This window comes from Bidens hawaiensis, unplaced genomic scaffold, assembly GCF_021521415.1.
Source record: "Bidens hawaiensis isolate Kalapana, Puna unplaced genomic scaffold, B.hawaiensis_p1.1 tig00003126_1, whole genome shotgun sequence".
Lineage (NCBI taxonomy): Eukaryota > Viridiplantae > Streptophyta > Magnoliopsida > Asterales > Asteraceae > Bidens > Bidens hawaiensis.
The window spans coordinates 544,574-616,662 of NW_027491168.1; the positions used below are offsets into that span (position 1 = coordinate 544,574).

Consider the following 72,089-nt stretch of genomic DNA (forward strand, 5'->3'; position numbering starts at 1 on the left):
TTAACGAGTTTAGATGAATGTTTAGGGTCTATTTATTCTTGTGGAGCGTGTATCGATTAATGCTCGTTAATTGTATTTACCTAAAATCCGACGGTTATTAGGTGATTAATTGACTCGTTATTGGACATTATGACGTGTTTTGAACTACGATTAAGGTTGGTCGTTGATGGAAGAAGACGTTACAAGGTTCGACTGAGTCAAGGAGCGGCTTTTGGGGCGTAATTAGGGTTTGCCGTAGTTCAGAGGTCGCCAGATTCCGGCTTGTTACCGGAAAAACGTGATTAAGGTGGGGGCTGGAGGGTTTATACTAAAATATTATATTTTAAATCAAATTTACACTTCAGGTCCTTCAACTTTGGCATTACTTTAAAACAGAAAATTTCAATTCAAACCTTGAACTTTAGAACATTATTATTAATGAAGTAAAGTTTTATTACTTTGGATAGTTTGTAAATATTTAACGCTTTTAAATCCGGAGTTTCGTTTATGGAATTAAATGAAAAGAAAACAAACAAGCGATAAACGTAAGCCCTTGTGAATATTAAATCAATAATGCACGTTAAACATGGATACAATGAAACGACTAAACGGCTCATTTAAATTAATACAAATACGAATTCGAAAGTCATATAAATACACAAAACGAACTTGAGGAATATGTATTTATACATACATATAAATATATATATTTATAAGAAAACCGAAAATTTAAAATGGGTTGAGTTTTCGGGTTTGAAAATTAACGAATGTTACAGAGCTCGGCTCGTTTAAGGCACACAGAGCTCGAGCTTGAGCTCGGCTCGTTTCGAGCTATGTTTTCAAAACTCGAGCTCGGCTCGTAAGTAGATTTTCAAGCTCGACCTCGGCTCATTTACTATATGTCAACTATTTTTTTATATAATTATAATTATTTTTATATATTTTTCTGTTATAATTTTATGTTTAAAATAATACATATTATTGAGTTATTTTTATTTATTCTTTCAAAGCATTATATATATTAGTTATATTTTTATTTATTTATTCTTACGGTCTAGTTTAGTAACGTGTTGTGTATAATTTACAGGTCCTTGCTTGTGATTGTGCACTTAGGGATTTCCTAGCTCGTTGCAGGTGTTCGATTGATTCCAGGTGAGTTCATGATGCCCTTTTTACTCTTTTTACTTTTGGGCTAGCATGCACACCTAAGTGTTTTCTTACATGATGAAACTTTTTAAATGAATTTATATAGGCTTGCTAGCATATGGTAGGCCTTGGGATGTTAAATATATATATATATATATATATATATATATATATATATATATATATATATATATATATGTATATACATTATTGCTTGGCCTATATCTGGAGATGTTGTAGTCGTTTCGACTACTGATGTTGTGTATGCCTACGTTGTGTTTGCATGCACAGATGTTACGTGTTTGGGTTGTACGTTTGCTTGACCCTGATGTTATACGTGGATGTTATATATATATACTGTGATATATATAGAGATGTAGTTGAAAGGATGTTTACATATACATTTTGTATATGTATGTATGAGGATGTTTAGTTTTCGGTAATGATGATTTGATGGATGCACCCTTTTACTTTTTAAAACTTTTGGTATGACTATCATAACTATTACTACTGATATTATTTACTTAAAACTTAAACTCACTCAGCTCAAGCTGACTTTGTGTGCATGTTGGTGTGAGTTTCAGGTTAGGAAGAGGATGCCTTATCGTTTGGACGTGCACGAAACTACTTGGATGGTGTAGGGCATACGGGAATTGAAGTTTTACTATTAAACAGTTATTTTTAAAAAAGTTCTTATTTAAAGTTGACTGTGTTGATTTTGGGCAAAATTCCCGGGTTTTGGGAACTTATTTTATTATTTATGTTTTTCACTGAATTATACTCTGAGATGTTTGTTTTAATGGAAGAAACCGTTTTCAAGTTTAATTATTTTCATAAGTGTTTTGTATGAATACCAACTATGGGGTTCCCGGGGTTCGGGGCCTTACAAGTTGGTATCAGGGCCATGGTTCGAGGGATCCGAGCATCCCCGAATGCTTGGACTCGAACTGTAAGAAAAGAGACCAGTATGCCCACTGCGAGTAGCTGCACGCCAAGAGGTAACTTTTAATTAATTAGTCATTCCTTTAAATTTAAAAGTTCCCGGTATTAACTGTTTAAGTGTTAGATGGATGGCTAACGAGGTTAGGAGTAGGGGGTGGTTAGGACGGGCGGGTAAAGTAAACGACTAATTACACTTGATCAACGTCATTAGCAGTTTACCCTTACAAAACATGTTCTAAATACCACTTGTACTTGACCGTGTTAAAATTATGTCTTTGTGGGGATAAGTCATGGTTAATACTCGAGCAGCTAAGAGAGGTGGCTTTAGTGTTCGTGGTCGTGGTCGTGGTCGTAAGCCACGTGCCGAAGCCGAGAGTGAGATTCCTACTTCCCAGCAGGACACCCCGATTCATGAGGAGGGGGATAACCCTGTCTTAGATCCTGCTATGCGCGCGGCTATTGCGGATGAGGTTTACCAGGTGCTCCACAGCGCCATTCCTGAGATCGTTGCTAAGGCCGTCAAGGCTATGGAGGAGTCACTGGTTGGTAAGGGTTCAGATAGGGGAAGGAAGAGTACGGAGGTACAGGTCGAAGAGGAAGAGGAAGTGTATGTGCCGAGTGGGGATGAAGATGGGGTGCGGACAGTTAGTGTATTGACCCGGGGTTGCTCGTATGGTGACTTTAAGAAGTGCGACCCCCCTTCCTTCGATGCTACTAAAGACGCTTTGGCAGCACATCAATGGGTGAGAGAGATGGAGGCCGTTCTGAGGGTTAGTAAGTGCAAAGCGGATGGCATGGTCACTTATGCTACCACCTCGTTTCGTTCCGAGGCATTATGTTGGTGGGATAACTTGGCGCAAGCTATGGGTGATCGTTCGATTAGGAGGATGACGTGGGATGAGTTGAAGAAATTGGTTCTCGATCAGTTTTGTCCTCCGCATGAATTGGATAAGATAGAACAGGAATTCTTGACCTTGGAGGCTGGTACTATGTCGCATCGGGAGTATACCACCAAGTTTAACAAGATGGCTCGTTATCTCCCGATTTGGTTACTCCCGAAGCCAGGAGGATTAAGAAGTACGTGAAGGGACTTCCGGTGGATATTCGTAGGGGTGTGTTGACTACCGACATGAACTCTTTTCACTCGGTGGTCACTCTAGCAGGTACACTGTATGATCAGAGGGAGAAGTTACCGCCGCCCGAGAATAGGAAGGCATGGAACTCAAATTCGTACAGTAAGCGGCCCGGGGGAAGCAATTTTAATCCGTCTGAGAAAAGGGTAAAGACTGAGACTTCTGAGTTTAAAAGGGGTGCGGAGTTCGGTAATTGCAAGAAGTACGGGAAGCCGCACAAGGGGGAATGTAGGATTGGGTCTAGCACTTGTTTTCGTTGTGATAAGGTAGGACACCCCAATTTCGAGTGTCCGACATTGATCTGTTTTCGCTGTAAGGGTTCCGGTCACTTGGCATCAAACTGTCCTTCCAGTAAGGCGGGGGGTTTAGGGTAGGGGACTTCCTCGAGGGGGAAGATGGATGTGAAGCCGAAGGCCAGGGCGAGGGCCTTCAACATCTCCAAGAAGGAAGCGAAAGAGGATGCGGATGTCGTCTCAGGTACTTTTTCCTTATTTAGCTTTCATTCCACCGTTATAATTTCTTGTTCCTTTGAAATCGTGTGTGTTGACCGTGTAGCTAAGCAGTAGTATAATATCGTCCCAGGTACTTTCCTACTTGATGAGTTACAGACTTCAGTTTTATTTGATTCGGGCCCCAGTAGGAGTTTTGTGTCTACCGCTTTCTGTTCCTTGTTGAATAAATCACCCGAACGCGTAATCGATGGGTTTGAGGTTGAGGTCGCCATAGTAAAATCCGTGTCCGTGTCTTGGGCTATTCAGGGTTGTTTCATCGAGTTGTCTGGTTATAGATTTCCGGTGCGATTGTATTTGATGCCGCTTGGTTATTTCGATGTGGTGCTCGGGATGGATTGGCTCGCGAATGTTGATGCTCAGATCATTTGTGGTCAGAAACTCGTTCGTCTAAGGGCCCCGGATAGGACTCGAATTACAGTCTTCAGTGATCGGAATGTTGCAACGCCACATATTATATCCATGCTTAAGGCGGGAAAGTTGATGCAGCGAGGGTGCGGGGCGTATCTGGCGTATGCTATAAATGTGAATACCGAGGTGGCTACCGTCGGTGATGTTTCTATTGTTGGGGATTTCCCGGATGTATTTCCAGATGATTTGTCAGATGTGTCGCCGGATCGTGAGGCTGAGTTCCAGATAGACCTTGTACCGGGCGCCAAGCCCGTTACCCGAGCTCCCTACCGCCTAGCGCCGAATGAAATGAAGGAGCTTATGGCTCAGTTGGAAGACTTGCTCGATAAGGGATTTATTCGACCGAGCATCTCGCCTTGGGGTGCCCCGGTCTTGTTCGTTAAGAAGAAGGACGGTAGCATGCGATGTGCATTGACTACCGTGAGTTGAATAAGCTCACTGTTAAAAATCGGTACCCGCTCCCGAGGATCGATGACTTATTTGATCAACTCCAAGAGGCTAATTGGTTCTCAAAGATCGACCTTAGGTCCGGGTATCATCAACTAAAGATTCGGGAGGAAGATATTCCTAAGACTGCCTTCCGCACTCGTTATGGACATTACGAATTTCTGGTGATGTCTTTCAGTTTGACCAACGCACCGGCTGCGTTCATGGACCTTATGAACCGGGTGTGTAGACCGATGCTCGATCGTTAGGTTATTGTGTTCATCGACGACATTCTTGTGTATTTTAAAAGTGAATCCGATCACGCCGGTCATCTCAGGGAAGTGTGGAGGCTCTGCGGAAGAACAAATTGTATGCGAAATTTTCTAAGTGTTCCTTCTGGTTACGTGAGGTTCAATTCTTGGGCCATGTTATTAACCCGAGTGGTATTCTGGTTGACCCTACCAAGGTGGAAGCCGTGAATGAATAGGAGTCTCCTAAGTCTCCAACTGAAATCCGTAGTTTCCTGGGTTAAGCGGGGTATTACCGCCGCTTTATTCCTGATTTTTCAAAAATTGCTTCTTCACTGACCAAGCTGACTAAGAAGAGTGTTAAGTTCGTTTGGGGTACGGAACAGAAGGAGGCTTTTCTCGAGTTGAAGAACAGATTGACGCATGCCCCGATCTTAGCTTTACCTGATGGCACCGATGATTTGGTGGTGTATTCTGATGCCTCTTATCAGGGGATTGGGTGTGTTTTGATGCAGGGAAGTCGAGTCATCGCTTATGCCTCACGGCAGTTGAAGCCTCATGAGGCTAATTATCCTACCCACGATTTGGAGCTAGCGGCGGTGGTGTTTGCGCTTAAGTTGTGGAGACATTATTTGTACGGTGTTCCTTGCGTTATTTATACCGACCATAAGAGTTTAAAATACTTCTTTGAACAAAAGGAACTGAATATGTGCCAACGACGATGGTTGGATTTGATTAAGGATTATGATTTGGACATTATGTACCCCCCCGGTAAGGCTAACGTGGTGGCCGACGCGTTGAGCCGGAAGGAAAGACTGAAGCCGATTCGTGTGACATCCTACCAGCTTATTCTCAAACCCGACATTTTGAAACAAATAGCCAACGTCTAGAGTGAAGCGTTGCAGGTGGAATGGATTATGTCAGAACGTGTTTGGGGTAAGGAGAAATTGTTGGAAGACGTCGGTGACGGGGTGAAGTATAAAGATGGTCGTTTATGGGTACCGAGGTATGGGGGATTCAGAGATAAAATTTTGGATGAGGCACACAAGTCGCGCTATTCTATTCACCCGGGCGCGACCAAGATGTACCAAGACTAGAAGAAAAATTATTGGTGGCCTGCGATGAAATTTGAGGTGGCTCAGTACGTGAGTAAGTGTCTGACGAGTCTACAAGTTAAGGCCGAGCATCAGAAGCCATTTGGGAAACTTCAGCCGTTGGAAATACCTGAGTGGAAATGGGAGCATCTTACTATGGATTTCGTGACTAAACTGCCTCGTACTCCTAGGGGTAATTATGACACCATTTGGGTAATCGTGGATATATTGACCAAGAGCGCCCATTTCTTACCGATTCGAGAGACTTTTAATTCTGAGCAGCCGGCCGATGTGTTTATTCGTGAGATCGTCTCTAGGCACGGGGTGCCGGTATCTATTGTTTCGGATAGGGATACGCGTTTCACCTCCAGGTTTTCGAAAAGGTTCCACGAGGAGATGGGCACCAAGCTCCTCATCAATACTGCTTACCACCCGCAAACGGATGGTCAGTCCGAGAGGACCATTCAGACTCTCAAGGATATGTTGCGGGCTTGTGTTATCGACTTTGGTGGTAGTTGGGACCGTCACTTACCATTGGTGGAGTTTTCGTATAATAACAGTTATCAAGCCACGATTGGGATGCCACCGTTTGAGATGTTGTATGGTAGGAGGTGTAGGACTCCAGTCTGTTGGGGTTCCATTGGTCAAAGCAGTTGGGTAGTTTAGAGGTGGTCGAGGCTAAGACTGAGAAGCTCGACAAGATTAAAGCGTGTATGAAGGCTGCGCAGGGATCGCCAGAAGTCTTATGCAGAAAAGGCGAAGGCCTATTGTGTTTGAGGCTGGGATCGGATTATGTTAAAATTTTCTCCTGAAGGGCATTATTCATTTTCGTAGGAGGGGGAAGCTCAGTCCGAAGTTTATTGGCCCGTTCCGCATATTGGCCCGAGTCGGTGAGGTAGCATATAGGCTGGAATTGCCCGAGGAGCTCGTGGGGGATTCGTCCTACTTCTCACATGTCCCATCTAAGGAATGCTTAGTGGATGAAGAGGCTATGTGCCTCTCGATGATATTGAACTCGATAGTAAGCTGAACTACGTTGAACAACCGATTGCTATTCTTGACCGTCAGGAGAGGCGTTTGAGAAATAAGGTGGTTAGACAGGTGAATGTGCATTGGAAACACCGTAGGGGTTCCGAGGCCACTTGGAGTCCGAAGACGAAATGATGAAGCATTATCCGCAGTTGTTCCTGTCGCATCTGGATTCGGGGACGAATCCCATTGTAAGGGGGGTGGACTTGTAACGCCCGTTAATTCCGGGTTCAAGAATTAAAGCTTGTAGAGTATGTATAATTCTTGGGATTTATCCGACGTTTCTCGGAGGCTTTACGTCATCCCGGTACGTCTAATCGCTTAACATTTCTTTCAAGTTGCATTATTATTAAATTCTGGGGGCTAGAATGAAAATGTTTTTTGATATAACATTAAACAAAAAAAAAACCCTAAACCTAATGTGTAGCTGCCGATCAGCCAGGTTCCAGCCTCCCCCCACCCCCTTCCTTGCTTCGACTTTTTGATCGATTCAAGCTTCCTAGAAGTAGTTCAAGATATATACTACAATCCCCAACACTCTTTTTGTTCACCCCTAATCGTTTTGATGCTCAATTTTGCCGAAACTGTTCGTTGGGACAGATTTTCGGCCAAGGTGTAATTGACCCCTTCCCATGGATAAAAAATTAGAGTTTCCGTGTAGAAAGATCCCCAGGTATAGCATTTACATCATATTAAAATTTCGTGGTCATTGGAGGTGTTTAGGTCGGTCAATCGATTTTAGTTCGAAACTAGGGTTTATCGGTGTAGATTTGCAAATTGTTGAGTTTGATGCGTTAATTGATCAGGTGACCGATCCGAATCAGTTTGTACAGCCCTAGGGGGTTTAAGGGCTGTGGAAAAATTATTTTTTTGATGCTCGGGGCTGTTGTGGTTAGTGCTTCATCAATCGAGTCGGCGGTGCGCGAAATTTCGTTTAAATGTTAAAGTAAGAGTTGTAAAAAGGAACCGTCAACCCTATCAACTCGGGTGACATAATCTTGATGAATGAAAAGATTTAAAATGGAATTTGGTCCATTTGGGGCTGATTCATTTAACCAATGGTTTTAAGGTTTATTACACGCGCATTCGACCCAATTTGATCACCCTTGGGCCTTGGGCCAAGTTGTTGGGCCTTGGGCCAAGTTATTGGACCTTGGGCCAAGTGTTGAGCCTTGGGCCAAGTTGTTGGGCCTTGAGCCAAGTGTTGGGCCTTGGGCCAAGTTGTTGGGCATGGGCCAAGTGTTGGGCCTTGGGCCAAGTTGTTGGGCCTTGGGCCAAAGTGTTGGGCTTGAACGGCCCATTAGGCAAGAGTGTTCTTACAATCTAGTTTAGTAACGTGTTGTGTATAATTTACAGGCCCTTGCTTGTGATTGTGCACTTAGGGATTTCCTAGCTCGTTGTAGGTGTTCGATTGATTTCAGGTGAGTTCATGATGCTCTTTTTACTCTTTTACTTTTGGGCTAGCATGCACACCTAAGTGTTTTCTTACATAATGAAATGTTTTAAACGAATTTATATAGGCTTGCTAGCATATGGTAGGCCTTGGGATGTTAAATATATATATATGTATATACATTATTGCTTGGCCTATATCTGTAGATGTTGTAGTCGTTTCGACTACTGATGTTGTGTATGCCTACTTTGTGTTTGCATGCACTGATGTTACGTGTTTGGATTGTACGTTTGCTTGACCCTGATGTTATACGTGGATGTTATATATATATACTGTGATATATATAGAGATGTAGTTGAAAGGATGTTTACATATACATTTTGTATATGTATGTATGAGGATGTTTAGTTTTCGGTAATGATGATTTTTTGGATGCACCCTTTTACTTTTTTAAAACTTTTGGTATGACTATCATAACTATTACTACTGATATTATTTACTTAAAACTTGAACTCACTCAGCTCAAGCTGACTTTGTGTGCATGTTAGTGTGAGTTTCACGTTAGGAAAAGGATGCCTTATCGTTTGGACGTGCACGAAGCTACTTGGACGGTGTAGGGCATACGGGAATTGAAGTTTTACTATTAAACAGTTATTTTTAAAAAAGTTTTTATTTAAAGTTAACTATGTTGATTTTGGGAAAAATTCCCGGGTTTTGGGAACTTATTTTATTATTTATGTTTTCCGCTGAATTATACTCTGAGATGTTTGTTTTAATGGAAGAAACCGTTTTCAAGTTTAATTATTTTCATAAGTGTTTTGTATGAATAACAACTGTGGGGTTCCCGGGGTTCGGGGCCTTACAATGTACCAACTAAGCGTCATACTCCTAGGCCCTAATTTGGGGTGTGACATACTCTTTAGGATTCACTCAAGCTTAACCAAAGTAATCACACCCCTTTTTCATCATTTATTGTGGGGGTAACATACATACCACTATTTAAAATGTTTATGTTAAATGAGTCATCAACCACAATTCTATTTTTATGTGTATACGTGTATTGCTCAATTGATTGAATATCTTCTACTTGTATATGTGTTTATTTATTTATTTATTGTTTGTCTGTTAGGCCACCTAATCCTCAGCATCATTTAGTATGATCATACGCTGTCAGAGTAACCATTGACCGAACTAGCGTCATGGCCTAAAGACACATTATTTGTTTAGTCAATTGTTTATTTAAGGTATATTGGTTTTTATTAATCCCAACTGTCATATTTTGGTCACTACTAGTCCATAACTAACGAATTGGCTGCTAACTGTCGAAAAGTTTAATGTATTTGTTCCTAACTGTCCACGACTAGCAGAATCCTAACGTCGTTAGTTTCAGGTCGCCGAAAATTCGTTTTTGGCTAAAAAACTCAATTTGTTTCCCGAAAACTCAACATTTTCATCCCAAACATCTTGGTAACTTTGTATCGGACCTTTAGGAACCTTTTCTAATAAAAGCCCCGAGTATTGAGGTTGCCGGAATCCCTAGAACCAACGTGGAAATCGGTTAATGGTGCTCAACTGGTGGTAATTGGTTGGGGGTGAGTCAATTGGTGGTGCTTGCGGTGTTCAGATGGTGTTTTCCGGCAACAAATTTGACTTTTCAGGCCAAAAACGGTTTTACGACGACCTGAAACTAACGGCATTAGGATTCTGTTAGTCGAGGACCATTAGGAACAAATACGTTAAAAGTTAAGACTGTCAGTAGCCAATTCATTAGTTGGGACCGACAGTGACCAAAAGGCAATAGTTGAGATTAATAAAGACCAATATACCTTTATTTAATTGATGTGATATTGCAAACCGCATATGAATTGTGTTTTCATTATCATATAATATTAAATCTTTTGTTTGCTCACTCAACAATTATGTTGACAACCATATTTTTACGTACGTTGTAGGTAGCTTTATTGAATGTTTAATTAGTTTATCAACGAAATAAAGACAATTGTTAAATTTATTTATTTGTTTTATATTTGTTATTGAATTTTATAAAGTGTACTTCTATTTTATGCCAATAAAATAACTAGATATTGACATTTATTTAATAGTGTTTTATGAGCTACTGAGTGATCAGTCGCGCCCCAGCATATTCCACAGGAGGTTGGGGTGTGATACTACTTATAGAGTAGCAGGGTCCACCGTCCCCTGTGAAAAAGTTTTTTCAGTAGTATATGTGTGTTAAATCCCGACCTATCCCTGTGAAATTTTGACGTCGACCCTTGTGGAATTTCGAGTATAACAAAACGACACCTATGAAATTTTAGAATGCCCCCATTAAAATTCGAGACCGACTCAAATACATATAAATTTACCTATTTACAATTATAATTATATAAATGTATATAAATAATTTATCCAATGTAACTTGAATTTAATAGAAACACTTTTAATAAATGTCCAATCAAATTTTTAAGTCCAAGTCCCAAACTCTAAGGGTTTATCTATATATATTTAACCCAAACTCTAAACACAATCTATATTTAACGAAATTGAAAAAAAAGTTATGTTGGCACAAGTAATACGTCGGGTGAGCTCAACGAATTAAGAGCTTTAATATTAAAAGAAAATTTTTTGGTTTTCTATATACATTGTTTTTCTTACTAACTTCATTTTCATTGGTATATCGTTTATTGAAGTTAGCTCTCGTATTACCTGTTTCGGTTTTCTATGTACATTGTTTTTTCTCACTAACTTCATTTGCATTGGTGTATCATTTACTGAAGTTAGCTCTCGTATTACCTGCTTCGGTTTTCTACATACATTGTTTTGCTCACTAACTTCATTTGCATTGATGTCATTTATTGAAGTTAGCTCTCGTATTACCCGTCGCAACCGCAAACTTTAAAAGATGCTTTTTGGCGATGACGCATGTGAAGTCCGATATGCATAATTGGATGGGTGATGAGAATTTAAACGATGGTCGTATTCGTTTCATTGAGAAAGACTTGCCTATGAATGCCAAACAAGATGATGTTGTGGTTTGATTTCAAAAAATGAAACCCGTAAAGAACAACTTTAGATATATTATATATTAATTATGTGTTAGTAATAAAGTTTTTTGGTTATATGATTTTTTTTATTTGATTAGATTTTTTTTCTATATGACCTAACCCGATTCGACCAAACTGGAACGGCCGAATCAGACCAAGAGAAATTACCAATTACCCGATCTGAACGACCAAACTGGACCAAGATATTTTTTATACAGTGATTATCAACTTAGTAACAACCTCAAAATTTTCCGACCCCTATGAGAAAAAATTCTGGGTCCACCACTAGATAAAGGTATAAAACGTACTATTTAATTGAAAATGAGAGAAAATGTTATGATTTTTAGTGTAATTTACCCAAACCTCCTCTCCCACCCCAACCCCCCCCCCCCCCCACCCCCCGCCCCCAATCCCCACCTTTCAAAATTTCAATCTACACTAAAACTTCTCGGCCATCGATCCTACCGCCTTCCTCCAATCATGCGAAATGGGGTATTTTTAGCTGCACGCCAAGTGTTCGATGAAATGTCTTTTTAAGTTTTAGTATCATTTTGCCATATTTTATGACAACCCATTCTTCTACATTGAATGGCTCATGGTCGTGTCCGTTCCATATGTTTCATTGTTGTTCGAATGGTGGAGCGCGAAATAAGGGGATTTCTCGCTTGATCTCTCATCTCAAGAGTGTGCAACTTACTAAAGAAGAACGTAAAAGTGTGTTGCGGGAGGCGATTGCTACGAACCATGGCTTGTTCTTGAAAGTGAATGAAACATTGAAGGTTTTGGATCAATGGTTGTGTGGGGAGTGCATGAACCTTCAGAGCTTGAAACGTGCTTGCCATCACCCTGATGGCATTGTGAAGTTTACCGATCATGCAATTGACTCGGATACACACATTATTGGGATTTCAAAACCTTCTAACAAGGGGCCAGAGACAACTGTTCATGAGTGATATGGATTAAATTATATATAAATATATAAATATTTCCTATACTTTTTAGATACTTTTGAGCCAGGTTCTTCATCATCATCATCATCATCATCGTACTCAGGTTCTTATTGAATATTATTATTAGTTGGTTCATATGTGAGTTTAATGGTTTGAAGAGACAATGAGCTAAAAAAGAAAAAAAGAGTAATTTTACTAAATAATATTGGTATTAGTATTGATCTAACTCTTCATAAGTTAATTTATATTTGTGTATTAAAGGTGAAAAGTTTAAATAAAATAATCTAATTAAATTCACATCCTTCGTGCATTAGAATAGGTGAAATAGGCAAACTCAATATAATATAATTACAATAATTGTAATTGAGCTAAATCCATTTTTTTACGTTGGAATATATTAGGCCCCTTGAGCACGAAGGAATGGGCTTCAACGAAAAAAAATATGGAGCATGGCATATTTAGTAGGGCCCACAAAGTATGGAGTAAACCACAAGAAATTAAAGAATGACAGAATATATATAATCTTGAGAAGGGCAGTTGGGAGGCGCCGAAAGAAAACGATAGAATTGGAGGCAGAGTCTCTTGGAAAACAGAAGAAAGAAACCAGAGAAGGGAGCAGCTTTAACAGAGGAGCAAGCAAGGGGCGTTTGAGTATAGGGAGCTACATATTTTGGTTTGAATTATTGTTTTCTTTATGAATTCAGTTTTTTGACCTATTTATTTTATCTTGTTCTTGAGTATGGTTGTTGGCTAAACCCTCTTAGCTACCTAGGTTTTTGATGACTATTTTGTGATTTAAGTATTTTTCTTGGTTCATGGTTTCTAGTGTTGGATAGTATTAAAGTAAAGAATCTTTTACAATTGATTTGATGTGTTTGCATATCTAGTTTTGATTTATTATTAATCTTTGTTCCGTATGTGTCTTGTTGAAAGTCTTTCAGTTATAGGCGCATATTTAGGTCGCTTACTGTGTGTTTGTGACTATTTTATGGTTTTACTAGACGTAGTAATCCATAGGAACATTGGTTGGTGATTTTTTAGGACTTTATATTCTACCTATCTAGAGACTTAGAGGTAATAGATAGTCGGGTTGTCCTTGGGATTAGGTGTTTAGGCTAAAACGCTCTGACAGGAGGTTTCCTAGATTTCCCTAGTTTCATTGTAATTCCATGTCTTATCGATTGTTCTTAGGTTACCCCTTGCACTTTAGGGTGTATTGAGATAGTGAGACTGACAGGTAATCTATCTTTTATGGTACTTTAGTATTGTTGGAGAGACTGACAGGTAATCCGACCAGCCGGTAAGTTTAAACGCCACTTAAGGTTTCCTTTTAGGTCACACCCGGAGAATGATCAGAGATCCACTAGGTTGCTTAAGGGTGTCGTATTATAAGATCCCGGTTCCATCATAGTTCCATAGCCGAGAGAGATCCAAGATTCACAAGTAGGATTCTAAACCTAGGTAGTGCTTCTCCTATCTTTGAGTTTGTCTAGATAATTGAGTTAAGTCACTTAGTGTTAGTGCCAGTTTTAGGTAAACTATTCTTTAGTTTATAGTTAATAAATAAAAAAACACAAAAATCATTTAAATTTATTTAATTAAACTAATTAGTCAGGGTCTAGTTTAGGTGTCGCTAGTGTCATTTGGGTTCGATATCCGGACTTCATTAGGCTTTACTGCAGTTGATAGGTACACTTGCCTGTCTAGTGGTCTAGCATTAGGATAGTCTAGGTTTATAAATTTAAAACTAGAGTGTCTAGGTTAGATTAAGTTTTTATAGACCGTTTTCAACACATCAATGAGTCCTTCGTGTTGGATGTCTCCTTCCTTGATCGTGTACTTAAGGCACCTATCGTTACCGTCAAAAGTATCCCTCATAGTTGTCGGTTGGCTTTTTCGCAAGCTTTGAAAACAACACTCTATAAAGTGGTTGCTCAACCAGGTTCTGTTGATGCGTGGGTTAGGTTGTTACTTCTTCCTCGTTGCACTTTACAGGTGTTCAGACCCAAAAATAGGCACGAAAGAATGTCTGAGAATAGGAAAGCCTTGCAACATCAATCAATAATGAGTTCTTTAGCAACATGGGGGAAATTTGACGGTATCATCATGTTAATTAAAAATCTGTTAAATGGTCCTGATTCGGGGTCCTTAGGCTAAGGTGACATGGATATCCAAAAGGAGGGGATATTTTCAACAATAACATTAAACAGTGTCTCCGAAAAGTTGCGGATGGTCACTATACTACGGCAGTAAAGGTGTTATGCTCATCCGGTGTTGCACCATATAATTCTGATACCACAAAGGCTTTAGAGGCTAAACACCCGTACAAGAAACCCCCGGCTATGTCGAACATGACTTTTTCCGAGCCTCCTCTTGTGGCGGATGTTGATAGTGTCCTTGGTTGCATTAAATCGTTTCCTAAAGGATCGTGTGTGAGGGACGGTTTGAGGGCGCTACATATTTTGGATGCTCTTTGTGGAGAAGGGTCGGCTATTTCCAATGACCTCATATGTGCTATCACTGCAGTGTTTAATTTATGGTTAGGAGGGAGATGCCCGTCTACTTTGGCAGAGTTTGTCGCATCTGCTCCTCTTACACCGCTTTTAAAACCCGATAACGGGATTCGACCTATTGTAGTGGGTACTATATGGAGGCGTTTGGTTTCTAAGGTTGCTATGAAAGGTGTTGGCAAAGAAATGACCAAATATCTTAATGATTTCCAGTTTGGAGTTGGTGTGTCAGGTGGTGCGGAGGCCATATTGCATAGTGCCAACAGGGTATTGAGTGAGCGCCACACTGATGGGTCTTTTGCAATGCTTACAGTTGATTTTTCTAATGCATTTAATATGGTGGATAGATCAGCTTTACTTCATGAGGTAAGGATCAGATGCCCTTCTATTTCCTTGTGGGTGGAATTTTTATATGGGCAGCCATCAAGATTATATCTTGGGGATAATCATATTTGGTCCGCCACGGGGGTTCAACAAGGAGACCCATTGGGACCACCTTTTTGCCCTTGTTTTGCACCCCCTTGTACATCAGATTCGAGACAATTGCAAGCTTCTTCTTCATGCTTGGTATCTTGATGATGGGACAGTCATTGGAGATTCAAAGGAGGTGGCTAAAGTGTTGGATATCATTAAGGTGACGGGTCCAACTTTGGGTCTTGAACTGAATATTAAGAAAACTGAGCTGTTTTGGCCTTCTTGTGATGGTACCAAGTCTCATGATGGTTTATTCCCTGCTGACATCGGGAGACCATTGTTAGGGGTGAAGCTTCTTAGGGGAGCTGTTAGTAAAGACTCTGAGTTTATTAGGGGTTGGCAAAAAAGAGAGCTACTAATGCCATTGATTTGATGCGTCTTCTCCCAAAACTTGGTGACCCACAGAGTGAGTTACTTTTGCTTTGATCATGTATGGGTATTGCTAAACTTTTCTTCGGTTTGAGAACATGCCAACCTATACACATGATGGAGGCAGTGTTGTTTTTTGACAAGGGATTGCGTGAGGCGATCGAGGACATTGTAGTTTGTGGAGGTCCTTTCTTTGGAGATCTACAATGGCAACTTGCTTCCTTACCCATTAAGAATGGGGGTTTGAGGTTGTATTTGGCAGTATAGGCTTCTACCTATGCGTTTGTGGCCTCGAGAGCCCAACGTGGGTGCTTCAAGATCACATTTTCCGAGACAGTGGTATATGTGGGATGGATTCTGATTATTCTTGTGCATTGGCTTATGTAACACCCGTAAATTTCGTTAATCGGCTTGATCATTTATAAATGTTTGTTTAAAAGCCGGGGTTTAATCTTTCTAATTTAGAGCCTTGTAATACGTTTTAAAAGTCTGTTTATCCATCCTTTTCCCAAAACATCGCATCTTATAACTTAAAGTGTTATATTATTATGTAGCACCCGACATTTTCGTTTAACGGCATGCACGTTGTAGAGTTTGTATATTTATCGGATTTGATCCGGCATTCCTCGGTGACCTCCTTGTCATTCTCGTAAGTTAAATTATTTAAACTTTCATCCAAGTTATCACGTTTTACAAGTTAAAGGGGCCTAAGTGTAACAGTATTATAATAAACCCTAACCTCCTTCCTTCTCCCTCCTCACTACCGATCAGTAGCAGCTCCAAGCCCCCATCTCGAATTTCGTGCACCTCCGGCCACTCTCCAGCCCTCCCGAGTCCAATTCAAGGTCGATTTCATCATAATATAACTCTTTTCACCATTAAACCCTTTGTTGAACACGTTAGGGTTGAGTTTTGATTATAACAGTTTCTGACAGATTCGTACTCACTTATTGTTCGGTCTGTAACTCAATGAAAATTTATTGATTTTGATCGATTCTTGTTTCCATGATGTTCTAATTTGAGTCTAGTTTCCAGAAAGGTATAATATGTAATTTTTGGACGATATTTTCATGGTTTTTATGATTTTATAAGATCGTGTGTCAAAGCTGATGCGGGGTGACGGATTCTGGTCTGTCTTCCCGACATCATAACTCTTTCTTGACAAGTCCAAATTGGTTGATTCTACTTCTGAAGTTCATATTTTGAGTTAAGATTACAATCCAATTGGAATCGTTTAATTTGGTTTGGTAATTATTTTTAAACAAATAAAATACTTTTGCTGCGCACCGAAATAGCTGCACGTACCTTTCTGTGTTGGAGAAATTTTTATGATTTTTTTGTGAATTGGAAAAATATAATAAAAATACTTTTAGATACCCAAGACATTTATACAATTCTGGTAAAAATTTCATAATTTATTCCTATGATTTTCCAATGTAATAAAATACATCTTCGCATGCTAAAATCTGCATGTTATACTCGTTATTGATCGATAAGTTCGTTTTAGGCTTAACTGGTGGCTGTCCGTTCAAGCATCTTTCGGGGCTGTTTTTATTGAGGTTCTTGCTCCATAATCTTCCTAGGTATATCCAGTATAACATACTTTAATATCGTGAGCATTGGTGTTCATTTGATTGGTCAACTAATGATAAACTGAAAACTAGTATTTGGTTATCTAGATTACTGAATTGTTGCGTTTAACGCAAGGTTTGAATGAATTAACAACCAATTTAGTTCGGGTAACTTTGGTTTGATATACGGGCTTTTGGAAAATTATTTTTTTAAGCATTGGGGCTGAATTGGTTGTCGGTTACTCAAACGGGTCGGTACAACGCGAATTCGCGTTTATTTGATAGTTGGTGCGTTGTGCTTGCAAGTTACCGACCCATCCAACTCGTGTAGTGTCGTGTGGGCTAGTAGGTTGTGATTCTATCAAATTTGGTCCACACGGGACTGAGTTGGATGTTAAGTGCCTAAACAACTCATAAACGCACATATTCGTCTCACCTAGCACTTCCGGGGGTAATTTGGGAATTCTTCATTCCCGCGATTATCTGAGGGTGGTTTTGGTAAATATAAGGCCCCCGGGGGGCTGTTGTAATTGAACTTGGTAATGCCGAGGCTTTAGGTAAATCAAATGCTAGAACGCCTCGTAGGATAAACGAGTCGGTTCTGTTCCGTTAGTAATCTTTGCTTGTAATCCGACAGGCGTTTGAGTCGTGGGAATACTTAGGGACTCTCTAGCTCATTGTGATTGTGTGCCCTGTATCAGGTGAGTTCATGATGCCCCTTTTTACCTTTTTACGTTTTGGGCTAGCATACACACCCTATTACAATTTTACCCGTTTTTACTCGTTTAAACTATTTAAATGGTATTACATGGCCTTATTCATGATTGTGCATTTAAGAATCTATGTTTGAATTATATTATATGCCTTAGAATATTTTAGACTCGTTGTGGTCGTATATTCCTTAAGGTTATACATATTACTTGTGGTCTAGGCTCGAGGTTGCTATTAGGCTTAGTATAATTCCTAGATTATCCATTATTTATGGATTGAATGTGATGATATTGTTTGGTTGAATATTTGAATTAGATGTTTGTAAATGTGTATGTAAATATGTATGTGTTAGTAAACTGTGACCGGGTCAAATATATTACTTGGGGAAGACCCGAGGGTGAGGAGGCCCGTGTTGCATGTTTATGTCCCGGCGAGTCAAATATATTACTTGGGGAAGACCTGGGGTGAGGAGGCCCGCCGTTCTGCTAAATCGTGGTCGGGTCAAATATATTACTCGGGGAAGACCCGGGGTGAGGAGGCCTACATCACGTGTTTAGGTTTGTTAAACCGTGACCGAGTCATATATATTACTTGGGGAAGACCCAGGGTGAGGAGGCTCGTGTTGCGTGATTTTTGTTTTATTAAACTGTGACCGAGTCAAATATATTACTTGGGGACGATCCGGGGTGAGGAGGCTCGTGTTGCATGATTTTGTTGGTTTTTGTTAAACCACGGGCGGGTCAAATATATTACTCGGGGAAGACCCGGGGTGAGGATGCCCGTGTTGCGTGTTTGACTAAGAGAAAAGTATTTATCTAAATACTTATAATTTTTTCCAAATCTTTTTATATTTATTAAATAAATCTGATTTATGAATGTTACTTATAAAACTTGAACTCACTCAGCTCAAGCTGACTTTGTATGTATGTTAGATTGATTTTCAGATTAGGAGGAGGATGCTTACCGCTTAGACGTGCTGGATGCTACTCGGACGGTTGAAGGCATATCTAGTCAGAGAGTTAATAACGCAAACTGTTTCTTGTTATTTATCACTATAAGCATTTAAAATTTTGGTTTTGGGCACTCTTCCTGGTTTTTTTGAAATTGTGATATTTATTATTCCGCTGTTTATTACTCTGAACTTGTTTTAAATTAAACGAATTGCTTTGGTTTTAAAATTTTGAGAATTTTGGACATGATTACCAACTGTAGGATTCCCGGGATTCGGGGTCTTACAGCTTGTCTTCGTGATATGATTCCAAGCGTCGATTTTAGCAGTTTCACTAACAAAGAGACCGCCCCCTCTAAAGCCCAACATGCATTGGCGAGTGCTCTTTTTAGTAAAATTGTTCACGATATGGACTCACACTTTAACATGACAAGTAGACAAAAAGCCATTTTTGAGTGTCTACAAGCACCATATGCTCAAGATTTTCTTCTTGTTATCCCTATAGATGGGTTAGGCCAGCATATGTCTCCAGTGGAGTATCGTACTATCCTTAAGTATTGCCTCATGATTCCTCTATTCCCGGTTGATGAGATATGTCCTTCTTGTCGTAAGGCGTGTTTAGACACTCATATGGGGAGCACGCGGTGCATTGTAAAGAGCTCCCGGGGTTCAAGTATCGACATGATCTGGTTAGAGTTGTGCTCTTTGACATACTCAGGCAGGCCGGAATTTCTGTTAAGAAAGAAGCACCTGTGAATTTCCTGACTGACCTGTCGGAGGGAAGATCATCTCTTCGACCGGCTAACATTTTGGTGTTTGGATGGATATGAGGAAAACATGTTTGTGTGGATTTGACAGGGGTTTCCCCTCTAGTGTGCTTAGGAAGTAATGGTTTCACAGCCTGTCAAGCCGCTTTGAAAGCTGCTTCATGCAAGGTGACCAAACATGAGAATGCGTGTGTTGACAACCAACATGTGTTTATTTCTTTTGCTTTTGACACTTTTGGTTTCCTCGCGCCTGAAGCTGTGGAGTTACTTACCCGTGTCCAATGGGTCATGTATAGTTATGTTATGACTCCAAGATCCGCAAATGTAGTTTTTAAAATATTGGGTTTTGCAATTTAAAAGTGGGTAGCGGCGCAGCTTGTTGCCCGGCGCAGCTTGTTGCCCGCTTACCTTCTGTTTTGATATAATCTGAATACTTTATAACTTCATTTTCATCGAAACTAAATATATTTCATTTAAAAATATAAGATAATAGAAGATGAATAATAGATTGTGAATGTTCAAAGACTTAGTGCTGACAAGTGGTATGAGACCATGTTTTTAATTCGAATATATGTAATATTTTTAAAAATCTTTACATATTTTTAAAACAATATCAAATAATAAATACTTTTTCAAGTTCAGATTCGAACAACGAGATTCATTATCCGGAACACTAGATATCCGAGTTTAAACATCCATATCAACCTGTTTTTAATGGGTGAATATCCTTTTCAAATACAAGAAGAATTTATTTATAATATATTTTGTAATAAACTATTTTAAAAAAAAGTTAATTTGGGAAATCAACACCTGTCGATCTTAAGCAATAATCTCTAGTCTAAGTGGTTGAGGTGAGACGCTCAAAGACTCATTTAAAATGAGAGGCATTAGATTCAAGTTCCACTTGTGATAAAAAATAAGGATTCCAAGTTGGGCCATAATTAGACGGGTTTTTCACTTTCTTATGAGGATGGTCTCCAAGTCATAGGCAGAAATAAAAATAATCGGGGGAGACATGGCTACGTCAGTTATCCAAATCGCAGATTTTTAAAAAAGAATAACGCCGGTGGATATCAAATAAAATAAAATAGTGCTCAACTTAAGTTTGGTAGTTCCGGCCTATGCTATTGCTACTGCTTCCACTCCTTATCTCTCCGTTTCTTTCTCACATACAATAACTCTGCTGGCTCTCTCTTCACTGAATGCCGTTACTCGGTAAGTTTCGCCTCCATTTTCCGTTACAGTATTATTATATTATATTACCCTCACGAGCAATTTGTCAACAGGATCTGTTATAACTTTTCACTGTTTTCTAAATCTGAATCCCATGCTACAATTTTATTAGGTTTTCAACTGATGAATCTGTTCCCATTTGTTGATTCATTGAGGTTATTGTTAACAATTTTAGGTAATAAGTTATGTTGAATTCAAATTATTTTGTTGATTATTAGCTTTCACACTCAAAAGGATCTGTGTTATGTTAGGTAAAAACTACTTTTAGGCATTTTTAGGTCTAACTGTTTGTCTGTATGTTTCTTCTCAACTTGTTCTTTAACTGTGTTTGGTAAATACTTTTAGGTAAATGCTATAAGTTTGTTGGTTTGTTGATTATTATAGTTAATATAGGGTGCAAGCGAGCTGATTCAAATCGATAAAATGCTCAAAACGAGCTGACCTTTTTTTTAGCTCAAGCCGAGCCCGAGCCTCAAATAACGCTCGTTTAATTATCGAGCCCAAGCTCGAGCCTTTCGTAATTTTAAGTTTGCCCTCTTTTGGACTTTTATGTATTAACACATCACAGCCGAGCTCCAATTGAGCTTTGGCTTGTTTAAGGTACTAAACGAGCCCGAGCCCGAGCCCTTGTAAGTCAAAACAAGTCGACCTCAGGCTCGGCTCGATTCTATATAGGTTTTTCTATTGTTTCATTCATGTGTATATTGGCCCCTTCATTGTAGTTCATTCAATTAAATCCATTTATTATACATGGTTAAGCAACGATTTTACAGATTAGGTACAGGAATCTCAATTCATATGTTTGTGGTTTGTAAAAAGTATGCTATCTTGATTAATTCTATCTACATATTTGGTTCAATTCAAGGGGTCCCACCATGGGCTTTAACCTGTTAATATGATGCTTTCTTTTCTATCTTTTTTATGTGCTAAATCCATACATGTGTTTGTACTGATGAAACTTAATATGAAAATACATTAACTATAAAGATGTCAACGTCAACTCAGGGAGTTTACCAACCAACATTATAAGTATGTGCCTTCACATGATAATATAATATGCATCTTTCAAATGATCCAAAGTCATCTGGTGGAAATTTGAAAATAGCTATTCCTTGCTTTTGGATATTGTTGATAGCGTATGGATAATATAGGGGTGGCAATTTTCGACACGAAACGGAAATAATCACGTTGTGGGTTGACATATCTAACCCGTACAAAAAGGGTCATTTTTGGGTTAAGCTGTTTAATTAAACAGGTCGTGTTCGGGTTGACCTATTTAGTAGGGTCATGTTTTGTTTAAGTTTAGTTAAACAGGTCGTGTTCGGGTTGACCTATTTAATAGGGTCATGTTTTGTTTAAGTTGTTTAGTTAAACAGGTCGTGTTCGGGTTGACCTGTCTAATTAAACGGGTCATGTTCTGGCTGACCTGTTTAACCCGTTTTGTTAAACAGGTCGACCGTTGACCTGCTAACCTGCTTAATTAAATAGACCAACCCACTAACCCATTTATGACCCATTTTTTACAGCCCACCAACATGATTAACATGTTTACAACTTGATTATTACCCACCAACCCACTTGACACGTTCAGATAAATGGGTTAAAAGGGTCGTGTTCAGGTTATACGATTTGAAGTGCGTGTAGATTAGGGTTGATGATTTTAAAACGAATGAAAATATGGGTTGTGTGGAGGCTAGAAATAGTTGGTCATCTATAATATGAGAAGAATGAGACAAAATTACCCTAATGGTATATTAAATCTTAATCACATAGTTTAGTAGCAATCGAGATTTTGAATCGCATTTGGTTTTTAATTCCAACTTACTGTTATTTTTTCTGTTGATTTCATTTCTTGTATCAATATTCGTTGTTTCTGACATGAAAGTATTGAAATTGTGAAGAAGTATAGGATGGCAATAGGGGCTGATTGACTTTTTTGTTGACCATCCAAGCACCATGAAATTTGTACCAAAGAAGGGATTGAAGTCGATTTTGTCACTTTATTTGAAAGGAAAATCAGCGCGTCCTTTTAGTTTGTTTCCAAAAGTGAAAGCAGATTATGGGACGGGCAATACACCCGTTTATCTCAATGTGTATGACTTGACACCAATGAATGGATATGCATATTGGGCTGGCTTTGGTATCTTTCATTCTGGTGTGGAAGGTAATTTTGCTTTGTTAATTTATTTAGATTAAGGTTAATAGTTAATACCATAAAAACACTATTCTTTCTTGCTTTTCACGGAAAAGATACTAACCTAATTTTATTAAAGATAGTCCTTGAACTTGTAAAAATAGACGAAAAAATCGCTAAACTAATTTGTAGATATTAAAGTCTCTAAACTTGTCTAAAATGAAGGTACTTGTGAATACTTTTTAAAAATAATAACTTGTAACTATTAAATTAGTCAAAATTGGATAGTGACATTCAATATTTTTGTAGAAAAAGTTTATACCATATTATTTTCTCAATTTAAGAGTTAACAAGTAATTGTATAAGAGTCAAAAAGTCACTAAATTGATTTTTATATATTAAAGTCTCTAAACTCGTATAAAATGCACATTCTAGTGAAATTTTCTTTTCAAATAATGGCTTGTTAACTACTAAATTAGTCAAAGTTTGATAGTGAGACTCAACATTTTTGTAGAAAAGTTTTGTCTGATTTAAGAGTTGGTTAAGAAGCCATTATAATTTTTTTTTGTAAGAGTACGTGCATTTTAGACAAGTTTAACGACTTCAATTTACGAAAATTAGTTTAGTTAACAAGTACTAAACCTTGGATTCACTAAACTAATTTTTATATATCAAATTTATTAAACATACCCAAATTGCACGTACATGTGATTTGTTTTTTTTTTTTTTAATAATGACTTGTTAACTTTTAAATTGGTCAAAATTTGTTATGACATTCAACATTTTACTGATTTTGTTTGTTTGTTATTCGACAGTTATGTAGAAAAAGTTCTATACTATCTCCAGAGTTAACAAGTCATTATTTAAAACTTTTCTAAAAGTCATCCATTTAGACAAGTTTAGGGACTTTAATTTACCATTTGAGTGAATTCTTATTGTATTAAACATTTATACGTTAGATTAACTGTATCTAACATCAATGGCTCTCAACAGTTCATGGTGTAGAATATGGATTTGGAGCTCATGAATATTCATCAAGTGGTGTATTTGAAGTTGAACCTCGGCAATGCCCTGGGTTCAAATTTAGGAGGTCAATATTAATCGGGACAACGTGTTTGAACCCTGCACAGGTCAGAGAGTTCATGAAGCGCCATGTGGCTAACTACAATGGTGATACATATCACCTAATCGTTAAGAACTGCAATCATTTTTGCAACGATATCTGTTACAAGTTAACTGGAAAATCAATTCCAAAATGGGTTAATCGGATGGCTAGACTCGGTAATATTTTTTCGTCTCTTTTTACTTTAATGAAAGTCAATTAGGGTGTTCATTGAATCGATTTCTTCAATATTGAAATTTTGATTTTTCACAGGTGACTTCGAATTCAAACTGAATATGGATTTAAATTAGAAAAAACCTATTCGAATTCGGAAAAACCTAATTTGGATAAAATGCCAATTCGTAACTCGATTTGATTTAAACGCTATATATGCACGATCAGTACCATTTTAGAACTTTTAAATAATTTAAGAATTTTAATAACTCTTAACTAATCATTTGATTTATTTGTTTATTTGTTTATTTTATATATTTATTATTATTTGAGGGTAGTTTTGTCATTGTTGATTATATATAAAATGACAAAATTGCCATAAAATAATATTAAATATATAAAATAAATAAATAAATAAAATGACTGGTTGTTAGGAGTACTTGAGGTTCTTAAATATTTTGGAGATCTAATTCGAATTTTCTGGTCGGTTTTGTTCAAAACTCAAATTCGTAACTTGATTCTAAAACCAAAATTTGAATTCAAATCGATCTCTAACCCCACATGAAATATCAAAAACCTAATTAAAAATCGGTTCATCTGGTTTTTCGAGTATGGTTCGAGTACATAACACCCCCAAACTCCTCACCTCGACCTACCCTGTATCTAAAGGGATGAATATGACACAATATACTAATGAATGTGTCGATTTGAATTGTGTTTTCTTCAACCAGTCAAATCATAAAATCTATCTAAACAGAGATAAATCAAATGGGTTAAAACCTAAATAGTTTTACTAAACCACGTAAATTGTTATTTTTAATAATAGTGTTAATGTAATCTTAGTTAACACATTAATTAAAAGAGCGTGACGAAAACAAAAGTGTTTAGTGTCAACCCGGTCCGACATGCTTTCATATCTACCAAAAATGACTCATTTTAACAAGAATCTGTCTGACACGTTGTCGCCTGATGTTTCCATTGTAGGTTCGGTTTTTAGTTTTGTTTTACCGGATGCTCTTCGGGTTCCAGCTGTGGAACACAACCCAGTGCCCGAAAGTGAAACACAAAGACTTAGAAGTAACAGTTTTAGTTGTTTATCATCAATCTCCTCAAGGCAGAGACAATTGTCAACATCTTCATTGCTTCTTCAGTCTCCTTTGAAAAGCTGCTTACCCTCCTGCAAGTTGAAACGGTCTAGAATTCGTTCCCGGAATGGTAAGGGGTGATGAAGTTCACTGCTGAAACGTCATTTAGGTGTATTGTCCGGTTTTTCCTAAACAAGGTTCATTAGAAGTCCTACCTAAAATAACTGTACTCGAATGTTTCTGAGTTTACTTTACTTATATTGAAAATGGAATAATATAAGCATAAAGTTCTTGGAAAGTTTCTAAATGTATTCGCCTCTATTGTTGACATAAATAATTGCAGTAAATGTTATAAAAAGGAATGCGATATTTGGACGCTAGGGTGGTTATGAGGACACCATTTGAGGCCTATACGGCTTGTATAAGCCTATTCAAGTCGTATAAGCCCTACCTTTTTGTAGGTAGGTGTCAATGTGTGTTTCTATGCCTCATATTGCTCTATACGAGCCAAAGAGTTATTAAGGTTTGTTATTATATTTTATGTGACTAATGAACTATGCTACCCGAATAGGATCTATACAAGCCGAGTAATTCTTAAATGATGAGCTATACGACCTGAATAGGGTCTAATACGAGCCGAATAGCTCATAACCAACGGAAATCTTAAAACCGTATGCTTATTTTTGGTCAATAATGTGTAAAATAAGATGATAAAATGTTAAATTAATTAAATGGTGGTGGTGGGTATACGTGTGATGTTTTGTCAGGTTCTATAAGAGGTGTAAAGACCTATACGACTTACATATGGGCTATATGAGTTAACTACAAAAGGCTACCAATTTGTTCCCTCCGTGCATATGTCATGCACGCATGATCTATACGAACTGTATAGGTTTTTACAGACCCATGGGGTGGTGTTTGTATACAACATCCCTATTAGTGTACTGAAGATAAATATTTACATATTAACAATTTCAATATAATTTATTATAATAACTTATAAAATGTCTATTTTACACATAATTTTACTAAAAATGTAAAATTGTTTATTTAGTTATTTCTTAACTATTTTATTTTTTTTAACTAACTTTTAAGTGTTGATGATTTGCTTAAATTTCACTCTAGTCTTTTACTTTTATATATATATATATATATATATATATATATATATATATATAACATTTTTTGAGTATTGGAAAATGAGTTTGTACCAAAAGTCAATCCCAATTGGAGGTGCACACAGAAACAACCGGTTCCTAACCGAAAAGCTAACTGGTTATTAATCGGTTGGATCCTAACCGATCCTAACCACCGGTTAGTAACCGGTTTATATTCTTGATTTCAAAACCGGTTAACCGAACCGGTGGCTGACCAATTTTCTTTATTTTATTAATAACCGGTTAACCGATTTTCTTTTTTTATTAATTTTTCAAAACCGGTTAGTACCCGAACCGATTAACCGGTCTAACCGGTTATTTCCCGCAAAAAAACCGGTTAAGAAAAAAACCGGTTTCCGGTTAACCGAAATGTGCACCTATAATCCCAATTACCTTACTTGGACCTCCAATGATGCCCATGCTCAAATGTTGTTCATCTCCACCATCTCAGAAGCCCTCTTTCCAAAATGTTCAAGGTATAAGCGCTCGTGATATATGTGTCACTCTTGAACGAGCCTATGCCCCACATGCATCTTTGAGGGAATACACACCCAAGATACAATTCTTGAAGATAGGAATGAACAGAGATAAAATCTCATTTGCCTATTTACCTTGTGCTCAAGAGTGTTTTGATGCTCTTACCAAACATTATCGAACTAGTCAGGGACAGTGAGTTTGTCATGCTTCTCGTCTCAAATCTGCTAGAGGAGTGCAATCGCCTCAAATCCATTCTTCTTGCGTGCCAATTCTCTACATCCTTCAATGAACTTCATAGGCTACTATGCGACCACGACTATATGATGGTAAGTCCTCTCATATTTCTAACGCTACATATACTCATATATTTACAACTACCACCGTAGGCAACACAATTGGGATACCATCTCAACAATACCAACTTCAAGCAATTCAACAAATGGTCTCACGACTTGAGTTGCAGTAAACACCCAACACGTTATGCGTTCCCTAGGCGGGAAGCAATGCTCCAAAAAATTGGCACAAACGGTCGGGTCTTCAAAATTTGTGTCACGAGTGATGTCCCATCAATACAAATACATATGGTTAGCCTCGATGGAATCACTTAGGTTCACGGCCTTCAACCCACTGCCAGTGCCTGCGCCTAACTCAACTCCGAGATTTTCAAGAAGTTTCCTGGTCAAAACCGTCCCAATCTCAAAATGAGGCGGTTGGACTCTCTATCTCTATCAAGGAAAAGGGCTTTAAACAGAGATTTACCCGATGTATCCAGCAGGAAGTGAGGAGAAGAAGTCTGATCCCTTTCCCCCTCCACCGATTGCTCTTACTTAAACCTCTAGTGACTTAGCCATGTTCACCGTCATAGGTTGAGATTTTGTAACCGTGGTTTCGACCCCAGGCGAAGAAACCACTTCTGCCGTCATAGGTTGCGTCGTCGCCACGGTCTCGGCCCCGGACGGTTTAACCAACTCTATTGTCATAGGCGAACTCGCCAAAGGAACTTTAGGCTGGGCCTCCGACAAGCCGCCTACACTCGTCTCCATTGGTGAAGAGACTGATGCGTCAATAGTTGTCTTCGCGGCATCTTTCTGCACACTCTCTTCCACTTGCTTCTTCTTCGCCAGAAGCAACTTTAGAGCATTTGTGCAAGAAAGTATTAGCAGAGTTTAAAACGAAAAATGAAGAGAGAGGAAGAAAAAACAAAGTTAAACCTGGAGAAGTAACTAGGCCTGGCAACTTGACGAAACCACCAAGTCGAGGTTTTTTAAGCAGAGGAACCTCTTCCTCTTCTTCTTCAACAGCTTTCGTTGAGGACGCCACATTGTGGGGAACAGTGAACGCCTTCACGCCCACGATGGACCCGCCAGGACGCCGTGGTGTCACCAACAGTTCCAAGCTGAAAGACTGAAGGCAACTTGGTATCCATAACAGTTTCAATTCTGGCGGTTGAGAGTAACTTAATACTCACAATAGTCCCAGTCTTACTAGGATCTGTGGTGGAGGAAGCACACGGCAAGCCAAATGGGACATTAGAAGCAACGATTTAGTCGTTATCATCCTCTAAGGACCTCTTCTTAGAGACCTTTGAGGTGGCATCTATCTTCCCGCTGCTGTCTTGGCGCTCTTTAGCCCCCCCTAGGAAGAAAGGCGCATAACATGAGACCGTTTACTTACAACATAAAGGAAAACCATTAGTGTCGCTATGAAGAGCTACAATCAAAGAGAAAAGAGAGGAAAGATACTAACCCTCCCTCGGGTTGGCAATGCTCGAAGGTGGCGGCGGAGGTAATGTCTGATCCGCGGGGTGGGAAAAACAAAATTCTTTGTCGTCTTGAATAAGATCGGCTCCTCTCGTGGACCTAATGCCCGCTGGAACAGGGTCTTCGTACCTTCAGGCGTCGGCTGCAGCAAGAACAACGTGTCCTCCACCTCTGCAAAACAAATAACGAACATATACATGAAGACAGAATACAAGGAAGCAAAGTCCTTAAATAAAAATACAGAATGTTACCTTGCCCGACATTCTTGATGATTAGCACCTTCATTGCATCCTTCCAGATGCGAATCTTCCCAAAGAGCACCAGCGCTCGTTCAGGATACATGTGGAACGGATACCGACTGCCCTTCAAATAATTATACTAGTTCGTGTTGGAATATAGAACTAGTTTGGACTTCGACAACTCCTTGCCCTCCGCGAAGCGGATTGCATGGGGGACTACGCGCTCAGAAATGTAGAAGAAGACGCTCTTCCACTCATGCGAACTCTTCGGCGCATACCCAGCGATCGCCTTTGCTCCCGACCGGGTATACAAGTTGTACCAACCCTGGGAGTTTCGCCATTGGTAGAAAGCTACCAACTTGTTAGCTGAAGGGGTTATCCCCAAACAGTGACAAGTAAACTCGAAATGGCGAAGGCGTGCCATCCCGAGTGGATGAACTTGGGTCTAGTGCAACCCAAAAGCATCCAGAACCTCTAGCAAGAACCGAGTAATTGGCTACCGGAAATTTCCAATTGTGAAGAACTAATTGTGGACGGCAATCTTTCCGGGAGGAGGGTCGTTCATGATCTTGTCGGGAGCCAGCAACTCCAGCTCAAACATGAGGTCGATCCAGTAGTCCTGGACCAACTCGTTGAAGTCGGAATGAGACATCCGACACCTAACAAACTCCATGGTAAGGGGCTTCTTTTGCCCCTTCTCATTCTCCCGATGAGAAGGACCAGCCATTAAACGCCTGGAAACAACGTAAGATTTCCGGAAAATAATCGCCGGAGTGGATGAATATTTGTCTGAAATATCTTGTAGGAAGAAAGTTGGTTCTTGCTAGAGGTTCTGGATGCTTTTGGGTTGCACTAGACCCAAGTTCATCCACTCGGGACAAATATTTCCGGGAGGAGGGTCGTTCACGATCTTGTCAGGAGCCAGCAACTCCAGCTCAAACATGAGGTCGATCCAGTAGTCCTGGACCAACTCGTTGAAGTCGGAATGAGACATCCGACACCCAACAAACTCCATGGTAAGGGGCTTCCTTTGCCCCTTCTCATTCTCCCGATGAGAAGGACCAGCCATTAAACGCCTGGAAACAACGTAAGATTTCCGGAAAATAATCGCCGGAGTGGATGAATATTTGTCTGAAATATCTTGTAGGAAGGAAGAAAGTTGGAAGAAGGTGGGAAGAGTATAGGAAAAACAAAGGGGGACTTCTTTTTATATACCCATCACAATTAATATGATGGAGGAATATTGAGGATAGAGAGACTGGCAGTCCAACCAGAAGACGCCATGTATACGGAACAAATCAGTAGGTGTGCTATAGCTGGGTGTGTCACCAGGATTCTTGCCCATGCGCCTAACAAAGATGAAAAAGTAGTGTGTAGAAAGTAACCGTCATCCCACGTCCCATCACTCACGCGACCTTATCTCTTCCATAAATAATTTCGAATTTTCCCTCCTACTTCCACGTGGCAAGGCAGCTCGATAAGCGAAGATTCATCAAAACACACAAGTGTAGTCCGCATAAGGAAGATTTTCAATAACCTTCAGCCAATAAGGCTTCAGCCTAAGGAAGGTTTTCAATAACCTCCAGCCAAAAAGGCTACCGCCTAAGGAAGGTTTTCAATACCTTCCACCAAAGGCTTCTGCCTATGGAAGGTTTTCAATAACCTATCACTAAAAAGGCTTCCGTCTAAGAAAGGTTTACAATAACCTTCCGCCAATAAGGCTTCCGCCTAAGGAAGGTTTTCAATAACCACCCGCCAATGAGGCTTCCGCCTAAGGAAGGTTTTCAATAACCACCTGACAGAAAGGCTTTCTCCTAAGGAGGATTTCCAACAACCCTCCACCTTATAGGCTACCGCCTGAAAGAAAATTTCAGTTACCCTCATCCATAGTAAGTTCCTAACAAAAGGAGGTTCTACCCACGAGGGAAATAGCTTGGGAAACCCCAGGGATAGCTCACATCACCTCATCAGTCCATAAGTCCTCCTAATTCTGTCACATGGGAAAAACAATGGACCCGGGGGACTTGAAGAGGTAGGGTACCAAACCCACCCAAGCACCAAAGCGCACCTTTAGGCGCTGGGTTACATCCTGTCAGACGCCAAACATTCTCTGACTCCTCAGGAAATGTAGCGCCAAAGATCTCCTAGGTATGGCGCAAAAAGGAAGTATATTGCTGAAAGGGACACCCAGCCAATAAGGAAATGACAATACATAGCTAATAGTACTACATAGTACAAGCATCACCATTAGTCAACTGTTTTACCCATCAACATTCTAGGAGCACGTGAGAACTCTCTGATTGGTGAAATTCCTAACATGACAAGCGACTCATATCTTCTCTCCTCCAATCCGGCTATAAATATCACTCAAACCTCAACGGTAAAGGGATCCGAACTTCAAGGCAAGAACACTCTCTAGTGCTCTACGATTACTGATATTCTCTATTTACTCAGTCTCCCTTGCTGATTCTTAGGGCGGGGGGTGGTTACGAGAAGACCTCCCCCCCTCCTTCTCGTAACGAGTTCACGGTGTTCTGTTTTGCATGTGCTCACACTCAGATTAGCCAGATTACATCTAACTCCCGTGAGAAATACTTGACCTTAACCTAAGGACTAAGCTATTAGACCGAGGGCTAAACCAATATTTCTTTAATATTAAGTAAATTTTAATTAAGATAAAAAATAAAAAATAATCCATCATCAGGAACGAATCATCTCCAACCATTCTCTTTTTATCCTACCGAGAAAAGTTGAGATTTTAAAAAATAAAAAACCAACAAGTGGATGACTGATTAAAGTACATGTGATTTCTAGGATTTGCCTCACTTGTGGGAACATGGTTTTACCTTTTTTCTTTTTTGACTTAATCACACGGGATAATCTAATTAATTGGTAGCACTACGCCTTCAATTATTGGTGAAATAAATCATCAATTAATACCATAATCATACTATTACATATCTTAACACCGTAATCATGTTATGATTTAGTCACATTTGTTATCTAGTCCTAACTTTTATATAAAAAAAAGACACATAATTTAATTAGGCAAATTGGAAATAAATAATCCCAACTTTTGTGTATTGGCCAATAATAATCTCAACTTTAAAAATCACCACCAGCGGTCCCAACTTTCAACTATTTTTGTCTCAATGGTTCTCCTTTAAAAAACATTTAACGCCGTTATGTTTTTTCCCAAGTTTCAAACCGATGTTTTAGGACTTTTGATCAAAATAATGACACGATTCAACTGATGTAAAACTTATTTCAAAACTGTTATTCAAATGACTTGATTTTCGTTAATTGGAATATCAAACACCCGAATTGAAACATTGTTTCGTCGTTTGGATAAAAGTTTCGAGATAAGTTTTACATCGGTCGAATCGTATCATTCTTCCAATTAAACGCCCTAAAACAACGGTTTGAAACTTAGGAAAAAGCATAACGGCGTTAAGTGTTTTTTAACGGAGGACCATTGAGACAAAAATAGTTGAAAGTTGGGACCACTGGTAATGATTTTTAAAGTTGGGATTATTATCGGGCAATACAGAAAAGTTGGGATTATTTATTTCCAATTTCCCATTTAATTATGACAAGGGTTGTTAGTTAAGACCATATATATTGTGGTGTGTTACTATGATAGAGGAGTGTGCCACGTAGGCATCACGCTCACACAAACACCATACTGTCTCTATAATGAGTGTAAAATGAGCTTGGCTGTTAAAATTTTCATCTGTAAAAGTACATTAAAAGGAAAATGCTTATTTTTTTAATAAGATTTATATTTGGTGAAGCCGTTCATAAAGAAACATGTGGCGTTCCTTTCACACTTAGCACTTACTCTTTTTTAGCTTTGAGCTTGGTTCTGATTAGGCACATTCTCACTCGTTCTCTTTCAAGGTTTCGCCAACTATAGCATCCCTCAAATGATTGTGCGTATGATCACCCGTCACCCTAGGTGGCTCCTATGACATGCCTTTCACACTCATCTTTCACCGATCATAACATATGGTCTAACGCTACAAGGAAGGTTTAAATAGAATAATGTATAACTAGGAATTGAAAAAACAATCTTTAACTCTTGGATGCCTGCTGGACGTTCTTTGACAAACATCGAAGAGAGAGACATTTAGAGATGATGTGAATAGAGAGAGTAAAAATCTGTAACCAGATGTGAGATAGGATGGAAAATATGAGAAGAGAAGAGAGAGTTCACTAGTAACCTTCTCACACTGGCAAGAAAAACGGCTTGGTTTTCATTTGCACAACCCCTTGCTAAAACTTAGTTTATCACAAAATATTCTTGAAATGATCAAAACTTTTGCACAATGTCTACTAGATAATAGAGTTTTTTAAAGATTCATGAGAATAACGAAAAAAGAAAATCAAAAATCATAACAAAATTCATGAAATCTTCACCCTCTTCTAACATAGATTAGAAAGAAATGAAGTTGCATGCTAAACTAGCAATCTCAAAATCACATCATCTTCAAAAACACCAATATTATCACTTTGCAATACCAGTTCCAAGAGTCAGCTCAAGATCATCCATACCCACATCATGAATCCTTTCACCTTCCCATGCGTTCACTCCACCATTCTCAAACCCAACTTCTACCCCTTTCCCTTTCCCTTTCCCTTTATCCAAAACCGCATCCACAAGGTGGAATGTTGGCGAACCGGGCCCCATCACCATAGACCCATGGTCTTGGAACCTCAACCATTGGCAAGGCTCGATGGTGGAGCCACCCGGCTCATCACATTCGGGTATAGTCATGGGTTTGAACGACCTTTGATACCTCGTCGGGCTCGTGGGGGCAGAACAGGAAATCATAAAATTTGGCAAGTTTAGCGATGACATTGTCTGGCTGGTCAAAGACTCCCAAATGAGATTGTTGTGTTGGGGGTTCTTTGAATTTGGGGATGGGATTGGTGGGGTTACAGGGGCACTGTTTGATATGCGAAGCGGAGGGAGTGACGACGATGGAACCGAATCATGAAAGAAGGTGAACCGGTTATTAGTTGGGCTTGTTACTTGGGAAGAACATGGTGTTGTGTTGGTTGATATGTTTCTGATGTCAATGGAGGGAAGTGGTGGCTTGGATCCCTGCAAATTGAATTCATAATATTATTCACAAATAATTGAACTTATCATGTGATTTTGTCACATGCACCGATCAGCCGGTGTCCCGATGATTGAGTGCTATGTGCCTTATGTCCAAGGCTTGATGCAAAACTACTATCGAGCCGGGGGTCTCACCGGAAGCAGCCTCTCTATCCTTATGGGGTAGAGGTAAGGCTGTCTACATCTTACCCTCCTCAGACCCTACTATAGCTTTGCTATTGGTGGGATATACTGAGTACGATGATGATGATGATGATAATGATGATGTGATTTTGTCACATTCAGACACCCGAATCAATAACTTCTATATTTTAAATTAGGGGTCAGTTTTTATATCTTAATTAGGGTGTGAATTTCTAACAGAATAGATACCCGAAAATTATGATAGATATATGAAACCAATCAATACACATACATTCGCAGATTGACTTACAAGAGCAAGAGCCATTTAACCTGATATTTTGAATTTAATTTTTCCCTAACTATACTTTAAAACTGCAATTTACAATAAAAGGTACTAACGTATATAACAGATTACAGAACCTTAGGTTAATTTGTCTTTAGTTTTGAATATAGAGATGACATACCCAATCAACTTAATTTAAAACACATTTAAAAGAAAAAAAACAAAAGTACATGAACCTAACATGAAACACATTTATTTTTTTTTATAAATGTGCTTTATGTCCTAAAGTAAATTGATTGGGTATTTATCTCAATATTTAAAAGTTAAAACTTTAGTAGAAAAATTCACATAAATATTGCAATTTTGAAGTATAACTTTGAAAAAACCTAATAATAAAAAATCAGGTTACATGGTTTGTGACTTTTGTGTTCATATCAACCCGTGGATAAAAAATCAGGTTCGTGTCAAAAAATTCTGGTTCCCATTTACCACCCCTAAATTTTTAAAACTTAATCACTGATGAACTATAGCAAAAATATAACTGTTTCTACAAATCCCAACATCACATGTATAGATCCACAAATCAAATTAACCCAAAAATCAACACCAAAACCCAACAGATTTAAAATTTCCATCACTTTTTCACAAATCAAAGACATGAAAAAACCATCTAAAGAAACCAAACCCGAAAAGCGCAAATCGGAGTTCATACACCCCTAGATCCAACCAACAAAACCAAACTGATGAATGAAACAATAACCAAAGAATCAAAAGCAACATACCTTGCGAAATGTAGTACCATCAGGAAGAACAACCCAGCCAGCTTCTCTACACAAAGCTTTCAAAACCTCGTTATTATCGCAATGTTTCGGCAAATCATAGTTCCCCTGAGCCCTGAGTCCATTGTAAATATTAGCTGCAATTGCTCTCCTTCGTCTCTCTCTCCTCCGATTGTTTTCTCTCTCTCTCCACGACGGTTTCCTCCTCCCCCCGCCGCCAACTTCAGCCACCGCAGCCGCCGTTGACGATGATCCACCTGCTTCCCACATTGTTTCTATCTCAATGCATTCAGTGAGATGATATGTGTGTGTGTGTGTTTATATGTTGAGATTTGTGAAATGTGTGTGAAGTGTCAAATGTGTGAATCTTTGACGTCAAAAGTGTAGAAAGGACGGAGAGAATCATGTGTCTGTAAGAATATGTGGAGCTTTATTTACTTTATTGTCTGCCTGCTGGCCATCAATGATTTCAAATCATTGTAGCCGTAGATCTCATCTTCATCATTGAATTAATGATTCATGTGTTCAAGGGTTAAACTGGCTGGATGCTATGATTTATTTAGAAAAATATTAAATGCTGATAGTTTAAAATATTAATATCAATTAATACTGTATTAAATTAAGAGGTTAATGTTTGTATTACTATGATAACTATAACTTTTACACAAAACATTTTTCTTAAAAAATTAACCATAAAAACAAATGCTTTTACTTTTAATATAAGTATCATTTTTCGCTATTAATTTAATAAAGTAAAGAAAATCTTGTATTCCAATTGCTCGGGTTTTCTACTTATCAATATCTCTTTTATTTGTTATTTTGTCTTTATGTTCATTATTGTATATTTATGACTGCCATTGTTATTTTTATATTTTATTTTTCAAAAATGATGAAATCTAAAAATTGTAATATTAAATAACAACGTTATGTAATCCTAATATGTAAATATAATGATAAAATAACAACATATTTATCTAACACATAAAACATAATGATGAATAAACATTACATAATAATCTGAAATGTAAAATACAATGGTAAATACATATTATACAATGATCTGAAAACGTAAAACAAAATGATGAATTCGTATTACACAATGACTTGAACGTGATACTCTTTCTCAAATTAAGTGAATGCGACATGTCATTCCCGAACAAAGACAATGAGCATAATATACAATGACGACAATACAATGATGAGTAGAATGACATAATAACAAACACATGACAAAATGACGAGCACAAAGATACAATGACAAAGAACCCCCACTAAAAAACGTAACTTTCTTTTATTTTTATATAGCAAAATCATACTCATATTAAAGGTTAACAAAATTCGTTTGTTATTACGGAGAATTTTTTTTTTAAGGTTTGTTGATTTCTAATAATCCCAACTAAAGGATATTAGTCGATAATAATCTCAACTGAGTTTATCCCCACCAGTGGTCGAGCTAAATTTTACATCAATCGATTGGTATCCTCATTCCGATTAAAACCCTTAAAAGAAATTTGAAACTCAGAAAAAACTTAAAGCGATTAAGGTTTTTTTATTTTTTATTTTTAACGGGGACCGTTAAGAGTAGATTATTTAAAATTTGGAGCCACCAATGGGGATAAACTCAGTTGGAATTATTATCGGACACACTTTAGTTGGGATTAATAAAACCAAATAAACCATTTTTTTTAAATGTCATATAAAAAGGTTATGGACGTTTTAAAATAATAAGGAATTGGCATGTGCAATGAATGTACTCGTTTTGGAGCCGATGGTCTCTCTGAAAACAACATCTATATCCCCGGGGATAGAGACAAGGTTTGCCTACTTCATACGCTTCCCACACTCTACTAATAACTTTTTTTATTTGTGGGATTTACTAGGTACAGTTATTGTTGTATTGCATGTACTCTTTATTGACATGTTTCTTGCATGCTTACGTGTTTTCATTATATATAAGGTAAGACCTTAGACTCTTGATTGAAAGTTTAAACGATGTAAATAACATTTCATGCAAAGGTTTTGATAAATGTTCAGTTTCTTCGTAATGGATAAACATATTTTTAAACAAATATGACTAATCAAAGAACGAAACTCTAACTATTATTATAGTCTATCAATTAAGTGAAAAAATATTTTATTATTTCAAAAGGTTTTTGTAAAGACGTTTCCTCACGATGATAAGGTCATTCAGCTAGACTGACTGATGATTTTACCATTTTGTTGGCCTATCTATAAGAAGTAAATAATGTATAAAACAGAGTAAACATCTTAAAATTGAACTATAAAACAGAGTAAACATTCCAAAGAAATGTTTGAAACTGTAAAACCAAGCCCTGTAAAGGTCACTAAGATCCTACAATAGCTGGATCAAGTATTACAATGTTGTGCAAACGACTCAGGTGAAAAGCACACGTATAGCTGAATCCAATATTAAAATGTTGGCAGTCACCAATTTGTATGCACACGCAAACCAGTTCTGGGAGGCATAAGCATATAAAAAAGATTGAAAAGTTAGGATCACGTATACCTAACGAGATGTTGGCTATTAGATAATGTATCATTACTTAAAGAGACAATTGCATATTTCTCCATCTCTAACATCTTAAATGCTTATTTACCCAACCCAAATATTTAATTGCATATTTTTCCATTTTATTAAAATTACACATGTTGACCACTAGAAATAAAAAAAAAATAAAAGAAAACCTAATTTCAGTTACAGATTGTTCCTCACCTTGTGACCATCACATTTCCTGAAACTTTTAGTCGGAGTTTCTTTCAATCGGCCGGATTTCTATTGAGATGGAGTTACGGGTCGTCAAAGTCTCTGCCAATCGATCGGAATTCAAGAACCATTGGAGTCTCGCCGTCGTGCTCCCTCTCCTCGCTACTATCGGAATTTGCAGACCATTAGGACGCGTTCGTTTAACAGAATGGAATGGTTGCGCTAATTAATCAATCAAGACGAAGATAATTTTAAACTTTTCGCAAAAAATGGAAGAAAACAATAATAACACAAAAAAAGGAAGGTAGGGTAAATATGTAATCTTTTAAAGTTTTATAAGGCTAAAATGGTTACTATATAAACTAGTTTTCATAATTTGCCATTTTTCTGATTAAGGATGGATAAATTTGCAATTGAATATTTAGGCGGGGTATGCATTTAAGAAGTTAGGGAGGAGGGAAATATGCAATTGCCCTTTAAATGATTATAAAAATTCTTTTGAGTTATATTACGCTGATGAGGCCTAAAGTATACATAAAATTATATAAATATTTCCTACATGTTGAATAGTTTTTGGGTTAATAATTACTTTTAATGAATTCATATTTGAAATTTAAAAAAGCTTAAGGGTAAATGAGGTAAAGTATGAATTTTATCATATCACAATAAATAATTTGAATAATAATTAATCAAGTTGTAATTTTGGTAAAGATCTCATGAGTTTTCAAAGAACATTAATTAAATAAGGAAACAAATAATATTTTAATATTTCTAATTGTTTCCTATAGTGATTTAATCATAAAACCAATAAAGATATATTACTTATTCTATTTATGTCTATATAATCAGGCACAGTTAAGAATTGAAATACCGTATGGGCTCATATTATTTACATGGCAATGGGCTTCACTTCCAGAATGTTCCACGATTTTTAGGGTTTTGGCTTGATATTTTCCTATTTAAAGACCCCTAAACTCAATCTTAATCAGAACCTGAATACCCTAGCCGACTTGGACGAATTTGGGAGCTCAAGAGAAGATATTTCCGAGGGTTTGAAGGCTAGGAATCATCCGGCGAAGTGCTTATCATCCAAGGACGAAGACCACGGGTTTTATCGCCTCAAATCTTCCGTTCTTATTTATTTTCGCCATGAATTCCTTTATTATTATTTTGTTTTATGCTATGATGCTAGGCTAAACATTATAGACTGCCTAGACTTATGATGAACCTATTTTGATGTTGTGTTTTGATTTAGGATTTATTTATCGTTATGGTTTTATGATTTAGTAAAAGGTTTATTATATTAAATTAATGCATATGGATATTTAGGATTGTTTGATTGATTGTTATTATTCCATAGTTTCCTTGATTATTGTTTGTCATTATGATAGGTTGCTATTAGGTCATCTACTTTGTGTTTTTGACTATTTTATGATTGATATGCATTAAGATCATAGGAATAATAATTATTAATTAAATAAACCTATGTGTACTGCTAACCTAAATAGCTGTAAGGTGCTAGGTTATTGATATATCTTTATTATTTAATCTTGCTAGATTTAGTTTTTCGTAAGGAGTCCATTTAGGTTTGATTATTTATTATTGTCTATTGAATCAATTAAATATATTAAATTGCCTTTGATTTCTACGCTGTAAGGTAGGATTTCGTATAAAGGAACTAAGTCATAAATAATTAGGTGAACGTAAGAAAACTTGATTTTTAATACTGGTGTGCGTTAAAACTTATTAGACACTCATAGGTGTCTCTTAAGAAGGGTCAGGGGTCTTGTTCGGGTTTTCTCTTAGGTGTCTATTTTACGATCCCAGTCCATAACTTAATATTTTCCCGGTTAATTCATAATTGAAATTTAGGGGATTCTAGCCTAGGTAGTTTCTCATCATCATATTATTTACTCAAACTTGTATTTTCGTTTACTTTACTTATTTTCCTTAATTAGTTTTAATTTAGTATTTTAAATAAAACCCCCTTTTTTACAAACAAATAGTCGTGTCAGTATTAGTTGAGTCTAATTAGCTAGTTAACGTAGTTTAATGAGTCTCGTGGGTTTGATATCCGGACTTACTTAGCTTTACTAGCGTCGATTGGTTCACTTGCCGGTTAGTAGTTTAGTCGAGTTTTAGAGAGTCTAGAGTATTACTTAGTGTCTAGATTAGCGTAATTTAGTTAATAATTATTAGACTACTTCAAGCACATCATACATCATTGACCAATGATATGCTGATGTATTTTCAAAGGTGATTTTAGGTGATTATAGGTAAGTTCATTATAAAGATAGATTGCTGAAGAAATACCAAATTCTCTAAGTGTGTTAGCTAGATATAAGAGAGGACGGGCCACTAATATGGGTTGGAAACATGGCTTCTAAACCACATGGCAACCCACTGCCACCCCATGTGGTTATGGTATATGGTTTCATTTCATGGCAAAGGTTTGTCATATAAAATTGATTCATTTTTGGCATTTATTGTAGTTGGAGAATTAAAAACAAACAAAAAGTTCTATGGTATTTGTGGGTAGATATTGTCAGTGATTTTTGTGGTTTGTGGGCACTTGAGGGTAGAAATGAAGTGACATTACAGGATTGGGCGGTGCACGGGTAATACCCATGAGTGCCCCTTTCCCCTAGTGACTGTATGTTAAAAAGCCCTTGTAACAAAGTTTTTACTGTTTAGATCCACTGTCACAACTAACCAACACATTTTTGTATTAAAAAAAAGTAATTTCTCTCTCTCTCTCTCTTTTCCACGTACATAACCCAACCCAATCTAATATTTCACGCACTATCACAAACCAATCTAATTACACACACACATATGTATATATATATATATAAGAGATTTCAAATGAGAACCACTTTGAGTTTTAAGAACTCGAAAGAACTCAACATAACAATTTTTTTTACACATACGTAATATATGTAGGTTACATATACGTAAAAAATTACATAATTTTTTACGCACTGAGTCGACTTATTACATATGTTTAACGGACGTTTAAATTTGTGTAATCACTGTACCTATTTATTCTTCCTACTTTAATTTTTTAATCTCAACCATATAATATAATCTATTAACTAAATATGTGGTTAAGAATGAGGTTCTTAATAAGTTCTTAAAACTTAATAAGGTTCTCTAAATATCCCATATATATATATATATATATATATTAAGGAGAATTATAGAATGAAAACCCATTTGAGTTATGAAAACCCTATGTAACATCGTTATTTTTTACACATAATATATGTTGTAACATTTAATACAAAACATCGAAAAATAAGAAAAAATTATTTTTCTATTTTTAACATTTTTTACTAGTTTTTATATATGTTTTCAGGATAGAGAAAAAGTGATTATATTTATATTTACATTTTTTATTCACTTTAATTTTGAACCACAAGATTCAAACTTTAACTAAAAATATGTGGTTGAGAATAAATTTATAAAGCTTTTACAACTTAAGTAGGTTTTTATTTTAACTTAGCCTTATATATTAATTCTTAAATGTTAGTTTACTCACAAATACTTACTATTCACAAGCACAACCAATTGTTTTTAACCATGTGTGCAAAGAAGTTGATCACTTATAAGTAACATTTAATGTTGGCATATTTTATTTTTCTAACAATTTTTTTATACCTTCTTTTCTTAAATTCAATAATTGTGAACTCTTATTTTTATTTACGTTTTCACATAAGTTTCGTTCAAACCAATCTTGGTAAAATATTATATACTTTGAACTTTTTGTTTGAAACTTATTATTACTCTAAATTTGAATACAACGATAATGTTTCTACGTACATTTCGATATAAATTTGATTCAATAACGAGCTCATGCAATGCATGACCAAAACACGTATATAAGATATAATATACTTTTGTTTTCTCCACGACAACTTAGTTTTACAAAGACAACCTTATTTTTACATACGTTTCGATATACATTTATTAAATCGAGCCACTGTAACATGTGAACAAACTTTATTAACTGTGTATTTTATCAGCGTTCTCATTGTAACACGCAGACTAAAGTGTATCGTTCCCGCTGCAACGCCGGGAACATTTTCTAATTTTCATAAAATAACAATAATATTTTAAATAATATAAAAGAATAATATAGAAAAGTACAAGTTATATATTAAAATATATATCAATTGATTGCAAACTTGGACCGGTGGAGCAATTGGATCGAATGCCACAAATGAGTTTTGAAGTTTTCTAATAAAAAAAAGCTTTTTGTCTTTTGTTCCGCCTTGCAATCGATTGTTGTATACAAATTTAGGAAAATAAGTGACATGTGGCGCATAGTCAGCAAATGAAGGATTTTTGTTTTATGGTGTAATGGTTTTGTAGCACTGTCATTGTCACGTCATCTTTTTTTATTTTCTTTTTATAATCAAATTAAACAAATAAAAACTCATTATATTAAATAAAATAAAAATACATTAAAATTAAAAACAAAAATTCCGAAAAAAATACATAAGAAAAAAAAACACCTAAAACTAAAAACTAATTTTTTAGGTTGTAAATTTTGCGCATTTTTTGTACTCGTCGTTTTTCCAATAATGGGGCCTCTTCATTATACCTGTTTGAGACGAGGAAGTCGTAGTCTCGTTCAATTTTCCGCAATTCGAATATAGAAGAAAGTCATTCGTTTGTTTAGTTGGTTTGTTGGAAGATAGCGGGTGCGTTCCACGCTATGGGTTTCAAAATGACCGAACACATCGTTTAGTCGGTCGACTTCTTCGTGCCCCCCCCCCCCCCCACATCGGCTTGTGACGACAACGAACCCTCCACATTTTTTGTATTCCTTTTTCTTCCTCTCCCGTGGGGTTGAGCCAACTCTTGTGCATCGTCGTCCTATAAATTAGTCGCGTCATCCTCGTCTTCGTCAACAAGGTTAAAGCTACAAGCATCGGAAGGCATTGCGGGTGTGCTCGGATTTTTCGGAGACGAGGTTTTCGACTTTTTTGTAGCCCGGGATGATGCGTTAGATCGTCGAACGACCGGAACGATGGGTTCCTCGAACCATTTCGGGCAAACCCTAAGTTTTTCCCATGTAGTTAAATACTTAAACGCCTTATCTTGCCGCCTTCCGATTGCCCTTGAGTTCGAAAGTCGGTTAACGCTCGAGATTGGATGCTGGCGTCGTTTTCCCAGCTACGCCAACTGGGTCCCTTCAATCGGTTGTATATCCCAGCATATTTTTGGCAATCTTGGTATATGACCTTCCAATGGGCTTGAACCGCTTCTTTACCCCGGTATTCTTCTGGTTTGCCCGTTATCACGAGCCAAGCTTCAAATATTTTCTTCCAAAATATTCCGGAGGCTTGAAAGTTTGCTACAATTAAAATTATATTCACACTTAATATTAAATTTAAATAAATACTAAATAAAGTTAAATAAATAATTAATATTAATAACTTATAAACGTCGGGATCCTCCAAAATGGCGATCCAAGCTTTTGTGAGAGCTAGTTCCTCATCCTCCGTCCACGCTAAGTACTCATGTGGAGCTGCTGGCAGACTGGGCTAGAGCTGTTCAAAACCGGATATCCGAACCTTTCGGATAGTGATTTTCACTATCCTAATCCGAATCTGAAATTTTGGATATCCGAACTTCAGAATTCGGATATCCATATAAAAACTGTTTTAATAATAAAAACCATGCATCATCTCAAGAATTCAAGTTTCTAAATCCAACAAATCAAACATAATAAACCAAATAACAAGTTTGCAAATCCAACAAACCAAACATAAAACAACCAAATAACACACAATTCGTTGTTCAAAATAAAGTAATAAACACAACACATTCCAAAACAAACATCTTGAAAATTCAAATCAATCTTCCAATTTGTGACTCCATAGTTCCAAGTTTCCAACTTCCATGCCAACAACAAATATAATTAATAATCATTGAAACAAACCTGAAAATACTTTTTCACAGTTGAAGGTTATGGAGACGAGTGGAGCTGGACAAGTGACTAATCGTGGTGGAGGCGAGTGGTGGTCAACGCCGGTGGAGGAGAATAAAGAGTGGAGGCTGGATCTAGGGTAAAGTCTAGACTGGAGATTGGGGAAGAGAAGAAGCAGAGGCGTGCGTGACTTTGTGGAGGCTGAATAATTGATATTATTTTGTTATATAAAATAAAATTTAAAAATATTAAAATTAATTTATTCAATAGTTCAAATATCCGAACTACCCAAAAAATCTGAAAACTGATATCCGAAAATCCGAATTTTCGGATATCCGGGATTCGGATACGGATAGTCGGATTTCGGATACGGATTCGGATACTTTTGAACACCCCTACCCCCGGTGGCTTCTTGTTGTGTTACGGGATGCCTTTTTGGTTGAACCCGAGGAAACTGTTTATTCCTCTAGCAGGATACAATCGCATAACATGATACGTACACGAGACGATAAATTAACATAGAACGATATCGAGCCGAAATATTGTTTCATTGATATTAACCAAATGATTACAAGATCTCATGCATGCATACATACATACGGTTAAGCTCGATCCGCCTCGATGTGAACCTTGAGGCGGCCTATCATTCTAGAGAGAATTCGGCATGGTAAGTGGACTTTGAATACTTCAGGACAAAACTCTTAAGTCCAATGAACATGAACAACCTATTTATAGGCCTGCCTCATTCGTTACCATCACTAACAAATGAGGTGTTCCCGTTAACGAAAGAAGTAAAATGATAGACACTCGTATCCTACATAATCCGGTTTCAATCTTGAAAAAATCAATCAACAAGTGAAGATCAATTGCAGTCTTGAACACAGTCCTCATTCGTTAAAAATTTTTCCTCATTCGCTAACCTGGTCCACATTCATCAAACTGGTCCTCATTAGCTATAAATAACCGCATTCACTATCAATTAAGCGAATAGGGTCTCATTGATAAAGCTATTACGCTCGAGCCGGATCTAGATCATGATAGCATCGTGATGTTCGTAGTCATGATTATACGATTTGATGAACGATTACGTTAGTGTGTGTTTGTGTGTGTGTGTGCTGGAGATATTTGGACAGAGTAATAGTGCACAATACGATTAATCCCAAAACTGTTATTACGTTATAATAATTTACAACTATATATAGGGTATGACCACATTCGTTAAGTTAGCACTTAACGAATGTGTCATTTGTTACATTAAAACCTTACGAATGAGAAGTCTCATTCGTTATACATTACATAACGCGAATGGCCCTACATTCGTTATCTCATTCGTTAAGCTAGGTTAACGAATGTGCCTTACAATAAAGGCGAATGAGCATATTAATACATTTACCAAAATGCTCTTACATTAATAAACTAATATAATAATAAAATAAAGACCGAGATGCTCGAATGATGTATCAGGAAACTCCCCCTCCTCTCGAGCCTTTTATACTTTACTTCTTGAATATCTTAGTAGTCCAATCGTTGCAGCTATGAATCTTGAATGTCTAGCAGACTTGAACAACTCGTTGAAACTGCATAGCAATATCATAGTCACTTACGTTAGCAAACCGAATCTGATTATGGAATAGAGCATCGTTATCAGACTCCGATAAGTTAACGAGGCACATGGGATCAATAACATGTATAAACTTCATGTTCAATCCCGAACCCAATCCGACTATCGCTTCACCTGTTCTGTTATTGTAATACCATCTGTTGAATGTAGTGAATAGACTCTGAGGGAATGTCTTTATCAGTGCCCTCTTCATCGTCTTCGGCGGCTTCACCTGCAATATCATTTTCCTCCAGCCCATGTGCGGATCAATCCCATCAATATACTTATGAGTTGGCAGTTGAGGCTTGAAGAACTTGAAACCATAACGGGTTTCATGCAAGAGATGATCATAGAACCACGAGGCCCACTGGTCGTTTCCCCTATTCACAAATGGTCGGTTGGCCAAGGTTTTCACATCTCATCGCGGCATCATCAGTACGTCATATATACTTTTAATGTAATAAATACCGTGCTCCCACTTGATCACATATACTTTAAGCTCTGAGTCGTACTGCCATGCCACCATATCACCTTTAACATTCTTCTGACTCTTGTACTTCTTCATCTGGTATGCAGATGCTCGAACCTTCGCCTGTTTTACTTCTTCTTGTTCGTTGTATCGAAGGGTCTCGATCATCTTGTTCATACGTTTGACATTGTGTTCAAACATACTATCCAAAGCAAGTTTCCTCTTCTTTTCTTTCGCAGACAGGTGACTGGTTTCAGCTTCTTTGTTCCACTTCTCCCTTTCTTCTCTTAGACATTCCTCTGCTGCTTCAAAATGCTCAGTAGTAAAGAATGGAATACCCGAATAAGTTTTGTTCGAAGTATACATTTCGGGATACTCCTCAGCAGTAACGTCTTTCACCTCGACTTCATCATACTCTGGCACATTCCCACTGGAATGCCTGGATTACTACTTTCTTCAAACTCAATGTCCACATCCATTAGACTTTCCCAACTCTTCCACGTCATCCTCATTTAAATCCTTAAGTAGGGCAATTTGTTCTTTGGTCAAAGAATGGTCAACAAATTCATCCTCTTTGATCTTATCTGCGGTCACCATACTATACACAACTCCATCTAATCCCACAAACAAAACCATATTAGCCGCAATCGTGTTGATCGGCTTAGCTTTCGTGTAATCCTTATACAGAACAATCTGCATATTGCTTTACCACTACCACCACCTCTCGATCCATCCTGATTACCTGCCGACGATGTGTTACTACCGTCGGTTGCTGATCACCATCATCAGGATCCTGATCGTCTAATTAATCAGTCCGATTCAAACTCAGTTGAACCTCTAATTGAACCTCTGCTTTACGATATTACAATTAACCTATCAATCACTCAATTCATACTGTATTAATCCGATTATGATTAGATTATAATATGTTTAACATGAAACAATCACGAAGATCAGATCAGTATCTCTGATACCACTTGAGAAAGCTATTACACTCGAGCCGGATCTAGATCATGATAACATCGTGATGTTCGTAGTCATGAGTATAAGATTAGATAAATGATACGTTAGTGTGTGTTTGTGTGTGTGTTCTGGAGATATTTGGACAGAGTAACAGTGCACAATATGATTAATCCTAAAAATGTTATTACGAATTTACAAGTATATATAGGGATGACCATATTCGTACATTATAACGTTACAAATGAGAAATCTCATTCGTTACATTACATAACGTGAAAGGCCCTACATTCATTATCTCATTCGTTAAGCTAGGTTAACGAATGAGCTAAGATTATACGAATGTGACACTTTCATTACAAGTGAATGAATATGCCTTACAATAAAGGCGAATGAGCATATTAATACATTTACCAAAATGCCCTTACATTAATAAACTAATATAATAATAATATAAACACTAAGACGCTTGAATGATGTATCAACACTCATTCGAAATCAAACGATGAACATCTTGAATCAAAATTTGCATCGAAATTGGTACGCATCAAGAGAAATTCCCTCTCTAATACCAATTGAGGAAATCGTTTTTTCCTTTAGCATGATCGAATTGCATAACATGACACGTACACGATTTGATAAATTAACATAGAACGATATTGAGCCGAAAGATTGTTTCATTGATATGAACCGAACAATTACAATATCTCATGCATGCATGCATATATATGGTTATGCTCGATTCGCCTCGATGTGCACCTCGAGGCGGCCTATCATTCTAGAGAGAATTCGGCATGGTAACAGTACTTTGAATACTTTAGGCCAAATCTCTTAAGCCCAATGAACTGGACAACCTATTTATAGGCCCAAGCCTCATCCGTTACCATCACTAATGAATGAGGTGTTCCCATTAATGAATGGATTCCCATTCGCTAAACTCTTTAGTGAATGGGCTCTATTAAATAACGAATGAGCCTCATACGCTACACCCTTAGCGTATGAGCTTCTAGGCTAACGAACGGGCTGCCATTCACTAACATATTAGCGAATGGCCTTAATCTAACGAATGGACCCCATTCGCTATACATTCCGTAGAGAATGGGCCATATTACAATGTAGCATATTGACTAAACTACCCATAGCCTATTCGATCAGCTACGGACAACAAATCATGCATTAACAGAACTGGAGGCCCGCACCGATTGAATCTCCGGAATCGTCACTGGCACCGGCTTTGGTTGGCTGGACCCGAACACCGACATGGGGTTTTGGGGGTTGAGGAAGCTGGCATACATGTTTAAGTTCAGGTTGGGAAAATGAAATGGATAGTTTAGGTTCAGTTAGTTTCCGGTATTTAAGAAGTTGGTTTGTTGGTTTTGCAGAGTAGGGTGTTGGCCTAAACTGAGCCATGAAAGTTTACGCTCGGTTGGTTCGGTTGGTTTTGCGGAGCATAGTAATGCCCGAAAGGTGGGAATGGATGGTTTGGGTTGTTTCTAGGATTCATTTTTGGGTTTTTTTTTGAAGAGAAGATGTATTTTTGTATAAAAGATTGAAATTGTTGGAGATGAAGTTGCAGAAGAAGAGGGTATATGTGTGTCTATATTATTTATAATTTTTTTTAAAAATTTTGATTGTTCAACTGTAGAAATGAATAAAATAATAATATTCTCCATCAATCAACGGCGATAAACCCGTCACCCCCCCCCCCCCCGGTCGCCCCTGTTATCGCCTGGGGTGAGAGACGGTGTTCCTCTTCATTGTCGCCTAAAATTACCCAGAATACCTGTAAGGCCTCGATCTCAGGTGCCCTACTTTTGCTCGGGTTGGATTTACTCATTCACATAATTTGGAAAATCAGAGTTACTTAAACCATTTCGCGGAATAAAAGTCAACCATCTTTACATAACTTAAATACTTTGTCTTAGCGGAAATAACATAAGTCTTAAACATTAAATATAAATAACACGCGACTCTTCTTTTCTTCGATGCCGGTCTTCATTTATTTGCCACGTGCCCCCCTCTAAGCAACCTGCCTCGTTCTACTCACCTGCGTGCATACTAAAAGTCAGCTATGCTGAGTGAGTTCTAGTTAATTAACATACATTGCATCCACTTACTTATTAATATGCGTCCGAAGATACGTATTAATTAGTTACCTGTTCATCTAACATTCATACATACATACATACATACATACATACATACATACAATCTTCCATACTTTATCTGACTTTCTTTAATTAATACATACGTGTCCCCTCTATATTTTAAAGAGCCTTTCGCCCTATAACCTTCGCAGAGATTATTAGGGTCCGCAACCCTTTATTCTTTGCATATATTATTAGGGTCCACAACATTTATTTTTCGCAGTTATTATTAGGGTCTGCATCCCTTTATTCTTCGCAGATATTATTAGCGTCAACAACCCTTTATTCTTCGCAGATATTAGTAGGGTCCGCAACCCTTTATTCTTCGCATATATTAGTAGGGTCCGAAACCCTTTATTCTTAGATTATAATATAGTTTAATATAACCACGACATGCTAAATTAATCATTCTATAACATTCACATACATACACAATCATATCTACCATACACTTACCATTTAAGGTAAGTGTATTAATCTAACACGTCGTAGTATGCACACAGCCCCGAAAAACGTAACATAGAGAAGGGGCTAGAATTCACCTGGATCCTGTTATGCTCGAAGTTAATCGTGATTCCTTTCTTCAGTTGAGCTCGACTAACTGTTTATTAAACTACACAAATTAATTTTCTATCTTTAATAACTGTGCATTCTTAAGTTAACGGATATAACTTTTAAGTTAATTAATCCGACTTGTTATACTAACGAACCGAATGTATACCCTTATTAAACTGATTATATTAGTTTAATAAACTTTAGTTTCATTTATTAGTTATTAATTCTTAACTTTATTATTATTAAGAAACAAATCCTTATAAGTTACTATCAAGACCTTAAATCTGGTGCAAACCTTAAAAATGTTGACAAGAACACGCGGATCTAATAACCTAAAGGCCTATTGAATCTCCTGGCGGAATCAGGATATTCAACGGATGAGAATGAAGGTATGAGACACACACAAGAAGGAAACAAGAGCAATAATTAGTAAGCACGATACAAAGACAAAGATTCACTGTATTAAATATATCATTCAATGAAACAGTAAATGGAATGTCTAGGGTTTCGTGAAAGCGGCGGCGGCGGTACGAGGAACAAAGGGAATATTCTTTAGAATGTTTTCTCTCGTCTTTTGTGCCACACGCTCTCTCTCCCTTAAAATAGGTAATCTAGTACTCTATTTATAACCCAGACATTCCTTCTAGAATCCCTAATCATTACATAATAAATGACAAAATGATAATACAAGTGTAGTCTTCGAGCATGATGTCTATCTTGCTTGAGCCGACTTGTTATGCAGTGTATGCTCGATGAGTTGCTTCGAGCATACTTTACTTAGAATAATTTCTGATAGAAATTATTCTTCTCTAGCATGCTTCATTCTTCTTGACTAATCCTAGCTTTGCTCGAAGTTGTCCTTCGAGCAAGCCTATTCTTCTTGATGTATTCAATTCTGTTTTGAACTTATTAGCAATCTTCATCATGCTCGGATGTTAAGCTTGCTTGGAACTGAACTATGCTCTAAGTCTATACTTTGCAACATTGACATCTTCTTAGTGCATCCTTGCTCGTTACCAATGTGCTCGGACATCCTGTGCCCGGATCACTTGGCTAAAACTTGAATAATCAAGCTGTCTGCTCGATTGGCAATCCATACTTGATATATGAACACTCTTGCTCGGAGAAGTGTAGCTTGCGCGAAGCCTTCAACACTTAAAAGAATATGCTGAAAGACCATGCTCGAGGTAGTAAACCATGCTTGATGACCTAGGCTTGCTCGTATTCCATACTTAGCCGTTTTTTTGAGAAGGTTGAGAAGATTCCAATCTTCCTTGTAAATATCCGACTCAACAATCTCCCCTAGATTGGAATAAGCTCAGATGCGCCAAAACATACCTGCATATAGTTACACATGTATCAAATATCTAAGATAATCAATTTAGGCACTTGTCATTACATTACATAAAGGAATTCTGCCTCTAGTGCATTACATATCAAATTTTACATGTGAAATTACAAATCATAAAACAAAATACAAAGATAAAACAGAAATAAGATGATCATCAATAAGCTCCATTCTGCTATCTTCTCTTCTGGCTCCTTGCGACAGCTTTTTCTTTCTTGAGTTTAACAAAGGCAGCCTTTTGCTTGAAAATGTCAAGCTCCACCCCATCAAGAGAATCAAGAGGAAAACCTGCATCCATAATGTCTTGAAGGTCTTGGATATGTATAAATTGTAGGTCTTCATCATACATAACCATTGCAGTAGTTCCTCCTGATGCATTTCTCAGGGATATTGAATCATTGTGTCTATTGTATGTGAGATTAGCTATTTTTCCATTTTGTTGCACATGTGAGTTTGGTTCAAGCATCTCCCTTCTCATGGCTAAGAATTCTTTCAATGTGTTCCTTTTTCCACTAGAGCTGCTTGCCTGATGAGTTTTCTTTGAGTCCCAAATGGAGAGTTCAGCAGTGTGCCCTTCATTGACTCTTTTTCTTCTCCTCTCTTTCTCAGCTTCACTGTGTACTTCTCTCCTTTTATGTCTGAGAAATGGGAACCTTTTCATAGATTGTTATTTTATGAATTTTGAGAGGTCATTTCTCTGCTGGCCTGCATGTTGGCTTCTTTCTTGATTGTCATAAAGATCTAGTTGAGCCATTTTCTTTAGTTGTTCATTTGAAATTTTTTTCAAATCGTCTCTGAAAATGATCAAGCTTTCTTCATGGTCTTATGTTATCACTCTTAAGGTCTTTAATCTTTTATCGAAAAAGAGATGTGTGGGCAAGTTCAAGTTCCTTGAAGGTTCAGGCCTCACAATCTCCGACCTTACAACAATTTTGCTTGTACTGACTGGTTGATGTTTCGTTGCTTCTTCAATTTCTGACTCTCCAAACCATAGTTTAATCGTGTCATCTGTTTACATCATAACTCTTGCTGGATTTGCACCTCTTTTGCACAGTATACTTATCATGCATGCCCTTTCTTCTTCTTGCTTTTTCATTTTGGCTTCCTGTAGTCTTTTTTCTGTTTCAAGAAATAACCTTTGCTCTCTGTTATAGATTTCAAGAAGTTGAACATGAGGCGTATTATTAAATTCATCTTCTGTCATGCCTTTGTCCATCACAATATCTTTCAAAGTTTGCACCCTCTATGGATCTTTAAACCACTCTCTTACTTCTGCTTCTTTCTTTTCAGCCTCTTCCTTTTCTTTCTGCATCTGCAGTTTCAATTTTCTTTCCCTCTCACATTCAACAGTGCATTTTTGATCGTTGTGAGAATTTTTCACCATTTGTACTTTCCTTTTCAGCTCTTCAAGGGAAATATTTATCAAGGAATCGTAGTTGTAGCCATGGAGTTGCAGAAACTTAATGTCTTTGTGTTTGCTTTTGAATATCTCATATTCTTCTACATCTTTGGCTTTCTTTTCTGTTCTCCTTTTGCTACTATCTGATTCTTTCAACTCCCTCTCCCCTTTATCCTTCTTCTTCTTGCTCATCTTTTCCACATAATTTGCCACATCATCAACAAGGGCATTCTTGTACATTCGGTCAAATGTTCCAAATGATTGCAAATTTAAGAATGCAGGCCTGTGTCCATCTTTTATCCGAAATTCTCTTTGAGTTTCTCTGCTCCTCCAGCCTTCTGCTTCTTGAGTAATTTTCTCTTTGGACATCCCCTGAAGATATTTCTCATCATATTTGAGGCTTAATAAGTAGGCTTTATCTTCATTTTCTTTATCATCATTCTTCTTTGTTCTCTCTTCCTCTTCATCAACTTCAATATGCTCATCCACGTTGTGAAGTGCTCCAATCATAGGTTCTTCATCTTGACTTGTCTGAGACCCTTCATCAACTTTGGGTTGTACTTCCCTTCTTTTGTAAACCTTTATAGATTTTTGTCTTTTGGGCTTAGGGATCACAAACTCAGATGTTTGTTTTCTTTTCATTGTCTCCCTTACATCAGGTTCAGGCTTAGTAAGTATTGGTTCATCAGTTTGTGTGACTGGTTCTTCATTGAGGGTTTCTTCTATCCTGGGCTCTTCAACAATTTCATGAATAATAGGCTCTGTAGTCTCAAGCACCTCTTCAACTCTTGGTTCTGGTATGTTCTCAGTTTGTAGACTACTGCCTCTTTGTTCAAAATCCTTCTGAGCCTTTCTTGCAGCTGATGCAATATCGGGGGCATGTCTTTCAGGTTGATTCAGGATGTCTGTAAGAGTTTTCATCACTACTAGCTTTACTACTGATCCATAAGATAGCTCTATTGTTTCTTCTTCCTGATTTATTGGAACCATACTGATCTCTTGAGTTTTTGGTAGTTCAGGTTCAGACTTTTCAGGCACTGGCTCAGGTTGTGTATACTCAGGCTCATCATATGTTTGTGCATTTGGAGTTTGTTGTTCAAATTGTTTTTCTTTTATTGTCTCCTTTGCAGCCCTTATGGCCTCATCATCTTCCTTCCTCATCCTCTATTCTTCCTCTTGTTTCTTCTTCGTCTCAATTAGTGCTTCAAGCACTTCTTGAGGAATTTCTTCTTCTTCTTCAATCATCACATTTACTTTTTCTTGATTTAAAAGATTGATCACAGTTTGAACAGATTCGACTTCTGCAATATCTGGATCTACCACATCATCCTTCTGAAGTATTTCATCTCCAGATTGCAAAGTGTGTGCAAATTTGGGATGTAAATCATCATCAGTCAAAGCAATCCCTTTTCCCTTATGTTTCCTTCTTTCTATCTGTTCTGGGGTTTCTTCTTCCTTCTCTGTCTCTCCCTCATCCAATGCTTCTTCTACATATTCTTCATTTATCATGTCAAGAGCATTTGATGTCCCCACCTCAGCCTCATCTTCATTGGACTCATAGTATAATTCATTTAAGACTTTTAGAGCATCTACATCATGTGAGACATTCTCCCCCTATTTTGGTGCATCTGAGGGCTTCTCAACCTCAGCCTGATCTAGGGTTTGAATCCGGATTAGGTCTGGCTGTAAAGCTTGCTCCAAGGCCAAGTTTTTCGTCTCTAGAAAAGCATTTCGTTCCTTTAGCATAAAGTTCTCAAGCTCCAATTCAGAGTTCTCGTGAATAAGGGTATATAGATTTGGGCTTGAGGAAGGTGTTCCTTGAATGGGTTGAAAATCGGGTTCAGAGAATGGTTTTGGATATGAAATTTCTGGTGATGGCAAAGATTTAGGGACTGGTGCATCTGAAAGGGTTCTTGAATCGGAGAGGTTGGTGGTGAAGGGATGTGTGCTTGTTGATGAGATAGAGCAGGTGGTGATATGGGTGGTGAGAAAGTAGTTGTTTCATGAATGTGTGAGGTTGGTGGTGTTGGTAAGGATGTGTTAAGTATTGAGTCAAGGTTTGGTTGCAGTTCTGTGGTAGCAGGAGAAAAATGAATAACTGGTTCATCAACTGGTGTAGGCTCTGCAGACTCAGTAACTTCAAGAGCAACAGGTTCACTCACTTTATCCATAATCTCCATAACCTCAATATTCTTAGCCTCAGATGCAATATGCTCAACAATTTGCACAATATGATCACCATCATTTCCATTACCTTGATTATCATCATCATCATGACCTTCATCATTTCCTCCTACCTCCTCATCATCTTCACCCTCATCATCATCATCTTCTTCACTATGTCCTGGTGTGTGAGGTACATCAATAGAACCCAATGCAGGAACTAGTAACCAAGGGAGAACATCCCAATCAGTATTTCCATTAAACTTTCTCCTTGCATCCTTCATCCTTTGACATATGTTTGGGTCTTGCAGCCTTAATACTTCTCCTGTCAGCTGTAGCTTCTGCAAAGACCTATTGATGAGTATCTATAGAAATGATGTGTGTCGGAAATGTCTATAACAATGAATGACCTTCACAACTAAGCTTTAATTTTAAAACGAAAATCCTAACCACAAACAACTGGCAAGTGTACCGGTCGTAAGTAGTATAGACCTAGGAAGTCCGAGTATCGAACACTTGGACACGTATAAACGCTAATAATCACTAACCCTAGACAAGACCTACCCAGGAATAATAATTAATTGATTTTGATTTTTAATAATTTAACTGGACTAACAGGACTAACTGACAAGTTACCAAAAATAGAAAACTTAACGGAAAACTAATTGTGTTAACTTTGGATGGAGAAAAATGTCTACCTAGGTTTGAATCAAACTGTAGGCCTAACAAGCAAATGGATTGAATGACATCAAGACACTGGTTCCTAAAGATGACACGACTAAGGATCGCTCAGGCTCACTGGATTACCTCTCGGTCTCACTCAACAAACCATAACTACTCTTAATCGGCTAAAACGACCAAACCGGAAAACAATTGTTAACGTGTTCTAATGTTGACTCACCTCTCGGTGTCACCAACACTCGACCCTAATGGTAATGAATACAACACAACCAAGGATAAAGGAACAATTTAATTTAAACCAAATAGATCAACTAGTCGCTCAAAACACCTAAACCGGACAAGAAACAAACTCGCTCTCGCGCAATTCTAATTCTAGCACGCAAAGGTAATGACACAACCCTACTTCTTATCACCTCTCGGTCTCTGAGAAGGTGCCTAACCACTATACTTTAACCAATAATTCAAGCAACAAAACACTACGGTTGTACCTACCGCAAACAAACCCTAAACACAAAGCCTAGAATCAAACAAGCACCGATCAATCAATAGAAAACTAATTAACCAACGCAAGATGTTTAAGCAACGAATTAACAAAATTTCCAGCCATCAAACATAACCTATTTCATGTCTAAATCAAACTTTACAATAACAATTCAAGTCTATCAATCAAACAATCCATAAAGCTCATCAAACACTAACAATAATCATCATTCCTAGGTAGAACCGACAAGTTTAGCCTAACATAATTTTTGGACAGCAGCTAATACTCAATAAAAACATCTTATAACTCATTCCAATCATCTCAAAAATCATTCAATAATCAATACTAGTCATAAACACTTCAATATTTCAAGTAATTGCAAACCTAGTTAACAATTTAGCAAGAATAAGAAAGATGATGAACAATGTTATAATAGAAAGGATATGTAGATGATTCTTGGCTGCACTTGGCTGTAAAAATTGATGAAAAGACTTCCCGAGCATTTGCTCTTGCCTCCTTTTTCTTCCTTAGCCTCCACAAGCTCCCAACCCTAGCCACAAAAAACTTTTTCTGTTTTATTTTTGCTGCTGACTTCCGATCGGACTAGTCCAAGGGGGGCTAGGGTTTTTTTCTTTTTTTTTTGTATTATAATATAAAAGTAGGCTTGGGCTTGTCCAAGATGAATATGGGCCGGGCTTTCAGTTGTGTCTTAAAATCGTATGCTAAAAAGCCTTTAAGCTCCTCGCGAAGTCCGGTTTTTCTTTCTTCAACCTGTAACCTACAAGATAAATAAAACTATGCCCCTAATACTTACCAAGGCAAATAAGGCGTGACAATTTTATTAGTTTGTATGACTAAGCGGGACCCACACTTAAAAGCCCTGCTGCCACTTCACCACGTTCCATTATGGTTTTACCAGACCGAGTCACCTCAACTTGACTTAAACCTATTGCCACATTATCAAAACATTTTCGACTTATATACAACCTCTCAATGATGTAAAACTCTCAAGTACTCTCCGATTACTCCCCTCCTAGATCGAGTACTCCCCGTCATGGCCGAGTACTCCTTAGGTATTTTCCGAGTAATCCCCGACTACTCCCGAGTACTCGCAACTCCCCAGTCGACCGCCTAACGAATTTTACAACATTGCAACCTATAAACTCTTGCTTGGTCCTTGATCGACCAACAGTAGTTTCCTTCACGGTGGTTTTGATTTGAAATTTTTTTTTCTGCCTTTTGGCTTTTTGCTCTGCCTTTTGTCTTTTTGCATTTTTTTTAAAAAGAATCCACCATGTTGGACGATATTACAGATTGCATCAAGGCTCAGGTCTGTGCCACCGCGCAACAGAGGGCCGAGCAAAACTGTCTTCTGCTATTCGCAGGAATAGATACGTATACATAAGATTATACATATAAGTACGTATACAAAAATTAGGTTTTTATATAATTGGTGATCATGTGACACGAGGCTTGAGTATGACCCGACCTTTCATCCCAGTCCTGTTACGGGCTTAGTTAAACAAACAAAATACAAAGATGTTTCCCACTAAAGTCAGGCAATTTAAACGGTTCAATTTGGTCAACAACCAAACCGCCCTTTCATTCTCAAAGGCTGAGCCTACCGACACATCGAGTACTGAGCCTAAACTGTTCGGTTACCAAACCTTACATGCGGGTCTAATGGGCAATGTTCTTGTTTATTATATATATACTTTTGAAAACACCAAGAAATTATAAAACAAACACGACTCGGTAATAATATCATTTTCTGTTTAACGTAGAGAAAACAAGTTTCAAGGGACAATTTTTTCAAATTTTTCAATTTTTTTTTTCAAAAATTTTCTACAACTAAGTAAAATAAATCCCATCCCCACACTTAGAACGAAATCATCCTCGATAAGAACAAGGAAAAGAAATAAAATAAAATAAAAATAAAACAAAAATAAAAATATAATATACAAGAATAAAACAAAGAACGGGTTACTCCCCTGGTTTGTGTGCAGAATTTTCATTAGTTGAGTAGCAGTCAAGCGACCGTATAGCATTTCATTCGCGGCCGCAACCTCGGGAGAACCTGTTCCAAAACGCCATCGTAGCTACCATGCGCATAATATAACCTGCAACAACTCAAACTCGCTCGCATGTAGCGGCGTACAAAACAGAAAACAAAATCATAAAGAAATAAACGTATTTTTGTGTTTTTGGTTTTTATAATTTTTTTTTTTCATGTTAATACTAGAACACCTCTTAAATCGACCGACTCGAATGGAGATTAAGTACGAACGGTTTCATTTTGAAACATCCTGAAATAGACAAAAACATATTAAACAGACCGCACAAACAAATAACAGAGATACAAACTCTACAACTCGGGCAGTCTCCTGAGTGATGCATCTAGCACATCTACGTCTGGGAGAGCGAGTCAAGGTAGAATACCTCGACAGTCTGATCAGCCATCCGCTCGCCAATGTAGTGCTTCAATCTATGACCATTCACCTTAAATTTCCCGCTTTTATTCTCTATAGTGCCATACGGGAAAACCTCAGTGACCGTGAACTGTCCCGACCATCTGGATTTCAACTTTCCTGGGAATAACCTCAATCGTGAATTATACAGTAAGACCAAATCCCAACACTTGAACTACTTGTTCCCCTTCAACTTGCTATCGTGCAGTTCCTTCGTCCGCTCCTAATATCTAAACGACTGCGCGTAGGCGTGATCTGTCAGCTCCTCTAACTCATGCAACTGGTGGAAACGAGTGCCTTCTGCGGTGGACATATCAAGATTGACCCTCTGAAGGGCCCACGAAGCACGGTGCTCCAACTTAATAGGCAGGTGGCAGGCCTTCCCATAAATCATCCGAAGCGGTGTGGAACCGGTCGGAGTTTTGTAGGCTGTACGGGAGGCCCACAACGCATCATCCAACTTGTAGGACCAATCCTGACGATTCGAATTAACCGTTTTCTCAAGAATACGTTTGATTCCTCGATTACTCACTTCCACCTGCCCACTAGTCTGTGGGTGGTAGGCGGTCGCAAGCCGATGGGTGACTCCATAGCGTCGCAACGCCTTCTCCATCTACACATTGCATAAGTGAGTAGCTCTATCACTAATCAACGCCTTCGGGACACCAAAACAAGCAAAAAGCTTCTTGAGAAAACGGACTACAACTCGGGCATTATTCGTGGGTCAGGCCTTGGCCTCAACCCATTTCGAAACATAATCCACAGCCACGAGTATGTACTTGTTCCCACGCGAAGATGGAAACGGTCCCATGAAATCAATGCCCCACACATCAAAAATCTCTCAAACCTGAATACATTTTGGGGCATTTCATTTCGCGACGAAATGTTGCCGACACACTGGCAATGATCACAACTCCTAACGAACGCGTGCGCTTCCTTAAAATCGAAGGCCAATAAAAACCACAATCAATGACCTTCTTCGCTGTCAAACTCGCACCGTGGTGACCTCCTTTCGGTCCAACATGGCAATGGTTCAGAATCTGCCATCCCTCCTTACCGTCAACGCACCTCCTGATCAACTGGTCAGCACCTATACGAAAGAGATACGGGTCGTCCCAAAGGTAAAACTTAACATCAGCAAAGAATTTCTTCTTTTGCTGGTAAGGCATCTTCGAGTAGTACTCGTCCGCAAGATAGTTCGCGAAGTCGGCGAACCATGGAAAACCCTCATCCTGAGCTGTCATAAACATGAGACTCTCTGTCGGGAAGCGGTCATTAATCCTGACCCCCGGCTCTCTTAACTCAGCTCCCTCAAAACGCGAAAGATGATCGGCCGCCACATTCTCGGCCCCCTTTTTTTCACGGATTTCAATATCAAACTCTTGAAGCAACATGATCCATCGGATAGGACGACGCTTAGCATCCTGTTTGCTGAAGAGATAACGAATAGCATAATGATCCGTGTACACGATCGTCTTGGACAGAACTAGATAGGACCTGAGTTTATCGAATGCAAACACCACAGCTAAAAGCTCTTTCTCGGTGGTGGTGTAACTCTCCTATGCACCATTCAAGGTCCGACTAGCATAGTAAATCAGATGGAAGAGTTTATCCTTCCGCTATCCAAGAACCGCTCCGACTGAGAAGTCACTTGCATCACACATCAACTCAAAAGGAAGCGACCAGTCAGGAGCAATCGTGATCGGGGGCGTTAACGAGTTTGTCTTTTAAAAGATCAAATGCCTCGTACACTGCTCAGAAAACACAAACGGGGCTTCCTTCTCCAGAAGTTTGGTCATGGGTCTCGCGATTTTGGAAAAATCTTTAATGAACCGACGGTAGAACCCGGCGTGACCCAAGAAACTCTGGATGGATCTCACAGAAATGGGTGGGGGAAGATTAGAAATGGTCTCTACCTTCGCTCGGTCGACCTCTATCCCTGCACTCGAAATACGATGCCCCCAAAACGATGCCCTTGATTACCATGAAGTGACACTTTTCCTAGTTAAGGACTAGGTTGGTGTCAACGCATCGGGCCATCATCCTCTCAAGGTTGGTGAGACAATGATCAAAAGAGCTCCCAAACACAGAAAAATCGTTCATGAACACCTCCATGAGGTCCTCAATCATGTCTTGAAAAATAGCCACCATGCACCTCTGAAATGTAGCTAGAGCGTTACACAGTCCGAACGGCATACGTCTATAGGCAAACGTTCCGTATAGCAGGTAAACGTGGTTTTCTCCTGGTCATCGAGAGCAATCGGAGTCTGAAAGTACCCAGAGAAACCATCCAAGAAGCAGTAATACTGCTGACCCACCGAACGCTCCAACATCTGATCAATGAAAGGTAAAGGAAAGTGGTCTTTTCTTGTGGCATCATTCAGTCTGCGGTAATCAATGCAGACTCTCCAACCGGTCACAGTCCTAGTCGGAATGAGCTCGTTCCTCTCATTGGTGACGACAGTCATGCCATCCTTTTTAGGAACCATTTGGACTGGACTGACCCATGAACTATCAGAAATGGGGAAAATGATCCCTACATCAAGGAATTTGATAATCTCCTTCTTCGCCACTTCCTGCATCTTCGGATTAAGCCGTCGTTGCGGCTGAACGACAGTCCCGAAATTATCCTCCATGAGGATTTTATGAGTGTAGAACGAAGGGTTGATACCCTTAATGTCGATAATCTTCCATGCAATGGCCTCCTTGTGCTCTCTCAGCACCCTCAACAACTTCTCTCTCTCGGCCTCCGTCAAAGCAGATGCAATAATAACCGACAACTTCCTCTCCTCGTCCAAAAACGCGTACTCCAAATGGGCAGGCAAATCCTTAAGCTCTAAGGAAGGAGGGGGACTCTTGACGGAAGTTTGGTCCATTGGATCGTCTCGTACGGTCCATGCAGACACTTCAGACTCAGGGGCATGTGACTCGGTGTCATCATCCGTTGACCGACTAGTTATGGCAACCATTTCAACCTCCGGAATGTCTCTATCGAGAATCTGAGTGTCGGAGGCAGATCCTCCACAGATCTCACTGAAAAACTCTCCAACATGTTCCATCATGGTATCGATGAAGTACAAGGAGTCATCAGCAGACTTGGGGTGTTTAAGTGGTTGTCGAACGTCAAAAGTGATGTTCTCATCCCCAACTCTCAAGATCAACTTACCCCCGCAGACGTCGATCAACACCTGTGCAGTGGCAAGGAATGGTCGGCTTAAGATAACCGGTACACTATCATCATCGTTCATGTCCAGAATGACAAAGTCCACCGGGAAGATGAAGTTGTCGACACGAACACGCATGTTCTCGACCAACCCTCGAGGGTATTACATAGAACGATCAGCAAACTGGATACTCGTCCTGGTAGGCCTCGGTTCGCCTAAACCCAGCTTGCTGTACACGGAATACGGCATAAGATTAATACTTGCACTGAGATCATCCAGCGCATGCATCACCGTATCATCACTCAAGATACAGGGAATCGTGAAACTCCCTGGATTGGACATCTTCTCCGGTAACTTCCTCTGTAAGACAGCAGAACAAGTAGCACTCAATGGGATGGAAGTGACCTTAGCTAACTTCTCCTTATTCGAGAGAATATCCTTAAGGAACTTCGCATGTTTCGGCATCTGAGTCAGTGGCTCAAGGAATGGAATATTAAGGTGAATCTGCTTCAAAAGATCAAGGAATATGGAGTTCTGCTCCTTATCTCTATCCCTGCGGAGTCTCCCGGGGTATGGCACTCTAGGTTTGTAGACTCTCAGTGGTTCGCTCGGTAACTGCTGTCTCTCGGCCTGTGTTAAATTCTCTGGGCTACTGCTCTGATGCACCTGGGCCGGCAGAGACTCCATCTAAATATCCTCATCCACCTGCTCCTCTCTATCAAAAACTGCAGGTCCTCGACAACTCCTCCTCTAGACCTCTCCTGATCACGGGCTCATCTCGTGCCCCTGCACCGCTCCTCGTCGTCACAGCTTTCAGGAATCCTTTCGGGTTTTTCTTGGTATTACTCGGTAGCGTACCCTACAGCCTCTCATTTAATCGACTAGCTATCTCTCCCATCTGCCGCTCAAGACTCTGAATCGACGCTCCCTGATTCCTCATGAATTACTCGTGCTCGCGAAACTTCTCCTGGGTCTCTTTATGACGGGTATCCTCTTGTGTCATAAGCTGTGACAACATCTGCGTCTGCTGCGCCATCATCTTCTCTAAAGTGGGCTTCTTCTCCCCACTGCTCGCTCCTTCACCCGTGTCACACCCCGTTAAGCGAATTGCGGAAGCGTAAAACGGAAATGCAACAGATACAACTGGTATCAAATACATTGTTCATAAAGAAACATTAATAACTAATTTACAATATATTAAATCGTTCTAACATCTTTTACAAACTAGGTGATACAATCAAACCGGTTCTTCAATTACTTTACTTCTAACTCAAATGCCCATGACATCAATCACCAATCAGACACGTAACGCACAGGAAATTACTTCTCATATCTGATTACCTGAAAAGCATGTTAAAATAGGTCAACTACGAATAGTTGGTGAGTTTCATAAGTTTAACGAAATCAGTTCTGCGTACCACACAGTCATAGTTTGTATGTACGCGCGTATGTAAAAATATGTGTTTACGTTTGTATAAATATGTACAGCCATATCCTTGTGTGTGCATATGCACACATGCAAGTTTATAATATAAATTCGAAATTTCGGTAAAATCGTGATTGTTTGTTCATACTACCTGTTTCTAATTTCCGTGTTTAACCAACCACTGTGGACCCCCTTCCTCCCACAACGGTTCCACATAAACTCAACCACTATGGCCCCCCTTCCGCCCACAACGGTTCTGCGTTAACATCAACAACTGTGGTCCCCGTTCAACCCACAATGATTCCACGTAAACTCAAACATTATATAGTGTACACGCAATTAATTAGTATATTCTACACATAGTATTTCCTACGACTAATCACATAGCATGTATATAGACACATATACACATATAGTATTTATCACATATCACCAAATACTGTGGCTCCCCATCCGCCCACAATACGCATAATCACATTATTTTCTTAACATTCATGTCATAATCAAGTTAGTTCGTTTAATAAGTTGCAGCAGAACTTGGCTAATAGGCCATACTCAACTTTACTTTATAAGTTGCAGCAGAACTTGGCTCATAGGCCATACTCAACTTTAGTTTATAAGTTGCAGCAGAACTTGGCTCATAGGCCATACTTAACTTTAGTTTATAAGTTGCAGCAGAACTTGGCTCATAGGCCATACTCGACTTTAGTTTATTACTATTGTGGCCCCCCTTCCGCCCACAATATCCCCATAATCATCACAGACCACGTTATCCCCATGGCCATTACAGACCACGTTGTCTCCCAAATTAGTTATGTTTAACATTACATAACGTGTTTGTATAAACATGTTGTCACGTGTAATTTCATTATGTTTTGCAATTCGTATTATCTCCACTCAATATATCAATCAACGATATTAATCATCTTTCATCAGCACGTAGTCAATCATTATGTTTGTAGGGACTTTTCATATATAAATGTTCAGATATTTTATATCCTGAACCGTTTTCAGATAGATAACGTGTATAAACATGCTTTCCACCCCAAAAGTTCGTAAAATAGTTTAAAGAGTGGGGTCATGAAACTCACGGTTTTGTAGGCACTCAGTGCGAGGTCAGCTCGGGGTTTGTTTCTCTTGCTATCACTTAGTCGCTATAGTCCATATTATAATAATATTAATATTTTAATATCATTATAATCTCCGTACTAAACTGGGCTGTATAACTAATCTAGGTATAGCTGGAACGCCCAGAAAGTGGCAATAGGCTTAGGTTGTGATGTTGTTCAATTGCTAATACTTAAAACCGAACTTGGCTCAGTTTCCCGTTTTCCCAGCTGGGCCAAGTTGTTAGTTTACGCATTCAGAAAACAGTTATGGGAAAATAAGCTTGGGTAAATGTATTGGTTAATAAAATGATTAAGTTATAAAGAAGGATCACATACTGGGGTCCCGGATTAGCCTCGAGGCCTGTTTCCGTTTATTCAGTTTGATTTAAGAAGAAACGCGCACAATCTATCCGGATTGTCCAGGTTTCTCATAGAAAAGTTTGTTTTTACTTAATTAATCCAAAAATATGATTTTTGATCATTCTTGGTGTTTTTATATTCCCGCATGTTCGTTAATCGCGAACTTGCCGGTTTTTATAAAAACTGAATTTGTTTAATCTTTAAATTAGCATAATTAATTAGCCGTTAATCATTAAATTATGAAAATTTAGCCAATTATCAATTAAAATATGTAGATTTTTATAAAAATATTTCTGGAATAATTTACTGATTTATTAATTTATAAAAATTCATTTTATCAGCTATATTTCGCCTGAAAATCGTCCGTTTATCCCAAAAAAATTTCCAAAAATTCCACCAAAATTTCTGAATACTCAAATTATGTCCTAAAACAACCTGTATCAATTCCAGAATTTAAAAAGCTCGTGCAATATTCTTTTCGGCACAAATTCGGCTATAAAAATTCACACGAACGCATATACACAAAACACCTTTAGACTTCTCCAAATGATCCAAAAATTCATATGTGATCAAAATACGTCAAATCTGAGTTCTCATAAAAATTTCATAATTTTTGAAGTATTTTATCTATTTTTCCCAAATAAACGTCTCAATTCGGTAATAAATTCGCCAAATATTCTCGGATGGTCGAAAAATTATCAAATTTCAACAGGGACTCAATGATATGATACCTGATGTCCCTGCAAAATTTCAAGGCCTAATAACATGCACATCACAACCTTAACGTAAACAGCCCGTAAGCGAGTGTTTCGGCATTACCTTAGCGGTTTTGGTTCGTTTCCGCCTTTCTAATCAACTTTTCAAGCTCTTGTGCTCCTATGTAGGCAATATACAAGTCCTATATCATAAACCAAGCAATTTTTCATCAACATAACAGCCCTTAACTTAGGGTTTCGGCTAGTGCACAAAAACGAACTTTTGAACCGTAAAAACGCCGTTTCAACCCTTTAAACCAGGTTCCTCACCATGTGTATGATCAAAACATGTTTATGGACCATTTTTAGGGTTTTTACACGGTTAGGAATGATTTTTGGCAATCAAGCTATGTTTATATGGTATTAATCGAGTTTAAACGAGCCGAAAATCGATTATTTATGACATTTTTACCTAGTTTCTTGATGGTTTTTGATGGAGAGCAGCTTGTGTCCAGAATTCTCATGAAAAAGATGTCACAAAATATCTTAAAACTATCTTGGACTTGTTTAAATATGAAAAGGGTTTAAGGGGGGAAAGTCTTCTTTGGCGGGCTGGGCTTGTTGGGCCCCTTTTGGGCCCATTTGGCCCACTTTTTTCAATTTACGTGCCCAAACGTGAAATTCCGAGTCTAATTTTATTATGAGTTTGGTTTTTGGCACGAAAAATATAACGGGTACGACAAACAGTGCGAAAACGAGTGTTTTTCGGCTATTTTTGTGTAAATTTATAAAAACATACCGTACCTTTGTAAAAATCGAAAATATTTCACGGATCGCTTAAAACATTTCAAATAAGTGTTTGGTAAGTCTTTTTCGGCTTAACGGATGATACAATGCTTGGTTTGTAACTATCTTTCGCGTTTAAATCCATAGCGGGTAGTTAAACGAGCATGTTTTCGTTTAACTAGTTTGCTATCATACTAAGGCCTTAATATCAGTATGTTGGCTTATAATAGACATATATCTTGTATAGATGGCCCCTCGGGATATCTGGGTCATAACCAGACCCGTTCAGTTAATCGTTTGTTCGTTACGCAATAAGTGGTTAATTGCTTATTCGATATATGAATACTAAGGTGTACTCGGTTTTGTCACGAGTGTCACAACCCGCATCCTAGAATACACTCTGACGTTGCTGAAAACCGGACTGATTCCCACTTCTCCAGTTGGAATTCTGATTGCCTTTCCATCCTGAATTAAACTGTAGGCCTAACAAGCAAATGGGTTGGATGACATTAAGACACCGGTTCCTAAAGATGACATGACTAAGGATCGCTCAGGCTCACTGGATTACCTCTCAGTCTCACTCAACAAACCTTAACTACTCTTAATTGGCTAAAACGACCAAACTGGAAAACAATTGTTAACGTGCTCTAATGTTAACTCACCTCTCGGTCTCACCAACACTCGACCCTAATGGTAATGAATACTACACAACCAAGGATAGAGGAACAATTTAATTTAAACCAAATAGATCAACTAGTCGCTCAAAACACCTAAACCGGACAAGAAACGAACTCGCCCTCGCGCAATTCTAATTTTAGCATGCAAAGGTAATGAGACAACCCTACTTCTTATCACCTCTTGGTCTCTAAGAAGGTGCCTAACCGCTGTACTTTAACCAATAATTCAAGCAACAAAACACTACGGTTGTACCTACCGTAAACAAACCCTAAACACAAAGGTCTAAAATCAAACAAGCACCGATCAATCAATACAAAACTAATTAACCAACGCAAGGTGTTTAAGCAATGAATTAACAAAATTTCCAGCCATCAAACACAACCTATTTCATGTCTAAATCAAACTTTACAATAACAATTCAAGTCTATCAGTCAAACAATCCATAAAACTCATCAAACACTAACAATAATCATCATTCCTTGGTAGAACCGACAAGTTTAGCCTAACATAATTTTCGGACAGCAGCTAATACTCAATAAAAACATCTTATAACTCATTCCAATCATCTCAAAAATCATTAAATAATCAATACTAATCATAAACACTTCAATATTTCAAGTAATTGCAAAACTAGTTAACAATTTAGCAAGAAGAAGAAAGATGATGAACAATGTTATAATAGAAAGGATATGTAGATGATTCTTGGCCGCACTTGGCTGTAAAACTTGATGAAAAGACTTCCCGAGCACTTTCTCTTGCCTCCTTCTTCTTCCTTAGCCTCCACAAGCTCCCAACCCTATCCACCAAAATTTTTTTCTCTTTTCTTTTTGCTGCTGACTTCCGATCGGACTAGTCCAAGGGGGGCTAGGGTTTTTTTCTTTTTTTTTTTGTATTATAATATAAGAGTATGCATGGGCTTGTCCAAGATGAATATGGGCCGGGCTTTCAGTTGTGTCTTGAAATCGTATGCTAAAAATACATTAAGCTCCTCGCGAAGTCCGGTTTTTCTTTCTTCAACTCATAACCTACAAGATAAATAAAACTATGTAAAACCAATATAAAACAAGTCAAAATATATTATTATAAGGTAAATAAAATATAAAAATATAGACAAAAGTTGCGGAAAATAGGTGTGTTTTACAACACATCAAGAAATCTTAGGTACATTAGAAATCTTTGATTCACCCCCTTTTCTGCATTGGATACCAAACCATTAAAAATGAATCAGGAAAGTTGAATGGTTATTGGTATAGGATGGCTACAGCTATTGTTGCTAACTCTCTACTCAACAGAGTCCAAGTCCCTCTCCTTGGAGACAGGGACTGAATCACATGATGTATTAGGAATCGGTAGATTAGGGGAAAACTTCCCTTCTGAAATTGTCCTTCTTTGACACCCCCTTGATATCCCGTAGTTTCTTGAAATATCCTCAGCAATCTTGGAACCGAATACAAATCCATCACTTCATGATTTTCATTCAATTGTAAAGCCTCTCTGATCGATGCTTCAGTTATTTCAATGTCTTGATTTAAGACCGAGGCTTCAATCCTCTTCCCATTGACATCATTAACATAGCTAGCAGATCCCCAAAAATTAGTGATGTGATTCTTGTAAATGGTTGGGCTCTCTGTCAAGGCTACCCTCAAGTTGGAGTTATGTAGGAAATTGAATATTAACTCCAATTCCCTATTATCATCATTCACTTCCAACAACGCGCACATGCTATGCTGAGATTCGAACTTCATCGCCATAAGATCTGCAAAATAAGAACGTAGTCAGTACCCACAAAAGCATAATCGATAGTGGTTAGTTAGGTAAAGAAGAATAGCATCTTCAGTAACCTGTTCCGTAGTAGTTTGCGAACATGCACCAAACAATCAATTTGTCAGAAAACAGTCAATAGAAACCCTAATTTCAAGACTCAGAGATACGATAACGATAATCAATATCTTACCAAGGTCGAAACAGAGCTAATGGCTATGTTCGAAGTAGTATCGAGCACTAATTGAAAGTCTGAGTAAGCAGGGGATGCACGAGTAAGAGGTTTCGTAATTAGGTTGAGAGAGGGAAATGAAATGGGTGAAAAAGTTTCTAAGTCCCCCTTTTATACCTAACGTTTGGCCAGTATAGTTTTGATTTGTCGTCTAGTGCAAACAGTTGTCATTTAATTCAAATTAAATGTACCTCCCTTGCTCGAGCATACAGCCAAAAGAACAGTTGTCTCCCACTGTACTCGAAGACATACTACAACCCATGCTCGACATACTTGTTTTCATGAGATGCTCGAGAATCAGTATACTCGAGATAGTTTGCTCGAATATACTTGTGCTCGATACCTTAGCCAAATGTTAAATGAAGTTATTCATCACACATGCTCGAATATTGGGTCATACTCGACAGTGTTCATATTCAATGATCATACTAGTGTGCTTGTGACATGTAATGTGCTCGAAGGTACTTAGCAAAATTCAGTCAGTCATGTATACTTGAAACCATAGTTACCTAATTCGCGGTTCGATCCGGTACGGGTTCGCGTTTTGGGTACGCAATTCGCCAAATGTAATGTATTCGGTACAGAGGGGGTAGGCTCATTTCGGTACGAACCGGCATGGTGTACCATGTAGTTCGGTTCGATTTACCCAAATAAAAAAATAACTATTTATAATTTATATATAATTGTATATATATCATGTTAATTTTATAACTTTTATGTATAAACTATAAGTTTTAAGGATCAAATGTAAACTAGCGAAAATAGAGGGAGTTAATTGTTAATAAACACAAACTAATTTTACTATTTTTATTGTTTTTATGTAAACATTTATAACTTTTAAGGTCTAAATGTAAACTGGTGAAAGCTTAAGGGAGAATAAATGTCAAATTAACCAAACTTTTTAAAACCTATAACAAAACTACCCACGTTCTTAACTTCATATATGCCGCCGCTTCCAATTTCCTCCTTTTCCGACAAAACTGGCAGCACTGCTATCAAAAATTGACATAGCGTATCGGAGCGAATTGGAACACTGAATTCGTTTGTTTGGTAAACCGTACCGGAGCGAACTGGAACATAGTGAATTTCGTTTGGGTTCATCGAGTACCAATTCGCAATTCGCGGGTCTTCCAGCGAATTCGGTAACTATGCTTGAAATACAATCATGAACTCTACTTTATTCTTTAGTCACTTATGCTCGAAGAGTATCTTCATGCTCGAAAGACTTAGCAGTTTTCTATCCTTCCTATTTTTGTGCTTGAACAATTAAGCCTAAGAATCTAGAACACAATTTTGCTCGAAATACTTAACAAAATCTATCTTCCAAGTCCTTGTGCTCGAACGTACATCCTTAAGTGTCTATCACACGATCATGCTTGAAATACTTAACAAACTTTCTTTCCAACTGTCAAGCTCGAATCCTTATGCCTAATCATTTAACATGCAATCATGCTCGAGACACATAACATCAATTATCATGTCATAGCAAGTGCTCGAAAGTAAGATGCACTCTCGAGATACATAGATGAATCTAATAGTTCATTTAGCATACTCGAAGCAGTGTATTCACACATACAAGCAGGATTCTGTGCTCGAAACACTTAAAGCTTTTCAGATCTGATTTTGAAAACCAACAAATCATTTTTCTAGAAGTCTGGACATTTTCACACAGAAACTTTGCTCAATTTGCATAAATTCAAAAAATATGATCATTTGGACACTGAGCTGACTCAAGCATTCAGTTTAAGATGAAATAAGAGATCAAATTGCAGTTGATATTTCTTTAAAAATATTTTCATAGAAAGATCTCAACATGGGATCATACTATTTAAGCAATTTCACAACATTTCATGGTCAGTATTATTTTGACTTAAGCCAGGTTGACAGCAGGTATACGTAGCATAATTTTTAGTGCTTTCTGTGATACATATTAATTTCAATTAAGGTAAAGATAAGAATGGTTATCATTATATTTTCAGGTTGCCTCTAATCTCTTCTTAAGGCTTATTTAGCTTTCTCCAAGTCACCCCAAGTTGACTTCAACCCAATGAAGTATGGTCAGTACATTCTAAATTCTTAAATAAAACAAATTTTCAAAACTTTCAGTAGTTTTTTTTTTAACTTGCCTTTAGCTCTCTTTGTAATTTGAGCTTCACTTCACTATTTATGCACTTGTGTGAATTTTCTTAATAATAATACATAAATTCCTAATTGACCAATACTTCAAGATGCTTGTGTATGACTGGATAGTTACCTTTCTGCCCATCATTTGGGGAGATATGCTAGAGAGCATACCTTATCTTCTAATGGTTCACCACATCAGACTTAGCAAGATTTAGGTTTATATCACATAGGCAAATACACATTATGGAAAGCTACCATACTATGTCAATGACTGTACTTCAAGCCTTTTAAACTTATAATCCATGTGTTAGTTGTCTCAAACAGTTTTCTATCATTTCCCAACATTTAAGCTTCTACGAACTTGTAACTGAATAATGTTATTATATCTCTTATTTGATCACCAAAACAGTTTTGCTTAGTCAAAAACGTTTTAAAGTTTCAAAACCATTTCTTTAGAAAGTTCATTGTAAAACATGATTTTGAAAACAGTACTGTCTTTTAAGAACAGTTGACATGCAAACTCTTCAAAACTAGCACACAAATTCACTCAAACAGCAAAATTCATACAGACATGAATAATCCTTCACTCAAACAGCAAAATTCAACAGAACCCTGTTTTGTACCTAGAAAGTAGTGTTGATAGCCTCTGCCCAGAATGTAATTGGCATATTTGCATCAGCTATCATGGTCCTTGCAGCTTCAATCAATATTTTGTTTCTTCTTTCTGCAACACCATTCTGCTCATGAGTTCTTGGGGCACTATACTGTTGAAATATTCCTTTAGAAGTGCAGAATTCTTCCATTAATCCATTTTTAAATTCTGTTCCATTATCACTTCTAATAACCTTCACTCTCTTCTCAAGTTGATTCTCCATTTTCAACACATAAGTCTTGATTAGCTCTGGAGTTTCATCCTTGCTTCCTATGAAGAAAACCCAGGTAAATCTTGAATAGTCATTAGTGATTACTAGACAAAATCTTTTCTTGCCAATGCTTGGAACACTTACAGGACCAAAGAGATCCATATGAAGTAGTTCCAATACCTCATCAATAGTGTTGATCGGTTTGCTCTTATGAGCGGAAAAGATTTTGTCTAGTAATCACTGATGACTATTCAAGATTTACCTGGGTTTTCTTCATAGGAAGCAAGGATGAAACTCCCGAGCTAATCAAGACTTATGTGTTGAAAATGGAGAATCAACTTGAGAAGAGAGTGAAGGTTATTAGAAGTGATATTTGTGTTGTTTTCCTTTGAGACATGATGAACATCCTTCTTCCAGTTTGAATTCTCTTGTAGGAAGACCCACAACATGTTCACCTTTCACCAGCTTGTTCATGTTCTTCAGATTGACATGGCACATCTTCCTATGCCACAATTTTGTTTCATTTTTAGTGGCTTTGAAAACGAAACATGAGCCACCTCTTGATATTGCAGTATTCATTCTCAGTTCATAGAGATTTCCATTTCTTGGAGCCATCATCATAATCATCTCA

General features: G+C 38.0%; 1 protein-coding gene and 1 pseudogene across 2 annotated transcripts; one reads left to right on the plus strand and one right to left on the minus strand.

The window, feature by feature from the left end:
* Positions 1-22,800: 22,800 nt before the first annotated feature.
* LOC143622357 (deSI-like protein At4g17486 pseudogene) lies at positions 22,801-25,524 on the plus strand (annotated as a pseudogene). Its single transcript, XR_013151685.1, has 3 exons — positions 22,801-23,052; positions 24,016-24,303; positions 25,283-25,524. The product of XR_013151685.1 is annotated as a deSI-like protein At4g17486 pseudogene (transcript).
* Positions 25,525-33,493: 7,969 nt separating this feature from the next.
* On the minus strand, positions 33,494-35,917 carry LOC143622397 (protein BRASSINAZOLE-RESISTANT 2-like). The gene is made up of 2 exons (XM_077093563.1): positions 35,330-35,917; positions 33,494-34,123 (listed from the first exon to the last, which is right to left on the minus strand). The coding sequence occupies exons 1-2, from the start codon at positions 35,594-35,596 to the stop codon at positions 33,524-33,526; spliced, it is 867 nt and encodes a 288-aa protein (XP_076949678.1). The 5' UTR covers positions 35,597-35,917; the 3' UTR covers positions 33,494-33,523.
* Between the last annotated feature and the right edge of the window lie 36,172 nt (positions 35,918-72,089).

Excerpts from the sequence above, each read along its gene's own strand:
- LOC143622397 (XM_077093563.1), bottom strand. The coding sequence starts at position 35,596 with ATGTGGGAAGCAGGTGGATCATCGTCAACGGCGGCTGCGGTGGCTGAA. Across the intron at positions 34,124-35,329 it reads ATGGTACTACATTTCGCAAG|GGATCCAAGCCACCACTTCC; the intron begins GTATGTTGCTTT and ends TTCAATTTGCAG.